At 44.1% G+C, this 72,089-nt stretch overlaps 1 protein-coding gene across 1 annotated transcript; it reads left to right on the forward strand.

Moving 5' to 3' along the window:
* The first annotated feature begins 3,687 nt into the window (after window positions 1-3,687).
* Window positions 3,688-38,641, forward strand: LOC130543296 (sushi domain-containing protein 1-like). Its single transcript, XM_057309962.1, has 7 exons — window positions 3,688-3,780; window positions 4,707-4,893; window positions 14,839-14,935; window positions 18,435-18,693; window positions 24,371-24,410; window positions 33,532-33,625; window positions 33,976-38,641. Coding segments are annotated over exons 1-7 (687 nt in total). The 5' UTR covers window positions 3,688-3,771; the 3' UTR covers window positions 33,977-38,641.
* Window positions 38,642-72,089: the final 33,448 nt, after the last annotated feature.

Here is a 72,089-nt window from a genome sequence, read left to right on the forward strand (position 1 = left end):
GTCTGTTCCAGTGTTTCAATCAAAGCCACTGTTTCCTTATTGACTTTCTATTTAGATGATCTGTCTATTGATGTAAGTGGAGTGTTAAAGTCCTTTACTATTATTGTATTATTATTAATTAGCTCCTTTATGTCTGTTAGTAACTGTTTCATGTATTTGGGTGCTCCCATGTTGGGTGCATAAATATTTACAATTGTTATATCTTCTTGTTGGATTGTCCCCTTTATTATTATATGGTTTCCTTCTTTGTCTTTTAGTAGTCTTTGTTTTAAAGTCTATTTTGTCTGATATAGATATTGCTACTCTGGCTTTCTTTTTCTATTCATTTGCATGGTAGATGTTTCTCCATCCCTTTCCTTTCAATCTGCAGGTGTCTTCCTGTCTGAATTGAGTCTCTTGTAGGCAGCATGTAGATAGTTTTTTTTTTTTATTCATTCTGTCACCCTATGTCTTTTGACTGGTGGAGTGTTTAGTCCATTTACATTTCCCTTTCATTTGGGATAAATTCTCTGTCTCTTCATTTTGTCTGCCTCTCTGTGTCTGTTTCTGTGTGTTAAGAAAGTCATCTATGTCTTAAACTCTTGAAAATGGTGACTTTATGAAGAAGCTGACTTGGAGTGCCCTACAGTGCAGTGTCCCCTCTTCACTTCAGGAGAATATCCTCTGTGTGTTGCTGTGTGTAGCCTGCTGTTGTGTCTGAGTCACTTTTCCTTTCCGTGCAGTTGTGTGCACTGACTCTCTGCCTGTTGTGGGCTGTGTTTGCTCTCTGTGGTGTTAGTGGGACCCAGGCAGGGTAGGCGTGCCTGCCGGGGAACTTGAGAGTGGGCGGTGGTGTTAGCAAAATTTGCACTGGGTCACTAGTCCTCTGCTGGATTCCCCAAAGTGCTGCGGTAGCTGGGGGCTGGGAGCTGGTGCTGCTGGGGGCACGAGGCTGGGTGCAGCGTGCATTGGTGGCTTGGGGGGGTGTGCACTGCAGTAGTTGGGCATTGCGCAGTGGGTAGACACTGCACCTTTTTGTTGTATTTTGTTGTTGTTTCAGTTTCCTATGCTAGTATGACAAATTACTGCAAATTTAGTGGCTTGGAACAATGTGAATTTATTATTCTTCTAGAGGTCAGGAATCTGAAACAGTTCCACTGTGTTAAAATTACAGTAACTGCAGACCTGTATTCATTCTGGAGGCTGGAGAAGAGAATCCATTTCTTTGTCCTTTGCAGTTTCTAGATCCCACCTACATTCCTTATCTTGTGGCCCCATCCTCCATTTTTGAAGCTCTTTGGCATAACTGCTGCTTTTGTCCTTAAATTGCTCTCTAACCCTGATCTTTTTGTCTCTCTCTTATAAGGACTGTGGCCACTGCATAAGGCTTATCTAGATAATCCTTGATAATCTCCCTATAGTAATCACATTACAAAGTCCTTCTGCCATGTAAGGTAACATGGTCACAGACGGATGTGGACATTTGGGGGGGGGGGTTGTATTTTCAGCCTACCATACTTGTTCTTGCAGATACATCAAAAACTACTAGTTTTTCTATGTTCTTGTATTTGGGCATGCTTTGCCAAAGTCCCATTATTTGTATTTGTTTTAATATTGTTTTCAAACTGTTTCATATTTGTTTTTCAGTGGATTCTGTTAGAGTTACTGGCAGTGGCATCATTTGTTCCCTTTCTTCCTGGCATTTATAGCTCGTTTTGTTCTTGCCTCTTTCCGTGTTGTCTAGAATCTTCTAGCTAATGCTAAATAATAGCTATGAGAACATGCATCCTTGTATTGTTCTTAACTTTACCAGAAATTGCCTCATTGTTTTACTACCCAGGATGGTGGTTTCTGATAAACACTCTTTTAAGTTAGGACATTTCTATCAAATTAAATCCTAGTGGACTAAGGTTTTTAGTCAGGAATGTATATTAAGTGTATTAACCATTATGGTTATAAGAGTAACCATATGGCTTTTCCCTTTTAATCTATTAATAGCTTTTCTAATAATGATCATCTCTGTATTCCTGGGATAAATCTTCCTTGGTCACAGTGTATTGTTCTTTGAATGTACTGCTGACTTCTATTTGCTAATATTTTATTTCAGATTTTTGCATATATAGTAATGAGTGAGTTTGGCACAGTGCGTTTAGTAATTGCTTGTGGCATTCTTGAGCAGTTTTGGTGCTGTTGTAGGTTTTCTAGTCATCTTGAATAAATTGGGAAACTTTCCACCTTTTTGTATGGTCTGGTACTGTTTAATTAATTAATTAATTTTCTACCACCCCCTCCCCTGGAACTGTTTAAATAGTATTGAGGTTTTTTGTTTGTTTGTTTGTTTTAAAGATTTTATTTATTTATTTGAGAGAGAGTGCATGTGAGACAGAGAGCATGGGCAGGGGGAGGGGCAGAGAGAGAGGGAGAAGCAGACTCCCCACTGAGCAGGGATCCTGACACACGGCTTGATACTAGGACCCCAAGATCATGACCTGAGCTGAAGGCAGATGCTTGACTGACTGAGCCATGCAGGTGCCCCAAGGTTATTGGTTTTGAAAGTTTTGTAAACATAAGGTTCCTTGGGCCACTGCTACTTATCTCTAAAACCTTCTATACCCAATGGTGAGATCGTGTTATTCTGAATCACATGTACTTTCTTATCTACTCTGTCTTACAACATTTGAAGTGCAGCTTATGACCTGTGGAACAGGTTTCTGCTGGGCAAAGCCGCCCGATCTGTAAAGAAGGGTCACGTCTACCAACATGGCTTCATTCATGGGAACCTGTCAGGCCAGGCGCTTACCCAGCAAAGGCTTGGCTCCCGTGAGACTTCTTTTTTCCTGTGCTTTGGGAGTTGTCTTGATCATTTATTAATCATTGCTGGGTTGCTATGAAACCTCTTTTTTTTTTTAAGATTTATTTATTTATTTGAGAGAGAGAGAGAGAACTCGAGTGAGAAGAGGGGCAGAGGGAGAGAATTTCCAGCAGCCACCCAGACACCCTTGCTGTGAAGCTTCTTAGCAAATCTTTTTCAGTTCTTCAAAGAGCCCTTCTCAATTCTCTGCTGAAGTGTTGCTCCCAGCTCAGAATTGGAAATTGATACTTATTTGTATAAAGGAGGTTGTCCAAGGCTGAGCTGCAGTTTTAGGTTAGTAGATGAGGGGAGTTTGTGGTGACTGGATTTAAGTAATTTTTAAGAGGGATCCTCTGCTTGGGTATCTTTTGATTTTCAGTCTTTTATCAGGACTGAGTTTACATAAATATAAAATGCTGCTAGCACTAATTTCTAAATTAAAATACTGCTGAAATCATCCTGTGTGTAGGATTTGATTAAAAGGTAGTATTTTTTGGGGGGAGGGTGCCTGGGTGGCACAGTTGGTTAAGCATTCGACTCTTGGTTTTGGCTCAGGTCGTGATCTCAGGGTTGTGGGATCGAGCCCCTCTTCAGGCTCCACACTCTGCGTAAAAGACTCTGCCCTCTCTCTCGCTCTCTGCCCCTCCCCCCCCGCAAAAGTGCTCTCTTTCCCTCTCTCTCTCAAATAAATATTTTTTTTAAAAGGTAGTAATTTTTAAAAGATTTTATTTTTTAAGTAATCCCTACACCCAACATGGGGCTCTGACTCACAACCCCAAGATCAAGAGTTGCATGCTCTATGAAAGGTAGTATTTTTGTGTAGAGTGTAAGTTGATTTTTCATTCTTTCCCCCTGCAGTAAAACAGATCATCAGTAACATTTCAATATTTAATGAAACCTGCTTGAGATGGAGAAGTGCAAAGACAGCTGATATAGAGGAGATGTATTCAGTAAGTTTCCGAACATTACTCTATGTATAGATGTTGTCTAGTGTGGGAGGTTTCAAAAAATACCAGCAAACCTAAAAATCTATATAGCTATTATCATCAATGGCAGATTTACAGTAAGAATTGTGAGCAAAGGCAAGAAAATGGGCCCTTTGACTACGTATTTGAGAAGAGAGACCTTGGGGATTGCTGAGTAAGCCGTGAGAGTTTCTTTGCACACATGGCCTGATGCAAAGCCAGTGTCCACACAGTATCCGTGGAAGGAACTCGTGGCTTTTGCCTGTGTGTGTGTGTCTCTTCAGACCAGTGTCTCTGACCAGGATCTGGACATGGTGTCTAGAGAGTCCAAGGGAACTTTCAAAGCTGTTGTGGTTGTGAGTAAGAAAGGTAAACACCATGGGATGAACTGCTATTAGAAGAAATTGAGTGGGCAGAGAAGTATGTGTGTTGGGCCAGGTGCTGGGATGTTACAGGAAAGTGTGGGGAATGTCAGAAGGGGGCGGGCAGAGGAGAAAAGCCCTGCCGAGCTTCATCCAGGCCAGCAAGGAGTATCCTCACTCAGGTCCTGCTTTGGAGAAGCCTTAGTTCAGATTGCTCATTTTCTTTCTAGGAGAGTGTTCTGTGGCCTTGCTCCTGCCCACAGACTTTTTTGCGTTGTGCATTGTAGATGTGAGAATAAGAACAAGAGCATTGTTAGCCCTGGGGCCTCAGCCTTTTGTACTTCTTGCTTTAAGAATATTTTTATTGTCCTGATCTATTGTAATGACGGTGCTTAGGGTATGACGACTCTAAGATTTGCTTACTGTTCTGTTTCACTTTTTGAAGGATCTTTAGAGTCGAGAGCAAGATGGCTCCTGAGAAAGGGTAAGTATCCAGGCATTTGGAGCCTTCCACGCTAGCCTTTCACCTAGTGCACTTTTCTGTTTCAGTTCCACATTCGGGGCCAGAGATGGTATCAGAAGGAATTTGCCCAGGAAGTGATCTTTAATATCACTGCCAGCAGCCAGGCTCCTGAGATGTGCTTGGACCTGCGTCCGGGCACCAACTACAGTGTCAGCGTCCAGGCTTTGTCTTCTCAACGTCCTGTGGTCTTCTCCCTGACAACCCCAATTACAGGTAAATCTTGAATGGCAGCATTTGAATGAACCAAGTCCCCACAGAGCTGTGGGTGGGCCCAGATGAAGAGGAATGCCATTGCTGCCTATCGTGGAGTGAACCTTAAGAGCGAGAGGATGAAAGGGTCCTATAGTTGTGACTTAGAAAGATAGTCGAGACAGAATATTAACACGAATTAATTCCTGGCTAGCGTGTACATGAGTGCTGGGTGCATTGCTTTGGGGTATTTGAAATATTTAACATATTTCATACCTAAAAGGAATTTTTTCTCATTACCATTTCTCAGGTACGTGTAATTGTCGTTTTGTCACAAGAGTTGTGCCTCGACAGGTGGTTACTCTCAGGGAAAAAGGATTGGCAGTCTTGCTTTGGTCCCTCAGCAAATTCACTTTCCACTCATTTTCTCATCTCTCTTTAAATTTGGGATGCCGCCCCTCCCCCCGCTACCCCCACCCCCACACTCTGTGCTAATACGCGGAGTATTAGCTTCTTGTTTCTGACTTCACTGAGCAATGAGAAGTAATCATGTGAAGACTTGCCTCTCCCAGGTCTCCCCTTGCTACCCACATGCAGAACCGTGTCTTCTGTCTTCTCTCTTGTCCCCACTCCTCAGGCGACCGCCATCCTCAGGTGCATTGGACCCCATTCTTTCCTGCCTAATCATCATGTCCCCCCAACAGAGAAATAGTCCCAATGCTGTGTGGGCTTGTCGTAGTATCTCCTTTTTAAAAATGAAAGCGAAGAAACAAGAAACATACTTCCTTTGATCCCATATTCCCTCCAGGTACTTCTTTCAGCGTCCCCTTTACAGTAAAACTCCTTAAAAGAAGTGCCTGTTATGTAAGCTCCATGCCCTTATGTCCTGTTCTCCCTTTCACTGGTTCCAATCGGCGTTGTCCCGTCTCAGCGCTGCTTTCCTGAAAGCGTCTCCATCTTACAAAATCCACTGGACAGTTTTGTTTGTATCTGATTTTCTTCCCCCCACAGCATTGGACATCCCCTCCTTCTTGAAACACCGCTTCTCTTGTCTTTTGGGTCCTCCTGCCTTGTGGGCTACTCCTCAGTCTTCCTTGCTGGCTCTGTCTTCTTTTATCGATGGCTTCCCTGCCTGCTTCTGTTCCTTTTTCATCATTCTACCCCTTCTGCTGAACCAGTCTCCTGGCTATAAATATTGCCTGTATGTGAAGGATTCCCAAATATGTAACCTAGTCCCAGACTCTCCCCTGAGCTCCACACTTGCATATCCGGTCATTTTTTAAACATCTCTTCATCATCTGGCAAGTCCAAGAGGATTTTGATTTCTCAACTTTTCTCTCACCTCCAAAGCCATTTTCCACCCAGGCTTCTCTTGTCTTCGGATTGGCATTCCCAGTCACTCATTACTCAGGCCAAAAAGATTCTACCCCCTACCCCCGACCTCTAATCTGTTGACAAGCTCCATTGGTTTCTTTCCAAAATATATTCTGTATCCAGCCACTTCTCCCCACCTTCCCCTTCCCCGCAAAGCAGCCTTATCCAAGCCAGCCACCTCTTGCTTGGACTTCTGCAGTAGCTTTCTTATTGGTCTTTCTGCTTTCATGGGTGCCTTTCAGTACCCCCCCTCCACCAACCAAGTTACGGTGAAGACCATAACTTTAAAAAGATCACTCAGGCATCAGAGTGATTTTTTAAAAAATGCATAGGATAACATGCCATCCCCAGCTGAAAACTGTCCCTTGGTGTTAGAATAGAACCCAGGTTCCTGACCCCCACCTTCCTCACTGACTGCATTTCCTCTAAGCATCTGCTGCCTCCTTGCCCTCCTTGCTGTTCCTCAGACGGGTCAAACCTGTTCGTGCTTCCAGGCCTTTCCATCTACTGTTTACTCTTCCTGGGGCGCTCTCTGCACGTGGCTTCTTTATGATCATCCGGGTCTCTGCTCAGATGTCCTTACCTTAGAGGAGCTCTCCCGGCCCGGCCTTGCAGAAATAACCCCTGTCTCCACTCCATCCCTCTCCAGCCACGTATCCTGTTAGAATTTCTTCACGGAACTTGTTGTCAGAACTTGCATTTTTTAATATACCTGTTTATTTTCTTTCTCCCCTCCAAAAATAGGAGCTCCTCAAAGGCAGAGATATAAAGAGTGCTGGCCCCTAGCACAAGCCCTGAGGGGCCCCTGGGTGCTATTGGTGTTGCGGGGATGCCTGGTTAGTGAAAAAAAGGCTCTCAAACAAAAGGAATTCACCAGCGTTTGGGCTGGAAAGAGAAGTAATGTTTGATTGGGCATTCCTCCCTATGGTGACTTCCTGAAATGAAAAGCTGTTTAGTTTCCTGCTCTTTGGTCCTTGCTGTGTTTTGGATGGTTTGCGTTGCTGATTCAAATTAGTGTATCATATTTTTTGAGTTGGGGAGGGGAGTTTCTTCTTGAGGAGACACTTATTTTCTACCTTGTTTTGTAGGCGCAATATAGCCCCAGCAGCTCAAGCGCCCTGTGCTCATGGCCGCCAGGGGACACTGTTGAGCTGTTTAAGTCTATTGAGACCCTTAGCTGAGCTCTTTGAGACAATGGCTGCATATTTTCCAACTCTACCCTAAAGAATTTGAGATTTTTAAAAAAAGTGTGAAAATTCAAGTTGTTACAATCTTCTAAAAGGGTAAAACCAACCAACCAAACAAGAAACCACCCAAGCCCTCTCTTTCATAAAAGGGGAGAAAAGAGAGACTTGCATGTTGATATGAAGAGAGGTGTGCCTGATTGCCTAAGATATGGCTTTGTTTCAGTAAAATCGTGAACTCTTGAATTTTACCAGAAATATGAGGCAAGGGATTTGGGTCTGGAAAACGCAGCAGCTGATTTCCCAGAAGAGAAGTGAGTGGAATTTCCCTCCCGCATGTCTTACATTAAACTAAATCTTACTGATGGGAACAGGATGAAGGCAAGTGCTTTAAATATGTCGCTGACCTCAGAGGAGGGCTCAAGTTTTGGCATGTTGAGGGACAGAGGCAAGTGTCCCAGTGAGAATGGGAGAGCGAGCTGGTCAGAGGCAGGGTGAGACCAGATCCTCTCGCGGAGTCTCTGCCTCAGGGCTGACAGGCTTCCTCAGGTAGAGCCCAGTGAGCCGAATTCTTCAGAAGAGCTCCACCATTTCTACTCCCTTCAGGACAGAGTCAAGAGCAAACCTCCATCCTTCGTGTAAATCCAGAGTCAGAAGAGCCTTCCCCCGTCAGCTATGCTATTTTCTAGCCAACTCATAAAGCTGTTGGCAAAACTGTCTTCCCATAGGGAGTGAGAGAAAACCAGGGAGGGGAAGGTGGGGGGAGAGAGAGAAACAGAGCAGATGCGTACAGAAATGTCAAGCTAAACCACTGGTGTACACAACACGGTGATCTTTTGAGGCTGAATATTTATTATAGAATCAAGAATGCCGGGGGCGCCTGGTGGCTCAGTCGGTTAAGCATCTGCCTTCAGCTCAAGTCATGATCCCGGGGTCCTGGAATCGAGTCCTGCATCGGGCTCCCTGCTCCCTCCTCTCCCTCTGCCCCTGCTCGTGCTCTCTCTCTCGCTCACTCTCTCTCTCTCAAATAAACAAAATTAAAAAAAAATAAAAGTTTTAAAAAAAGAATCAAGAATGCTGGAGAAGAGGGAAGAAAAAAAGTCAAGGAAACCATTCCTTCCCAAGTTTGCCTTCAGTACCAAGCCTGGCAACTTATCTGGGAAATTCCCCATCTCTGCCTGCATTCATGAGAAGAAGAAGAGAATGTACTTTTTCAGATGTTCAGCAAAGCAATTGAAAACACATGTGTGTCCCGAGCATTATCAGACTGTCCTCTTCATGGAGGAGGTATGTCCAGCTGGGGGAGCTTCGATTCCGCCTCCAGAATTAGGAGCCACAGCCCCTGCCTCTGATGCTTCCTCTTTGACTATTGGGCACCCCCAGGAAGGACCAAGTCTGCAGAGTTCTTCTGCAGGAGGAGTTCTTCTTCTTCCGTGGTTGGCGACCCACAGACCATCCAAAGATGGTGCGCTCCTGTGTCCTCTGAGAACCCTGTCTCCTTAGGCTGGTTCCAGGGTACCACATGTATTCCGGCTGGGCCCCCTGGTTCCCAGGGCTGAAGCTGCAGTAGAGGTTGGGACAGGGACTGGCCTTCATCCCCGCTGTTTCCCTCTTTGTCCAGACTCTCTCAAAGCCTTTCATGAACACAGGTGTTTTGACATCTGGATATCTAATGTTGGATCAGGCCAGAAGGGAGGCTCACATGCCCTTCCACACCTCCATGGGACACCTACTGCTCTCATCCCCAACGATCTCCCAACTAGTGCAAATCAAACCCCAAATCCCCAAGTGAATGGCTACATGGGGTTGGATATCTCCCAGTTCCCCCACCGAAAACATCCACATCTGGGCCTTAGGCCCACACCGCAGAGGAAAATAGGCTGGATACCGTTATTTTCTTGTATTAATGTTAGCTTTTACAAAATACGAATGGGAATTTTTTTTTTTTTACATCATATGCCTAAAAACCAGAGATTCTGTGTGTGATAGGAGTGTGGGAAGGGCATGCTGTGACACAGCAATTTAATCCAGCAAATGTTTATTGACTTGTTATGCACAAAGACCTGGGCTAAGTGCTGAAGAGGGGATATAAAGATGAAAAGAGGATTATTCCCTCTCCCTGGAAGGCCAAGTCTCATAACTTCATCGATAGTGGAGATGTGGCCAGCCATGTGATAGCTGATGACTTATGGTGTAGCTACCATTTTTTCTACTGCTGTCAGTTTCAACTGATCATGCCTTCAGCATGGGGCATGGTCTATCTGGGGAGGTGCCAAGGATTAGAAAAGAACCATCACGGTGCCTTCATATGCACTCTGCACTTTATGTGGGTTAACTCCTTGCATTTACTTGAAGTTTATAGTATAAGGTTGGGACTTCTGTTAGTTTTGGTGCAGATACGATTTTCTATTTTTGGTTCTCTTTGTTCATTTTGGTATGTTTTAGAGGATTTTAACACATTTTCACTTACATTACCACTGTTCTCTTATTGATTTTAATAGTTTGTCTACATGAATGATATTACTCTTTTGTTATACAAATCATAATCCCCCATGCTATTTACTGTTTAGTTTTCTTGTCAATATTCTTTTCAACATTTGGACATTTTAAGTTTTCATGTAATCAGTTCTATTGATGCTTTTTTAGTTTCTGCCTCTGGTCATGCCAAGAAAAGCCTTCTCCACCCTGTAATTAGATGAATTCTTATTCTTTAATATTTTCTAATGCTCTTCTTCTTCTTTTTCTTTTCTCGTTAGCTAAGCACCCAGTGTGGGGTTTGAACTCACGACCCCAAGATCAAGAGTTGCATACTCTACCGACTGACCCAGCCAGGCGCCCCTCTAATGCTTCTTAATGGTTTTGCTTTGCACCTTTAAACTTAGACCCATTTGGAATTCATCTTGATATATGATATAAAGCTAAATTTACATGGGAATTTTTTCCCCCTAAATGATAAGCCAGTTTCCCTCCATGTTTGGAAAGACTGTCCATGTCATACGCTATATTCTCATTTACTTGTTTGGGTCTCTTTCTAGACTGTCTAGCATCTTCCGTTGCTTTCCCTGTCCTATGCTTGCACCTTACTATTTCAATTATTATAATTTTATACTATATTTAATATTTTGTTGGGCACATTCTCCTTCACTGCTTTCCTCCTTACTCTGCAGGGTTTTCTCACATGGCAGCCCCTCTATTTTCCTTTGCTGTTTGCTTCTAGTAGAGGATGGATATTGTCGACACCTAGGAATGATAATGAGGGTCACCATCCTGGGTCTTCCCGCACCTTACATACCCAGGGTGGAAGAGTTACACTCTCCGGCTCAGAAGCGACCCGTTTCTGGCCTTGGGTCTGATCTGGTTTAAATCAGGAATGAGGCTCATGGAAAGAAGAAAACACATCTGCCCAGGACACCAGTTTGGGGGATGGAGAACAGCACCCTGGAAATTAAGGTTATTTAACCTTGATATGTGGCTAAGAACTAGCCGGATGAAGTTCAGGCTTTGATATTAGAGAGAAAAAGTCACGGGTTTAAAAGACAAGGTGGGGAAGGCCTCAGAACAGAAAGCAGTCTGGAAGTCACATGTTGATGGAATCAGCTGGACAGCAGAAACAACAGCAGGCGCAGGGTGGGGGGGGGGCAAGGGGGGGCCTTCCGGCTCCCTCTGTGGGCCCGCCTTCCACAAGCCCAGTGAGAACTTTGTTCTGCTTTGACCGAGGGCAGTGAGAAACGGGGTGGTTTTAAAATGTTAGCCAAGAGATTAGAAGAACTAGAATTATTAATCTCAGAGAAGAGCAAATAAAGGAAAATCTTAAAAGAACTAGAGGAGGGTTCTCACAGAGTGAACAGTAAATCTCCCTCTGGGCTGAAAACAGGAAGTGTGTGATAAAACCACTTACTCTACTGACGGCAAAACATCACAAATGAAAGGGCATTTCCATGTCAGCGTGAAGGGCTGAGGGCAGAACTTCTCAAACCAGAAGGGGCACATTCCCCTGGGGGACCTGGTAGGGGCTTTTCAAACCTCAGCCCCCTCTCCCCATCACCACTGCAGGAAGCTAGAGGCTGTCTTCCTGAGGGGTGTTGGGTACGGAATCTCTTGGAAACGGTGTAAACCTTCAACACCTTTTATGAGATGTAAGCAGGGGCCATTCCAGGCCACCGCCAAGGGTCCCTGGCAATCCCACAAGCTTATGGAAACCAGAGTTTATGTGACCATATCTGGGCAACTTTGGAAGAAATTCTAGACTTGGCAGTGTGTGATAGAGATTACTGGGGGCTCTCGCTCTTCCATTTGATATCAGATGCCTGGGCTTCCTGGTGGTCGTCCCTGAGCTCTCTGCTCGGGTGCCATTTTTGGTGCCCCTGGGCAGCTGTGGCCTCTCCTACTGACGACTGACTCCGTTTCGCCATCAGTTTGCTCCTGTCTGGACCTGTATTCTCACTGCCTGTTGGACAATTCCAGGAGCACGTCAGACTTATGAGGTCTAGAAGTGAGCTGCTTCTGAACTTCTCCCCGGAGACCTTGATGAATGACGTCATGACCGACTCAGCCACCAAAACCAAAGCCCAGATTCTTTCCCCTTCCTTGTCTTCCACCACATTCTGTTCTCTGCCTCCCCGAGTGTCTCTTCCATCTGCCCATTCTCCTCCATTCTCAGTCCATCCCTTGCTCCAGACCTCAGGCACTGCATAGGTAACTCAGTCTTGGACAACCTGTACTTTTGTTCTTTTCCAGTTCATCCCATGACCAGCTGTCTGAATTGTATTTCTAAAATCCACATCTGCTAAGACTCTGTTAATGACTTCCTGTTTCCAGGACCTCTGATCCGACCTATCCCCCCATCTCCCACTTGGTTGTGTGCCTCTCTGAGGCCGGGACTCCGCCTTCCAGCCCCCCTGAGCTATGCAGTAGGTCGGGCCGAGGTTCTGTCTCTGCCCGCTCTCCTACAGCCTGCCCCCGGCTACATGCATTTCTGCATCCGACGGTCTCTCTACCCCCTGCCCCTGGTCAGGTGTTCTTTCTCTGCACTCTGACAATGCCCCGTGTATGACTTTATCATAGCTCTAAGCACCATGTGTTTACAAAACTGTCTCCACTGTGAGACTTTGAACTCCTGGAGAGCAGGAACTGTGTCTTCCGTGGCTGTTTATCCCAGCCTCCCATGGTGCATGGTATATAAAGGTGGCTAATAAATGGGTTGGTTGGTGATGTATGATTAATATATTTGATAGAGCTTTTTTATGGAAGAATAATTGACATACAAATTGTATTAGTTTTAGGTATACGACATGATAATTTGATATTTACATACATTATGAAGTGGTCACCACAATAAATCCAGTCACCATCTGTCACCATACAGAGCTGTTAGAATATTATTGACTGTATTCCGTATGCTGTACACTACATCTCTGTGTCTTAGTTATTTTGAAACCAGATTTTAACTCTTAATCCCTTTCTCTTATTTTGTCCACCCCCAACCCCCACCCTCTGGCAACCATCATATTTGATAGTGCTTTAAAAAACTATCTAGGGGCACTTGGGTGGCTCAATCAGTTAAGTGTCTGCCTTCAGCTCAGGTCACAATCTCAGGGTCCTGGGATTGAGTCCCGCATGGGGCTCCCTGCTCAGTGGGGAACCTGCTTCTCCCTCTGCCTCTGCTGCTCCCCCTGCTTGTGCTCTCTCTCTGATAAATAAATACATCTTAAAAAAAATTTTTTTTAAATAAAAAACTAGGCAGTTAGGGACGCCTGGGTGGCTCAGTTGTTAAGCGTCTGCCTTCAGCTCAGGGCGTGATCCCAGGGTCCTGGGATCAAGCCCCACATCGGGCTCCCTGCTCTGCTGGGGGCCTGCTTCTTCCTCTCCCACTCCCCCTGCCTGTGTTCCCTCTCTCGCTGGCTGTCTCTCTCTCTGTCAAATAAATAAATAAATAAAATCTTGAAAAAAAAAAAAAGATTCTCTCTTTTCCTCTCCCTCTGTCCCTCCCCCACCAAAAAACCCCACGAACTATCTAGGAAGGTATAAGTTTTTATTTATGATAATTTGGATTGGGAATTTCCACCCCAAGTCTATTTTCTTATTTATTTATTTTTTTATTCATTCATTCATTCATTCATTTATTTATTTTTAAAAGATTTTTATTTGCGAGAGAGAGAGAGCATGAGCAGGGGGAGGGGCAGAGGGAGAGGGAGAAGCAGATTCCCCGCTGAGCAGGGAGCCCGACGTGGGGCTCGATCCCAGGACTCTGGGATCATGACCTGAGCTGAAGGCAGACACTTAACCAACTGAGCCACCCAGGTGCCCCCAAGGCTATTTTCTAATTGGGTAAATAAAGTCTTGAGTGTTTCTTTTGGCCTCCTCGTCCTTAATTCACTATAGCAGATTTCAAGGCCAGGGTTGAGGGAGCACTCATATTTTTTTATTTTTTATTTTTTAAAATTTAATTTAAATTCAATTAACATATAGTGTATTATTAGTTTCAGAGGTAGAGCTCAGCGATTCATCAGTCTTATATATAATACCGGGGGTGGGTATTCATATTTTATTCTTTCTCTTCCTTTCTCCCTCTATAAATCTCATTCACCTGATAGCAATGTTGAGAAGAGTATATGAGATGAAGCCCGTGCGGGACACAGCCTAGTGCATCCGAGCTGTGGTACCCGTAAGGCACAATGGCGGCCGGCGCATTCATACTATGAACGTAACTACCAGTTAGATACTGGAACACTGGTGTCGGCCGATACAGTCCCCTCCCAGGAGAAAGTCTATTTGGGATATCTGGTTGCTGGGGAGAACAAAATCAGGACAAGAATGCTCTGTGACTGGAAAGAATCTAGAAGTTGGAAAAGCTGGTCTTCCTCACCAAAGAGGAGCCTGTCCAGCAAGTTAGCTGTCAGGCCTGCTGTGTGCAGCCTCTGTCAGCACTGGGGCATCACTTCTAAAAAAAAAAAAAACTTTTATTGTGGTAAAATATATAAAATAAAATGTACCATTTTAACCATTTTCTGGCACAGAATTTATTGGTTAAGTCCATTCACAAGGTTGTAAACCATCACCACCCTCTGTTTCTAGAACCTTTTCATCACCCCAAACAGACACTCTGTTGATCAGTAAGCAACTAACTCCCCCTTGCCTACCTACCCTCGGTCCTCAGCAACCTCTAATCTACTTCTCTTTCTATGAATTTGTCTGTTCCAGATGTTGCATAGAAAAGAGCTCATCCTTCTAAGTCCGGCTTATCTCACGTAGCGTAATGTTGTCAGGATTCCTCCATGTGGTAGCAGGCGTCAGAAAATGCTCATCGCTTCTTATATTAAAACTTTCCTTTCGATGGCCCCATGAGGACCACTTCCGTCGTGCTTCCACACATTCCGATCACACCCTTTTCCTCTTTTCCACTTCTTTTTAGAGCCTCCGCTTCCGGAAGTAGACTTTGTCACGGTGCATGGAGGGCCTCTACCGCGTCTGAGGCTGAGGAAGGCCAAGGAGAAAAACGGACCCATCAGGTGGGTAGTGGCCCCTTTTCCCTGGTTGCCCGGTGGTTCTCATGGAAAGTCTTGGAAACTCTGGTTTGGTTGAGGAGGGGACCTCTTAGGTGCTGCACTTGAATCGTTGGGGCAGTGCAGTGAGGGCCCCTTGTGTTTGATTCCTTGGGCACAGACTGGGCCTTTCGTTCTAACCGGCATCCTTCCAAATGAATAGAGAGACTTCTAAGGGGCCAGAGACAGGCACTGGGCAGCGCAGCTCAACAAATGAAATCCCCTTCTTTGGTCACAGGAGAAGCATTGATGGTGTGTGACGTGTCAGGTGTTGATCCTTTACGCTCACCTCTTCACGTACGTCTCTCCGTGATGGTGGATCAGGAGTATCATTTCATTTAAAGATGATCTTTGGGTGTGTGGAGTGGATCTGAAAGGGCCATTTGGGTAATTCTCATAATTCGTTCACACATTGGGTTGTGGGCAGGACACTGTGTAGCTAATGACTGCTTCTGGGATTCCAGGTAGTATTAGGATGGAATTAATTCACCTGACTTGGAGAACTACATTGTGTGCCATTAAGCATTTTATTTACAGGGTCATGCTTGGATTGGGAAAGCAGAATTATTCTGGTTTTTTGTTGTTGTTGTTGGAAAGGAAGATAGAGGTTCCCTTGGAGAGATAAGCACCTTGCTCACAGGAATAAGGCAAGGACATGGCAATAGCCTTACTATCCTTGACCTCACCTTCATTGCCTTATGTCATTCTTGACCTGTTAGTCTAATGACCCTTCAGTACATTCAAGGTGAAAAAAATGTGAGATATTATAAAATTATAAAAAAGTCTGGATATATTACCTGTGTGTCCTTTTTTTTTTTTTTTTTAAGATTTTATTTATTTGAGAGGGAGCGAAACTGAGAGAGGTCACAGAGGGAGAAGGAGAAGCAGACTCACTCCTGAGCAGGGAGCCCGATGTGGGGCTCGATCCCAGCACCCTGGGATCATGACCTGAGCTGAAGGCAGACGCTTAACCAACTGAGCCACCCAGGTGCCCCCCCCCTTTTTTTAAATTTTAAGTAGGCTTCGTGCCCAGCATGGAGCCCAGCGTGGAGCCCAGTGCGGGGCTTGAACTCATGACCGTGAGATCAAGACCTGAACTGAGACTGAGTCAAACACTTAACTGACCAAGTCACCCAGGCACTTCTGTGTGTCTCTTTATAATGAAACTTAGGCTTTTCCTGTCTTTCCAGTAGTTTAAGTGCACTAAGTTCTCAAAGGTCTTTCCAGGCATGGATATTGCCTACATTGTTCTGTTTCTTGGTTCCTGATGAGTTACTGGAAGGCACTGCCATTCTGTTGCTCTGAGGAGAACAGAAGTTATGATATCACTGTCTGAGAGAATATGCAAGAGCAAATGTGATATGTAGGCCAAATAATTACGTAAGGCAAAAAGAAAAGCCAAATGACAATCTATCCTTGTGGCTAATGTGCCCTCCAGTGCCTCCAAAACAGGAAGTGGAGATCTGTGAGTCATACTAGGGAGGGTGGCGGTGAGAAAGAGGGGAGAAGTCTTTCCAGAACAGTCATGTTCCAAACAGCCACAACTGCTTCCCTAACGTCATCAGGGTTAATTACCAATAGGCAAGTAGAGTGGTTTCCGCTCCCTGACTACCTGGTTTGAGCTGCGGGAGCAGCTTTGCCAGTGTGGGAGACAGGCCAGAGTCTGCTTTGTGCATTGTTTGGGGAGGGGGGCAGTGGCTTGGGGCACATGGTGGAACGGTGCCCTGGGACCAAGGCTCCCCTCCTTAGCCTGGTGATCTCAGGAGAATGATGCAGCCTGTCCCTGGGCTCTCTTAATGCTAGTGTCTCCCCCACTCGCCAACTTATAGAATGATCTAAGTGCCTTTTCAGCAGTACCAATTCTCAGACTCCACTCTGGAGATTTCGATTCGGTAGGTCTGTGATGGGGGGCTGGAAGTCTGTATAAGTATCAAGCAACTCAGGTGATTATGATCATGCTAACTGGGGAGACTGCTTTCTGCCCCATGAACGGAGCCTCTAATGTCCAGAACTGAAGGGGAGCCTTGCAGTTGCACTGGACCGCCACCATCTACATGGAAAGGCAGGACGGATTGGAAGAGGAGCTTGTTGGTGGCATGGAGCTTCTGCACCATTTACTCTTTTACCTGCAGCCACGGTTCGCAGGGGTGTCTTCAAGTCGCCAGGAGAGTGTGTTGCTAGAAGCGTTCCCTTGGAGGCAGTGGATGCTTAGTTGATGTTCACCAGCGGTGGTGGCAGACCTCACCGCCCTGCAGGCTTTACCTTGTACCTTTTGTAGAAAGCTCTGCTGAACAGTGAGCCCAGACTTCGTGGAAATCAGGGCCCTGAGGTCACATAGGATGTTTGGGATGGAGACTTTCCAAGTCCCAGACCTACTGTGGTGGAGGGCTCCCTTTTCTTTAAGCTAGTGACTCACGGACTTTTAGGAAGCAGGAGATGGGGCATTAGGAATGTGGAACAGGAAGTGTATATTTACTAGTAAAATAGATTATGTGGCCTCATGGTTTGGAAATTACCCTCATTATCTTTGGTTCCAATGCATGTTTTTCCTCTTTACGGAAATGTCAACTCAAGAAACATTAGTGGGGAGTCAATCACAGCCAAAGAACTGGGTGAGGATTTGCAAGGATACGGGATAAGTCATTTAAATCCCTGCCGTCAGGCCTAATAGAGAAAGCAGATGTTCAGACATGGGCTCTTCTAGAGGCAGGAGAGAAGGATGGCAGGGAGGGGCTGAAAAAGGAGGCGTGATTCATTCTCCCTGCAGTTTTGTTCTTACACGTCCTTTCACGGACAGGTTTTGTATTTGGTGGGATAAACAATAACAAAACACGTGCAAAAGGATACTTGCTGGCTAGTGTGCTCCTCTTTCCACATGGGGGAACAGTTTCACAGTGTACACGAGACATTTTACCTTTCTGCCTGTATTTTGGGACATGGTCAGACTAGATTAACGCATGGTGACTTGGCGCTCCTCGCTTCTCATTGATTTCACACGAGCTTTGGTATCTGTGAACTGGAGGCAACGCAGATCACATGAGTTCCGTTTCAGGTTACCATGTGATTGGAGCCTTTTTGCAGACTTGGTACATTAACGCTTGTAGGCAGTCAGCCTCCATGTGACTGCTAAACCCTTTCCACAGCTGGGCTTGATTTGCCCCCGTGAAAACCACTGATGAGATCAGCTGCATGGCACGCAGTCCATCTGCGGTGGGAACTTGAGATCCCTCACATCGCGTCGTGGGGCATTAGCACTGTGGGTCCAAACTGGAGTTCCCTAAGGGTTGGAGCTGTCAGACTGGAAATCCCCCCAGGGGGCAAGGACTTTTTCTTGTCCAGTGTTGCATCTCCAGCACCCAGAAAAGTGTTTCTCTCATAGCAGGTGCTCAATAAATATGAATAATTGAATGAATGAATCTCCCAAGCAAGGGTCTGATAGATATTTTCTTTTTTCTTTTTTTTCCAGCTCATATCAGGTGTTAGTGCTTCCCCTGGCCCTCCAAAGCACATTTTTTTGTGATTCTGAAAGGGCCACCTCATTCTTTAGCAACACTTCTGATGCTGAGGGATATGTGGCTGCAGAACTACTGGCCAGAGATGTTCCAGATGATGCCACGGAGATATCTCTTGGAGACAGGCTATACTACGGGAAGTACTATAATGCACCTTTGAAAAAAGGGAATGATTACTGCGTTATATTACGAATCACCAGTGAATGGAATAAGGTATACTTCTTTAAAAACTCGTGAATTCTCGGTTTTCTTCTTTGCGTGAAATGTTAATGTTCGAACATTTGTTTCCCTGGTATTTGGGATGGACACTGCATGTACTAACCATAAAAATGTGTTGAATACTTTGCCTGTATAAATGATGGGCAGGTGAGACCTTTAAGGAGGTTGATGGTCTGAATTTCCTGTGGGACCTGGTTGGATCTGTGCTTAGACTGACCTAGTTTTGGTTCTTCCTCTTAAGCTTCACGAATCTCCTCATCCTAATGCCCTGCTGAAGCCCGAGTTGAAGAGGAACGTCTAGATTTCTCTGTCACTTCCCTGTTCTCCTGCCAGGCTGCTGCCTCCCCCCACCCTCTCAGAAGCAGGAAGGAGAGGCCGCTGAATGTCAGCGCTGCCCTATTTACTGCTTCCATGACTTCCTCGGCCACACCCACCTCTCCTCATCCTTAGAAAGCCTACGTTATTCCAGTGGTGGTTCTTTCATGAGACACAGAACTATAGATTCATTGCATAATGAGTTAATATAGGGAGTGGGACAAGCAGAATAGCAAGAGCTGAATCAGTGAGTCAGGGGTGGAAGATCTGGAAAAACCATTGTGATGGTTGCCTCAGGAGAACTCAAAGTGTGATATAAATTCATATAGATTGGTAATGGAAACTAGAAGAAAATGATACTAATAGAAACATCTCTTGACTGATGAATTGGAGCCATCTTGAGTATAAGGTTCTTTATTTATTTATTCATTTGCTCATTCATTCATTCATCCATTCATTTTGAGTATAAGGTTCGTTATTCATTCATTCATTCATCTTGAGTATAAGGTTCATTATTTATTTATTCATTCACTCATTCATCTTGAGTATAGGTTCATCATTCATTCATTCATCTTGAGTATAAGGTTCATTATTTATTCATTCACTCCATTCATTCATTCATCTTGAGTATAAGGTGATTGATTGATTGATTGCCCAACACAGGGCTTGAACTCACAACCCTGAGGTCAAGACCTCAGCTGAGATCAACGGTCGGACACGTAAGTGACTAAGCCAGCCAGACGCCCCCATTCCATACTTAAAACTGATACGTACCCTGTTAAATTCTGTAGTGGACAGAAGTCTAATGTGCCATTATCATGCTTGATAGTAAACCAGTGGTTACTTTTAAGAATGTGTGCAAGTAGCAAAGAGATTTGGTAGTATTTTGTGACAATAATGTAGGAATTAAGAATTGGCTGCCTAAAGCCCAGAATATACTTCCCTGAGCTTGTTTAGAAGGTGTTTATGAGTTAGACAGGGCCTTCTTGGTAGAAGCTTACCTAGAGACCCTGCCTTGGCATTTCTAGCCACACACATAGCACTAGCAGTACCATATGAGTACAGTTTAGGGAGTGCTCAGAGAGCAGCTGTCCCAGACTGAGATTTTGGTCTAAGAGGTACATTAGGACCCATGGGCTGCCATAACAAAATACCCTAGGCTGGGTGGCCTAAACCACAGAAATGTATTTCTCATAGCTTTGGAAACTGGGAAGTCCAAGATTAAGGTACCAGCTGATTTGGTTCCCTGGCAAGGCCCTCTTCCTGGCTTTCAGACAGCGGCCTTCTTGCTGTGTCCTCACATGGTAGAAAGCATGAAGTCTAGCTCTGGTCAGTCTTCTTCATCTTATATGGACACTAATCCCATCATGGAGTCTCCACCCTCATGACCTCACCTGAATCTAATTACTTTCCAAAGGCCCTACTCCCAAGTATCATCATATTGGGGGCTAGGTCTTCAATATATGAACTTTGGGTGACTCAAACATTCAATCCATAATGCAGATAATTGAGAGTTTAGGATAAGCATCCTAGTTTATAGGAAACTTTTCCGTGATGTCATTGATACTTCTTTTTCATATAGCTTAGCAGAACATGTGCTTGGTCTTTGGGATGCTCAGGAGATGAAGGGGTTTTGAAAAAATTTATAATGGGACTTGCATTTTTTAATTGCAATTACTTTCCCTGTGGTTTCAAATCTATTTGTCACATTAAAATTAGTAGCGAACCATTTATTTTTCTTTTTTAAACAGCTTGATGGAGACAATTCACATACATATTAATCACCCATTTAAAGTATATAATTTATAGCGTAAGGAATATAGTTAATGATATGGTGATAGTGATGTAATGGGACAGATGGTAGTTACATTTGTGGTGAACATAGCATCTTTTATAAACTTGTCAAATTACTAAGTTGTACACCTGAAACTAATGTAACATTGCATGTCAACTACACTCATATAAAAACTTTTTAAAAATAAAAATGGTTAAGATGGTGAAAAAAAGGGGCACCTGGGTGGTACAGCGGTTAAGCGTCTGCCTTCGGCTCAGGGCGTGATCCCGGCATTCTGGGATCGAGCCCCGCGTCAGGCTCCTCCGCTATGAGCCTGCTCCTTCCTCTCCCACTCCCCCTGCTTGTGTTCCCTCTCTCGCTGGCTGTCTCTATCTCTGTCGAATAAATAAATAAAAAATCTTAAAAAAAAAAAGATGGTGAAAAAAAATAAAATATACAAATCAGTGGTTTTTAGTGTATTCAGAAGGTGGTACTGTCTTCTTACGACTGTTGTATTTCACTTAGCCTCATGTCCTCAAAGTTCACCCATGGTGTAGCATAGTGGCAGAATTTCTTCCCTTTTTAGTATTCTGTGTGTATACACCACATTATGTTTAGCCATTCATCTGTTGGTGGATACTTGGGTTGCTTCCACCTTTGGGCTATTTTGAATAAGGCTTCTATGAACATGGGTGTAAAAATATCTCTTTGAGTCCCTGATCTCAATTCTTTGGGGCATTTACAGTTGGAATTGTTGGGTCATATGATAATTCTCTTTGTATTTTTTTGGAGAACTGCCACACTATTTTCCACAGCAGTGGCCCCATATTACATTCTCACCGACAGTGCATAAGGGTTCCATTTTCTCCACATCCTCCCCAAGACCCGCTGTTTTCTGTCTTGATAATGGGCCTCCTAATGGATGTGAGATGGTATCTCACTGTGGTTTTGGCTTCCATTTCTCTAATGATTAGCGATGTTGAGCATCTTTTCATGTGCTTTTGACAACTTGTGTATCCTCTTTGGTAAAATGGTTATTCAAGTCCTTTGCCCATTTTTAAATTGAGTTATTTATTTCTTTGTTCTTCGGTATTAGGAATTCTCTATATATTCTAGATATTAATCCCTTATGAGATTTGCAATGTGCAAATATTTTTTTCCATTCCAAGGGTTGCCTTTTTTACTTTCTTGATAAGTGTCCTTTGATGTGCAAAAGGTCTTAATTTTTTTTGAATGTTCCAACTTTCTTTGTTTTTTAATTCCAGTATAATTAACATGCAGCGTTAAATTAGTTTCAAGTGTACAATATAGTGAGTGGACAATTCTATATATTACTCAGTGCTCATTGTGATACATGTCCTCTTAATCCCCTTCATTTATTTCACTCATCCCCTACCCTCAACCACCAGTTTGTTCTCTATATTTGAGTCTGTTTTTTTGTTTCTCTTTTTTAAATTTGTTTTGTTTCTTCAATTTCACATATGAGCGAAGTCATATGGTATTTGTCTTTCTCTGACTGACTTATTTCACTTAGCATTATACTCTCTGGGTCCATTCATGTCATTGCAAATGGCAAGATGTCATTCCTTTTTATGGCTGAATAATATTCTGTTGTATATATATATATATACCACATCTCCTCTATCCGTTCACCTGTCCATGGACATGTGAGTTGCTTCCATATCTTGGCTACAGTAAGTAATGCTGCAGTAAATGTAGGGGTGCGTGTATCTTTCCAATTCAGTGTTGTCCTCTTCTTTGGGTAAATAGCCAGCAGTGACATTACTGGATCCTGGTTAGTTCTATTTGTAATTTTTTGAGGACCCTCCATACTGTTCTCCACAAAGGCCACACCAGTTTGCATCCCATTAACAGTGCACGAGGGTTCTTTTTTCTTCACATCCTCAAAAGTTCTTAATTTTGATGAAGTCCAGTTTGTTTCTTTGATTTTGCTGCCCATGCCTTTGATGTCACGTCCAAGAAATCGTTGCTAAATCCAATTTGCTGAAGGTTTTTCTCTATGTTTTCTTCTGTTCTGGGTCTTATATTTGGATCTGATCTGAGTTAATTTTTGTATGTGGTTTTCGGTCAGGGTCCCACTTCATCCTTTTGCATGTGGATATCTAGTTTTCCCAGCACCATTTGTGGAAAAGATTTCCTTTACCCATTGAATGTCCTTGGCCACCCTTTTCAAAAATTATTTGACATATGCAGGAGTTTATCTCTGGGCTCTCTATACTACTGGATGGGTCTGTATGTCTGTCTTTATGACAACTCCACATTGTTTTGATTACTTTGGCTTTGTAGTAAAATTTGACACCAGGAAGTTTGTTTTCCGATTCTCCCTGTTTGTTTTTCCTTCTGTGTATCTGTCCCAGTAAATAGCATCACCATGCTCCCAGTTGCTAAGACAGAAATCAAGGAATAATTCTCATCTCTTCCCTCTTTATCTTCTTGTCTAGTGCATCATCAGATTCTGACAATTCTATCACGTTCATGCCGTGTAAAATCATCCTTTCCTCTCCTTCATCACCATGTTTAGCCTTTGACATCTCTTGCCTTCACATCAATTTTCTAACTCATCTTCGTGTCTCTTATTCTGTCTCTTTGCTCCGTACAACTGCCAGAATGAGTTTCATCAAGTGTAAGTCTGGTCATGACATGCTATTTTAATGAGCTTCCTTCTTCACCTGGCCCCACCAATTTCTCTCCTTCAGTGCACTCAGTTCCCTAGTACCCACCTTACTCCTTGAGGTCCCTTTCACTGGTTATTCTTGGATATGATTTTCCACTAGATGCCCTTGATGCACTTAGCTTCAAGGCAAAATTTAATCACATTCAAGAGCTTATGGCCATTTCAAGCTTTCCCCAGCGTTTTTCAGTGTAAAAATATTTTTTTTTTCAATTTTTAATAAAACCAGACTACCCAAGATTATCACTTGAAAGAGAATCTCCTTTTGAAGTTGGAGGGATCTTTCTCTGACCCCTGCTATTTGGTTGCCTCTGGGGAACATTTTGCTGAGTAATCCCAGCGTTCCTAACAGACAAATATGCATGCAATAACTGGATGAGAAGGAGAAAGGTATCTCATTCCAATGAGTTTGTGGGTCGTGGCCAGATAAGTATCATCTAGACAGGTGAAGTATAATTATTTACCAGGACTTCCCATAGCCTTGCCTAGCACATGCATCACTGTCACTGTCACATCCCTGTCACGTGGATGGGACCTTAGAATCTTTTTCAACATCGTTTGTAGGCAGTCAATGCCAGTAGCACAGAACTGGCAAGGGGAGTGAAACTCATTGCCATTTCGATTGTTTACCCATAGTGTGTGCATTCTGAGATCTATTGAGAAGCTACTGAATTGGTCCCTAGGGTCACTTCCGTCCCTGCTACCCATGCCAGTCTCTCGAATACTTAGTGACCACATGGCTCAATTATAAGATGTTAGAACTAGATGAGGATATTTTAATCCAAATTAAGAGGGAAAAAAAGCCCACTAAACTTTCCAGGCTAAAATGTATTATTTAAACTGAGGGTCTGTGCTGCCTCATTCAATGTGTTGCTGGTTTCTCTTTATAGGTGAGAAGATGTTCCTGTGCAGTTTGGGCTCATGTGAAAGGTAAAACCATTTTCTGCCTAAGCATCCTGTCCTTCTTCCTCCTGTCCAGGCTGCAGCATCAAGTTTATGTGAATGAGATTTCTTTTTAAGTTGTCACAGGGGACAGAAACCCAAACCCATCTCATACTAGCTTAAGTGAAAAGCCATGGCTGAAAAGGATGGTGGGTGGAGAGCTTATGGACCTAGCCCCAAGGGGCATCACCAGGATTCCAGGAACTGACACTTGGGTCTCGATGCCATGAGTGGGACACTCTGTCTTTGTCTCTGCTCTCTTGTTTCTGAGTTGGCTTCATTTTCTTCTACAATAGAGCCACATGATGGAGAGGGATGGGCACCAGCTGCCCGGTTTAGCAACTTCAGTGGGAACAGAGGTTTTTCAATTCAGGGAAAGAATCTTTCCATCCGTGGGATGACTAGTACCCCTCCAAAGGTACTGTGTGCAATGAACAGCCTACCTTGGATTTTGGGCTTACTCATATGGCTGTTTGGGGGCAGATCAGTGTGATGGACAGCCATACCAGGGTTGCATTCAGAGGTGGACATGATCCCCATCAGGAAAAGAGGCACAGAAAAACATGCTGGCGGACCAGTACAAAGAGCCACAAGAGCCCACTACTTTCAGCCACTTAGCTGCTTAGCATGTGCACACACACGTATACTTTTTTAAAAAAAGATTATTTATTTTAGAGAGAGTGCAGGGTGGGGAGGGGCAGAGGGAGAGGGAGAGAGAGTCCTAAGCAGACTCCATGCTGAGCTGGGAGCCTGACACGGGGCTCCATCCCATGATCCTGAGATCATGACCCCAGACGAAACCAAGAGTCGGGCGCCCAACTGACTGTACCACCCAGGTGCCCCACATATACTTTTAGGAAAAACACCCTCCGTTATGGAAGAATTATCCTCCGTACCACCAAAAGTGGAGCTCGATTGGAAGACAACTTAAAGGTGGGTCTGTTACTGCACCCAGCTCCAAGACCAGGATTCCTGGCGATGGTCCATGCCTCTTGATCCAATGCAGATGGACTCCTCATGATCCGTTAGCAATCGGTGACTAGATGCCAAATGTAAGCATTCTCAAGCCACAGTCTGTAACATGAAAGGGGAGACTGGCTAAGCACCACAAGCACTTTCATTTAGAAAGGAAGAAAAGATAAAGTGTGATGCAGTGGACAGAGGGCCCAGAACAATGACCACATCCTGCTGGCTGGGAAAAGCAAGCATCCCCTGGCCTGGCAGCAGAGTGAGTCACTTGGTCACTTAGTTGGGCCGCCTCAGTCTTTTCCTGGGAAAGCACCCTATCCCTCTGCTCTGAAGCTGTCTGTGCATCAGATGCAGCAGGGAGGAGCTCCGCGGGGTGCTGTACAGCCTCAAACTTCTTCCTTGTGCAGGCAATTGGCCAGGTGGGAGAACTGCCTCGGGGATTGAGCAATCGCAGCTCTGTGGTTGCCAGACGTGGGATTTCCCTGGCAGTACATTTCTTTAAACCAACAGGCAACCAGCCAGTAGATTTGATTCCCAGGAATTCCATGAGTTTGTAGCTAATACCAGAAATCTTGTCAAGTTTATGACCTTTGAATCTGGACCTTTTCTTTGTGGTTTATGAGTCCTAGCAACAGCCTGAGGAATTTTGCTCTTAGCTTGGAGTATCAGTTTAACCCCTTACATCCTGCCCCTTACCTTAGAGCAGCATGAAACAATAGGCTGGGGTAGTAAGGAAGTGCCCACATAACCCTGCTTCCAGAAGGATTCCAACAAAGGGCACTTTACAATGGGGGATCTGTTACCTTGTCAGTAGAAGGTGCTTAGCAGGAAATGATTGGGAGGGACCTGGAGAATTAGGCTTCCTTCATTTGTCTGCTTATCTTCTAATCTTATTTCCCATCTTTTTTATCTCTTCTCACACCAACTTCAATAAGAGCAGAAGACATGGTTTTTCTACTGGGCAAGGCATATTACCTGACCATACGCCATCTTGGATTGTGGTTGCCAGGCGGCAAGGGTCTCCCCCACCCCACCCCTCCACTTTCTTGAGATAGAACTTACATAACATTGAGTTTAATGTGTACAGCATGATGATTTGATTTGTACTGCAAAATGATGACCAAAATAAGGTTAGTTAACACCTCCATCACCTCACATAATTACTGTGTATATATTTGTACATGTGTGAACATTTAAGATCTACTCTCCTAGCAACTTTCAGTCATATAATACAGTATTGTTAATTATAGTTACCATGTTGCACATTAGATACCCAGTACTTATTCATTTTATAACTGGAAGTTGACCAACATCTTGGCCAACATCTCCCTATTTCTCTCCACCCCCCAGACCCTGGCAACTACCGCTCTACTTTTTATTTCTATATAGAGTTCAACCTTTTTAGATTCCACATATAACTATGATCATATAGTATTTGTCTCTCTCTGTCTGACTTATTTTACTTAGCATAGCTAGTGAGGCTCTCCCTTCACAGAGCTGTGGGCTATTACACTGATGTGTGTGGATAGGCTAAGCTTCCTGTCTTGGAATTTAAGTGAAGGCCACAAGAAACAACCACATGTTCCAACATTTGGAAATTTTTCAGCCAATGCACTCCCTGAGGCTCTAAGGGTGGGAATGCAGTTCCCACAAAGAAAAGAGGTGCTTTTATCAGAAGAATGGAGATGTGCAAGCCTCTTGGACAGGCACAGAAATAGCTTCCAGAATCCACTGCCTTCAGCAGCTGTTTGGTATGATTAGCAAACACTCGAACTGGGTGGAAGAAACGGCCAAAGATCTGGCTACCGTGATGAAGTTAACAGGAAGGATTTTGCTTTGGAAATATCCAAGTGGCTTTTGGTAGTGCCTTCTTTACCCTCTCAGCCTAAGAACCAGTGTTGAAAGAGAGCTCAAACCTTTGAATTCCAACTATTGGAAGGCTCTGGAGGTCGTAGAGAAGTCCACTGTTTTTTGACACGCTGAAGGCACTTCTGACATAAATAGCTACATGTTGTGCCCTTACCTCTGGCTGTCCCCTTTTGCAAAAATGTTGGAGCCTACCATCTCAGAAAGTAATTTGGAGAGAACTAGGATCCAGATTAGTCCTGAACTTGTTCCAGTTCATCTGTGCCAAGCCACTGCCCCATTCTCACCTTTGCCCTGTGACGAATTCTGCTATTTACTTTATGCAGATTGCCTCTAAAAGAGTTTTGTGATGACTGCCAGGGAACCAGCCGTTGGTTTGAGGGGAAATGCAGAGGCCTGGGCTTCCTTGCTTGAGCCTTGCTACTCATCAGCCGAGTGTCTTTGCAATTATATTTAACTTGGCTGGTTCTCAACTGCCTCTTACAGAGATCTCTCAGATCCCTTCCAGCCACAAAGTACTGACTCTTTGATTTCTTGAGTCACAAGGAAAGGTCATTTGATATGTGTAAGAGGATCACAAACCGTATTCATGGTACACTCTTCAGTCATGGGGTGAAACCCCTGAGTCATTAGTGACTACTCCCGTTTCCCTTTCAGCCCACATTTTACACCTAGGGTGTGCCCATCTCATATCTGGGTTCACCCCCTGAGCATAGGCCTTTATGCCTGTAGCATAGACAACTGGCAGCGCCTCCTTTCTCCTCTCCCACCAGGGGCTCCTTCCTCACTCCAGCCTACACATCTGACTCATATTTCTAAACTGCAGTGCTGATTTGATTATTTCCCCTGATGGTTCTTCCAGAGTTCTCCATTATGTTTGAGACAGGTTTCTAAGGCTTCAGTTTGACATCAGCATACCCTTCTAGTTGCCTCTCGTCTTCTCCGTTCAAAGTGATGTGTCAGCTCTTCTCTGGTTATGGTCCTTGCTTACTTTCCTTAATGTCTTTGTTTATACAATTACCTATTTATTTCTACCTGGATTGCCCTATAACCTTCCTGTAATCTCTGTTTATTAGCTTATTACAATCCCACCTGTTCATCAAGGTTAAAATCAAATGCCGTGTCCTCCCTGAAGCATTTTTTATTTCCTCAGTGGGGCAGGATCTCTCTTTCTCCCTCCCTCTCTTTAGCCATTCTGCCATGCTCTAGGACAGCTGGTGCCCTTGTCTTCTCTTACTGGATTTCATACCCCTGAGGGAGAGCATTTGAAGAACGGGACTAGTACCTGGCACACACAGGTGCCAGATCAGAATTTAGTGAATTGGTTTGGAGGATTACTGGTCAACCAGCAGTAGAGTCGGATGAAAAATGAAGCACAGTCAGTGCAATACTTAAGTGAGCCAGAGAAGATGTATGTCAAGATACAAGCCTAGCGTGTACGTGTTTGCGTATGCTGTGCACCTGTATGTATACACACATATACAAACACACACACGCATACTTCAAACCTTCATATTGTGGTTGGGAGAATTAGGATATGGCCTCACAAATTCCTGGCCGCTGGTATACGTGCACCTTCTCTCAGTTACTCATTCAAAGGCTATTCTAAGTGTTGCTGGGAAAGAATTCGAAGATGTAATTAAGGTCCCAAGTAGGAAGATTATCCAGATGCACCTGACCTTTACATGAGCCCTTTAAATTTGGACCTAGAGGTCAGAAATGGGAGATTGGAGATTCAAAGGGCAAGATGGATCTGACATAAATAAGGGTCTTTCCTGCTGTCTTTGAAGGTGGAGGGAACCACATGGCAGGAATGTGGGTGGCCAGTAGGAGCTGAGTGGCCGATGGCTGACAGCCAGTAAGAATATGGGGACCTCAGTCCTACAACTGCATAGAATTTGGAAACAAATTCTTCCCCAGAGGCTCCAGAGGGAAATGCAGCCCACTGGACACATTGATTTCAACCTTGGAAGACGCTGAGCAGAGGAGCCAGTCACAATGTGCCTGAACTCCTGGCCCACAGAACTTTGAGCTTATGAGTAGGGGGCTAGCTGCTAAGTTTATGGTGATTTGTTAAACTGCAATAGAAAATGAATTCAAAAATGTTGCTGCTGCATCAGGTGTTATGTATTTCTACATTAATCTCCTACTTTGATCTCCTTTGTCATCTCCCACTCTGCCTGGAACTCAAGTGAGGAGACCTTAGGATAGCAGAGAGGAATTTAACACACTAACTAGATGTCACGGTGCAAATTATTTGTGCCTTTTGGAGAACAGGATTATCGCTTTCAGGAAGTGACCCTGCTCGTATAAATCCATGAAAAAATGTCCACAGCCACAGGAAGTTCTCAAGCCGTCCAGAAGCTTGAGATTAGGCATGGAGTCTTTCTAACTTGCTCTTTAGCACCTGTGATATTTGCATTAGTGGGAGAGTTAAAAGATAAGCCCAGAGAGGCCCTGTCACGCCTCATGAACGCTATACCTCCTCTGGGAGCCACCCTGAAAAGAACGGCAGCGTTTAACCTAATGGATTTACTCTCTCCAAGAATGAGTCACTGCGAATCTGTGATATAACACATGATTCACTCGAGTTTCCAAAAGAATATTCTACACATGATTCAGATTAAAAATAAGCATGATTTTATAGCATGAAACCATGAAAGGGAGGGTAACCAGAAGACGGCAAAGCTCTAAAAAATGTAATTCGAATTGGCCAGCCGTAAATTTTCTCAGTGAGGAATTAACTGGGAAAGTCCCTAGAGAAATCTTGTGTGGCTGCACTGTGAGGGCTCTGGGTTGGACGGACTCAGATTTTCACAGAGTACACACACAGAGTAGATCAAGAGACCTATACCAGCAAGAATCATGCCTGAAGCCAAAACTCAAGTCATGTTATGCAGAATTTTAAAAAAAAGATGATCTTCCAAAAAAAAAATGGTGATCTTCCAATATTTACATCTAGAGTAAGGAATAGTTGGGTGGGCCCATTGCTTAGTGTGAATGATGTCTTGCTGGTGGGTGGTCAAGAGAAAGGTCCAGCAGCTCCTACTTTGCTTCTGTACTGTTGGTTTGTGAGGGGACATTTTAAAAGCAAGAGAAGAGCTAACCGCTTCACATAAAGTAAAGCCTTCTGACCCGGATGAAGCACATTCTAGCAGGTTCATACAATTTGCAAGTGAGATGTTGAACCACGCAGGTGATCTTGAAGAAATCTTGAAGAGCAAACTTAAGTAGACCAGAGATGAACAAAGAACGTGGAGCTTTGTATGAGGAAGATAGAGTTTGTAAAGCGTAGTTGATGATAACTTGAGGTCAAGGCCAGGCAAGATCTTTTAGGAGGTGGCCCTGGTAGAAACAGCAGCAGATCCCAGCAGTGAGCATTATGGGTTCTGCATGAGTAAATACACTTAGACAGTTTGTACCTGCTTGAGATAAATATTGTAGATAAGTATTCATTTACCCTTTGTTCTAACTCTTTTAGGTTTCCATTTAAGTCTTTAATCTGTCTGGATTTTATTTTGGCATGTATAGTGTAGGCTCTAATGATCAAAATGACTTTATTCTGAACGGTCAGCCAATTTTCTCAACACGAATTACGAATAATATATAATTTCCCCTAATGACTTGAAACAGTAACAAAACAACAGTAATGAACCATAGCTAACATTTGCCCATTGCCTCCTGGGTCCCGGGCACAGTCCAAACATGACTTATCTCATTTATTTCTCACAGTAACCCTATAAGGTGGGTACTGTTATTATCATTCCCATGTTACTAGATCATCACTCAGTGGGGAAATCGAGGCACAGAATGGCTGAATAACTTGTCCAGAGTCCACAGGGTGTTCAAATACAGACTTGGACAACCTGACTTAGAAAGTTTTTGATATACATGGGTTTGTTTCTACGCCATTTTGTTCCAGTGTATTCATCCCTGTGCTGACACCGCACTGTTTTAATAGGTAGTCATTCAAGTCACTCCCCTGATTTTTTTCTCTACTCATTTGTAGTTTAACCACAGCTCCTCCTTCCATTCTGTAGTATGGCTTCTTAAAATGTCAGAGCCGTTTTCTTCTGAATACTAAAGGTAACCAAACAATATAAGCCATGTTTTTCTAGAAGGTCTCTTGACAACACTTTCTGAGGTAATGGGTTTTGCAGAGCTTTTTAGCAAGAAGCATATTCCATGGCTGCTTTTGCTAGTGCCACCTACCCTGTTAGAGAATAGAACCAAACTGCTCTTAACCTGGTTGTGGAGATCAAGCAGTACCCATCAATACAACTCTCTGCAAAGACTGAAAGATTTTAAAGCACTGCTGTCTAGTATGGTAGCAACTAGCCGCATGAGGCTACTGGGCGCTTGAAATGTGTGCTTGAAATTGAGCACTGGAGATGATATGATTAAGAAACTGAATTTTTAATTTCGTTGGAACTAATTTAGATTTAAACAGCCCCATTGTGGCCAGTGGCTACTGTCTTGGGTAGCGCAGATTCAGTGATGAGAGATTTAAGGAGAGGGAACTCTTCTTGGATGAGCGTCATTCTCCAGGGAAGCGAGTCTTCTCTGTTTTGAGGGTCTCTCTCAAGTCCAGAGGCTATGATTTTTCCTCTCAAGCCCCTCCTCCTTACTTAGCAGATCTTTGCTTTTGCTGTTTTCAGCTCTTTCCAGGCAGTACTGGATGGCCCAGAGGACAGACTAAGCATATGCCCGGGGCATCAGTAAAAGGAGGGTACCGAAAAGTGACATAATTTGGTATTCCGACAATAACAACCACAACAAGTCATCTGGCAAAATTTGGACTTAGTTGCACTTTCTTACACTTCTTCCATGGCGGGCACTGTTTTTCTTTTTTAATTCTGTATATGCAATGTCAGCCCCCAAGATCTTTTCAATGTCTGGTGGGACCATTGCGTGCAGACTTTTGTTCTTTTAAAGAGGAACTTGAACTGCTACAGTCCGAGGCCCCATCATCATCAGCCTGTGCAGGGAAGGGCAGGGCCTGCACCCGTAACTTCTGAGGGGGAGTGTGACCTGCTCTGCCGTAGGCAGAACTGGATTCAGATCTGCACTGGGAGAGCATGGTGTTGTGGTTAAAAGCAAAGATGCTGGGGTCAGGCAGCTCGGGTTTGGACCCCTACTCTTGTATATTAACTGTGTGATCTTGGACAAGTTGCTGAACCACTGCATGCCTCGGTCCCTCATCTGTAAAATGGGAATAATAATAGTACACAGTGTGTTGTTATTACGCCAGGCACTATTATTGTAATACCCAGTACTATGACTATAGTACTCACTAGGTAGTTAGGAGAAGTCATTAGAACAGTGTTTGACATATCGTAAGTGCTAAATTAGTTGTTTGCAAATTAAAGCAAGGCCTTTGGTGTAGAACATGATGCTCTGATTCGGTCACTTGGCCCAAACGTGCAACTCAAGTGTGGGTGTTTTTCAGTGTATAGCAAAGGAGCTCCCTGCAGTCGACATATGATAAGCCCCAAATAGAACATATGTATGTCTTTCAGAGAGCTTTTACCTCGATTTTGTTTTTTTAAAAAAGATTTTATTTATTTATTTGAGAGAGAGAAAACACAAGCCAGGGGAGGGGCAAAGGGAGAAGCAGACTCCCCACTGAGTGGGGAGCCCGATGCGGGGCTTGATCCTAGGACCCCGGATCATGACCAGAGCCGAAGGCGGACACTTAACCGACTGAGCCACCCAGGCACCCTACATTAATTTTCTTACTTTATCCTTATGGCAACCTGCTGAGCAGAGCGGGGGAGGTACTAACCGTGTTGGTGTGTCGGGAAAATGACAGACGATTCCATCCATCAGAGAGGATTCATTTGCTATATTTGCCCACTGGCGCTACCTATCATTTTTGGACCAAAAGTCCATATGATGTCAGAATGACTTCTTCCTCAATGCAAAGGAAAACTGCCCATAAAAACTTTCAGGTGCCGTTGACCGAGAGAGGACAATACAAGCAACACAGTCCGCTGTGTTCGTGTGCACAAGATGAGCTTCTTTATCCCTTGTAACTTGAATGTGGCCTGGTTTTCCATTTCCTTTTCAGAAATACCCTGGGACTGTGTTTTCCTGAGGCCCTACACCATCAGGGCCAACTCAGGGGACGCAGAGGCACTCTGGGCATTCTTGGGATGGTTTGTTAAATGGGGCCAAGCTCTGGGTTAACACAGAGTGGGCACAGGTGCACGTGTGGCTCCCAGGAGGGCCGTGATTGCGTGCTGTGGGCTCAGTGTGTGGTTTTGTCCTGCAGATTCGTCATTCGTGCTGCAGCAGATGGTGGGCGTCGGGCTGGGCTCCATGGCTGTTGTGATTGTTCTCGCATTCCTCTCCTTCTCAGCCGTGTGGTATGTGAGACTGTCATTTTTGAGAAATGAGTGGAATGGAGGAAGGATGGGGTTGGAGTCATGAAGAACAGCTGGGATTGAGGAGGGTCAAAGGGGCTGTGAGTAGAGGTTGTCCTGGGCTCAGCACTCAGCAGGTGACAGGCATGAGTAGCTCTGCACCTCAGGGCGGGGAGGGGGATGCCCTTCTGGTGCAGAAAAGGAGCAGAGTCAGTGATGGCTGCCCTGGCTACTCAGAGAGCGGTGGCTCATCTCCCATCCTGCTTCCCACGAGGGCACGTGAGCTGCACATACAGATGCACCAAGGGAAAACCAAAGTGTGTCAATGGACTCTTTTCCTCCTCCACGTCTAGATTGCAGATGGGCGCTACGTGTGGAGAATGCAGTGCTGCTGGGGCAGGTGTAATGACCGCTTCTCAGGCGCCTGCCTACACAGAGGCCCCGTGTGGCTTCCATCCAGGCGTGTGTGGGTCTGCAACTTTTTCCATTCCCAGCCTGGCCCCATTTCTGGATTCAAGATGGTGGATACCTCTGTGGAACCCCCCAAGAGGAGGAAACTCAGGAATTGCTGACGTCTTCTCTGCTTGCTGCACGACCAGTTCTGTGTCTGTGAACTGGAGACCCTGGAAAGACAATGCAATATTGGTCGCAAGCTACAGATCATGTGGGCTGGACCTTTGTCTTCCTCTGAGTGATTCCCGAGAGTCAGCTCTTCCAGACATTGAATGCAAGAGTCTCTGCACCTTCCTTTACAGCCTCTCTGAATTAATTTGGAATCCATCTTTTTACAATGAGCAATGAGATGGACTTAAGTTTGGGCTGGAATTTGCCTTTATGAAGGAGGTCATTGAAAAGGCTAGAGATCATTGATAGAGGCAACTTGTCAAACACTTGAGAAGCAACCCCTTTCCTACAATTAATTGACATACTAGTAGAAAGTATACTAACCTGGCCACTCCAGTAAGTTCCCTGCGATGTTTGTTAGGCAGCATTGCTTTGATACAGATCCGTGGGTCTTACAGGTATTCAAAAGCCGTAAGTTTTCATTCCAATAAAAACATTCTGTTAATTTAGGCAGTGCTTCTCTTCCACACCAAAGTCTATAGCAGTCTTGGCTAACTTTTTTTTATTACTCTCTCTTAAAAATGCCCTGTGTCTTCCTTTAGATCTGGTGCTCATGTAGTGACAATGGACTGAAACACTGGCCAGCGTCCATGTGTTTACAGGGAAGGGGGAAGAATGTGAGTGATATGATCTCCCCCTTTACCTACAACCTCAGTAACTATGACTGTTACTTTTTCATGACCCATGACATATTAGATGTAAGCCGTCCTGGGCCCAGTGTCAACTTGCTGAATTTACAGATGGAGTGTATTAGATTGGACTTTTAAAGCCTGAATCAGTGTTCTTTTCTTTCCTCCCTAACCAATGACGTAATTCCAAGGCTCAGTAAGAAACGAATGGAGCAGAGGTATGTGGCTTTCCTAAGTAACAATGGAATTCTCTCTCTTCTCCCTCTTTTTCGAGGCCTGGAGAATAAAAAGCATGCGGGAGGAAAGCAGGGGACAGTTCTAGTATACAACCTCAGGGTGCAGTGGATATGAACGTGACCCTGGAATCGTGCAGGATTGCAGTCTTGAGGAAGAGGGACAATGTTCCTGATGCAGTGAGCTGGTGTGTTCTCTCTCCGCTAGCTCACTGGGCATTGGTGGGAGTCAGATCTGAGTGATCTGGGCTGGTGGGCAGAGGAAGAAACGAGAGGAACAATAGAAACAGGTGGAAACTGTCCGTGCGGCTACCCTGTCCTGGGACACCTGGCTCCAAGTATATCCCCTCAACTGGGAAGAGTCAGAGAGAGGGAAGTAATATCCTGACACTTGGGTGTTCAGGGAAAGCCGTCAGCCCCAGTCCCGTCAGCATTAGGCAGTATTCGGAATAATTGTCCTTTGTCCTCTAAGGTACTACTTCGAATTATAACCTAGGATCACCATTTAGAACCTTTCCTGCTCTCATCTTAGGTGACTTACAGAGTAGAGCTCTCAAAAGACTATTACAAATAGCTTTCTATTTTTAATTTTTATGTGCAACTATTCAAGCTCATACTGTTTTCACAGCCTTTGAATGAAATTTGGAATCATTACAAAGTATCGTGGCTAGTGTAGGGTAAGATCTCTGATGAGTAAGGCTTTGCTGAAAGCCTCCTCTATCCAAAAAGAGAATCCTATTATTATTATTATTATTATTATTATTATTATTATTATTATTATTTCTGTAAACACCATATGTTTCTGCAGGCCCCTTAATTTCTAGCTTTAGAATTAGCTGCCAAAGAAGTTCTTGGGGGTCCATAGGGGAGCTTAGCAAAATTGTCATTGAAAGGAAGAAATCCCACTTGCTTAGTATCAGAAGTTTCTGGTTAAAATAACTGACTAAATATTAAGTAAAATATTAGGTAAAATGTACTTCTGGGTACAGTGAGGAAGTGTAGAATAGTTTATGAAAGAATACTAAAATATTAAAAACATGGACTTTTTCACTGCCTCTAAATGTTCCAAATGGTAGCCCAGGGTTGCTCGGAGGTTTATTTAACAAAAGCAGGTGCTGAGCATTAGCGAAAGGATGTACCATCTTTCTGCAGTTCTAACTGTTTTCTCATAAACACAAGGGCAGCCAGAAGTTCTCTAAATTTGCCTGGTAGCTTTGCCACAAGACTCTTTTTTTTTTTTCCCAAGGGATTCGTGGTTAAGGTGGGGAGGGCATCTCAGGAGAGCAATAGTGGGTCTTCCTGGGAGAACGCAGGGTCTGTTTGTGGAAGGACTGGTTGGGTAGCACTGGAGTTGGGTTTGAGTGCCACTAAATAAAGCTAGGTCCAAGCTGGGGATGGAGGAAGGATCTTCCCCTTATTAACTGTCTGGGGGACAGTGTGTTGAGGTGAGCACTGAAACTGGTTGTGAGCTCCCTTCTAGATGAGGAATCAAAATTGGGGGTTGCCCAGCCATGGGGCAGATTGTCCCCTGGCTGGTTTGTGTGTGTGCACGCCTGTAGTTTTGAGTTATCTCCACTGGAATTTTTGTTTATACACATCCTTCCATTCCCTCCTCATGACACTTATGTACGGTGGGAAGGTCAGGGGTTACCGTTTTCCCCACTTTAGGATGGAGAAATGGGTTCAGACAAGCATGGGACCTGAATTGTGGGGTCAAGTCTTCTGACTGCAAGGCTAGTCCTCATTTCTGGAATTGGAGCTAACCTTTGAACAGCCCTTTGGGTTTGGGGGAAAGTCAGGTCGTGTGTGTGTGTGTGTGTGTGTGTGTGTGTGTGTGTATTTTTTAACCATTGTCCTTTATTGTAGCACAGGCCTTTTTATATCTGTCTTTTCACTATAAGGTGTCTCCCCCTCCCTCTCTCACTTCTAGAAGGAAACACAAACCACCAAACAGAGGGAGCTTAATTAGGGGAAATAGGTAATGTCTGTCTCTGACTCAAGACCTGAAATTGCAGCTGGGCACTTAACCAAGACCAGAGAGAAGTGATTATCTGGTAATTCCACATTAGCTTGGAATCGAGTTAATATTTAAATTGATTTTAAAGGAAGTAAAACAGAATTCTCAGTGCTCCCTTTTTATTGCTAATCTCACATTCAGATTTTCTGAGCCTTCTGTTTTCCCATTCTATTCATCTAGGAGAAAACGAGTCTTAGTAACAGTAGTCAATCAAATAGTGTGTTAGGGGTCTTTTGCCTGCCACAACCATTGTCGCTGAGCTGAAGTGCACGATTTGGGAGAGGAAAGAGGGTGTGGCTTTCTCTGCACCCACGTTTGTGGGCGGGTGAGATACATTGAAGCAAATCAATTTAAAAAAGCAGTGTACTCATTGTTTGGGAGAAAGAGGATGAACGAATCATTTTGGTGATGTGCGTGTATGCGTGCGTATCCGTATCCATAGATTTTGGGCACAACTCGGGGTTAGCAAAATGGGGTCCAGCTACACGTGTTGTTTTGTAAACCACTGCTTCTTTCCTTCCTGGGCACATTCATTTATTTGTTTTTTCTATGTCAGTAGTGACCATGTTAAAGTTTGTGCCCTGGTTTCTTAACCAATACTCTTCCGTGCATGGTGCATTTAGAATGTTTCCAGATGTTTACTATCCTTATACAATTCATATAATTATATGTAATTATCATTTAGGCTAAATTCCTAGGAGTGAAATAGAAAACGATATAAATTTTGAGCTTACTGCATATTGTCAGAGGAATCTCAAAAGAAAGTTTATACCAGTTGATATGCTCACCAGTAGAAAGCCTCAGCATCGCTGGGCACTGTGGACGTGTTTCATCTTGATTAATCTGATGGGTGAAAAATGATGACTCAGCGTTTTACTTGCATATCTCTATTTTTGCCTGTGGATCGGTCATTTGTAGTTCTGTCTTGGTGAATTGCTTTTTTTTTTTTTTCCTCAGTCCTTGGCTTGTCTTTTATTGATATGAAAAGCTCTTTGTAGCATAGTAATTTTTTCCCCCTAGCTGTCATATATTTTGTAAACAAACTTTCTGGTTTATCATCTCCCTTTTGACCTTGTTTGTGTCAAACGTTGCCACACAAAACCTTTACATTTGTATAGTCAAATTTATCAATCTTTTCCTTATATATTTTGCCTTCGGTGCCATGCTTAGAGGGACCTTCCAATCTCAAGGGAATAAATCTAATTCAGCAGTTTTAAAAAAAACATTTAAATCTTTAATTCATCTGAAATTTATTTTAGTATAAGGAATGAAGTTTGGGGGACGGGGTGGGTCTTTTTTTTTATTAAGTTGCTAAATGGTTTAGGGGCGCCTGGGTGGCACAGCGGTTAGGCGTCTGCCTTCGGCTCAGGGCGTGATCCCGGCGTTATGGGATCGAGCCCCACATCGGGCTCCTTAGCTATGAGCCTGCTTCTTCCTCTCCCACTCCCCCTGCTTGTGTTCCCTCTCTCACTGGCTGTCTCTGTCTCTGTCAAATAAATAAATAAAATCTTAAAAAAAAAAAAAGTTGCTAAATGGTTTAGCCAGTTGTCCTATTAACATTCATTGACTTTTTTCCCCTCAGTGATTTGAATTATATACTGAATCATATACCAAAGTCTATTTCTGAACGTTCCCCTTTATTCTACTGATCTATTTCTGTGCCAATACCACCTGCTATAACTTTAAAATAGGGTTTTTTATACCAAGTAAAAAGTAAGTTGCCACTTTTTCTGTTAAATCTCAGATTCTGCTCAACTTTTATTATATATTTATTCATGAATACATATTTATTGTAGATAAACTAAAGAATTATTTGGTCAGTTTTCCCCTCAAATCTTAACATTTTGGGGGGGGGGGGGAGGGATGTGTTACATAAAGAGTGCTCCCATCCCATAACATGGTATATATCTCCATTTAATTTTTTGTGTGTGTCCCTCTCTAGAGTATTCTAGTTTTCAACTTACAAGGTAGTTTATGCTTATTTTTCGTATGTCTAGGTATTTTATCTTTTATTATCCTGGACTCTTGAGTCACTACCTCAGTTCCTGCGTCTGAAAGTGCATCCCACACCCTCTCACTGCTGGCATTACTGGAGTTCTCTTGCCCTGGAAGTCTGTCCTTTTTCGGGAAAAGTCACATCAGGGTGGCTCCTCCAACATAATTACTTTCCCAGGTATCTGCTGGACTCGTGGAAACTCACAGATCCTTGCCATGCCAAATGGAGGACTGCCTGCTCTCGTAGCTCGCTCCAGCCACAGACCAGTTTTCTTACTCATTTGACCCTTTGTCCACCCGTTAGTGAAAGTGTAGCTTGCTCCCGGTGTGGTTCCCACTTTTTTGTCCTGCTGTCTGGCCTGACAGCCTCAGCTTCCTGACCCTTGAGTTTCTCACCCTTGGAATCAGTTACCAGGCCAGTGTGTCTTCCAAAGCTTTAGGGTACAGAACTCAGATTTTCGAGTGTGGGGTTCCCTTGAAGTTTCTCTTTCCAGGCTTGCCATGAGGAAGGTCCCCTTACCCCCCTCCCCTGTGGTGGGGGATAGAAAATGCTCAGCTCACCAACGGCTTTCTCCAAAGAACTTCTTTCTTTTGACCTTTTCCATTTAAATCACTTTATATCCTACATATTGGGCTAAGGGTCACAAGACTATTGGAAAAACCTCCTTTTAGAATATGGAAGTACTTGCAACCTATTTTTGTTTCAGGGTTTTGGAACTTTGGTCAAAACAAAAAGAACAGTTTGGGGTCAAAGCATATGAAAGTATAGCTCACAGAAAAGGAAATGTAAATGGCCCTTAAATGTTAAAAAAAAAATGTTCAACCTCCCTTTTAAGAAAAATGCAAATTAGTTAAGATACCATTTGTCACCTATCAATCTGAAGGAAATCCAAAAGCTTAACAACACACTCTCTTTTAAGACACTCGAACACTGTTAGTGAGGGTACAGAATGGTACGACCTCTATGGAAAGGAAGAGAACCTGGCAATACTTACGTTGCCTTTGTCCCATACCTCCTTCCATCCCACTTCCTGTGGGCTCACCTGCACACGTTCAGAATGACACAGGTACACAGTTATTCACTGTGATATTGTTTATTGTCGCAAAAGCTGCGAAACAACCCCCATGCCTCTCAGGAGGAAACCATTTAAATGAACTATGATCCTTCCTCATAACACAGTGGAATACCATGCAGTCATGAAAAGGGTACGAGGAAGAACTCTGTGCGCTGATATGGAGAGATTTCTAAGATGTATTTTTTGTGTATATGGTATTTTATCGTATGTGTAAGGGGGAATGAAAATATGTATTCAATTTTGCATAAAGAAACACTGGAATAATAATGAATTAATGCACATGGTTACAAATAGAGCAAGGGAGAATGGGGTGGGGTGGACAGGGCGAAGGTGAGTCTTTTGAGTGTTTCTCTTCTCATTTCGTTTTGGTTTCGAACATGTGAGTATATTACTATTCAAAAACATAAGAATAAAGTTTCATAAGAAAAGGTGTTCCTTTCATATCTAGTTACACGTGTCAAATCAAAACCTGACGGGGACGGTGTGGCTTCGTTCTCAGCCTAATCCAAGACACTGAAGATTTGGGTAGGATTGGTTTAACTCCTTATTCCAAAATCGGCAGGGCGTTCAGTGCTGTCTTTTACAATTTCTGCAAATTTTATGAGGGAGTAGAGGTGCCTGTGGTACAACCCTGGGATCAACCGTAAGGTCTAGTCTCTGCTTCCTCTGAACTGGTTCCGTGGATGGATCGTCTCACTGTCCTGTGTGCGTCCCTGTTCCGCCCCCACTGACCCACCTGTAGTGCTTGGCTCCTTTCCATGATTTCCACTCAGAGTCTCACTAAGGACTTCGGGCGTTTAGAGAACATGAATAGAGAGTGTATCATTTTCAGTTGATGCTGTAACGAACTGCCGTGAACCCAGCGGCTCACAACCACACACACAGTTATTAATTTACAGTTCTGGAAGTCACAAGTCTGTCATGAGTCTCTCTGGGCTAATGTCAACATATTGGCAGAACTGTGATGCTTCTGCAAGCTCTTGGGAAAAGACGTTTCTTTGCCTTTTCCAGCTCCTAGAGGCCGCCTACATTCTGTAGATGTGGCCTTTCCTTCATCTCCAAAGCCACCAGTGTGGCTTTTCATGTCACTCTCTTCACTCTGACTGGCTGCCCACCCCCTCTTTCACTTATAAGGATCCTTGTGATTACCTTGAGCCTGCCTGGAAAATCCAGGATAATCTCCCTACCTCAAATTTCTTAATCGCATCTATAATGTTTCTTTTGATGTGGGAGAGAACACAGTCACAGCTTCCGGTACGTGGACATCTTTGGTGGCCCTTATTCTGCCCACTACAGAGTATTATATTTTAGATATGCAAATTACAAATGGATATTAGTTACCCCTGTTCTTCAAAGTTCCCTTCCCTTCCCATCTTCATTCTTTATGAAACATCCTAAATTCCAGAAATACAGAACAATATAGTTCTGTCCTTTTCTTTCTTTTTTTTTTTTTTTTTTTTGCTAATCCATGTCATAAGCATCCACTTGACCCAAATGGTTTACCGAAGTTCTTTTGTTGCTGTTACCAAAGTATTATTTTATTTGTTTTTTTAAGATTTATTTATTTATTTTAGCCAGAACGTGTAGGGGGAGGGGCAAAAGGAGAGGAAGAGAGAATCCTCAGGCAGACTCCCTGCTGAGCACAGAGCCCAATATGGGGCTCAATCTCATGACCCCGAGATCATGACTGGAGCCAAAATCAAGAATTGGGCTTAACTGACCAGCCACCCAGGTGCCCCACCGAAGTATTATTTTAACCAAAAACTTTTCCTCCTTAATTCTGTTGCCGGCTGTTAACTTCAACTTTACATATATTTGGCCTTCTGAAAATTTCACAAAGCTTTTTATTATTGAGTGTATTTTTCCTTGTTCCACAGTAGTGATTGAATGATTTTTCTTAAAAGTTTTTTTGTGAACCTTTGGTCATGTGATTTTGGGGGACAACTAGAAACTAGAACGTGAACTGTTTGTCAGAGAAGTAGAGCAAAGACTATGTATACTTGTAGCCATGTATTAGTTTTCTGTTTGCTGTGCAGCAAATGACCACAAACATGGTGGCTTCAAACAGCCCATATTTATTCTGCCCAGTTGCTATGGGTCAGGATCCGGGTGTCATTTAGTTGGGTTCTCTGCTCAGGGTATCACAAGTCTGCAGTCAAGGTACTGGCTAGGGTGCATTTTCTTTTCTTTTCTTTTTTTTTTTTTTAAAGATTTTTTAAATTTATTTATTCATTCGACAGAGATAGAGACAGCCAGCGAGAGAGGGAACACAAGCAGGGGGAGTGGGAGAGGAAGAAGCAGGCTCATAGCAGAAGAGCCTGATGTGGGGCTCGATCCCATAATGCTAGGATCACGTCCTGAGCCGAAGGCAGACGCTTAACCGCTGTGCCACCCAGGCGCCCCTAGGGTGCATTTTCATCTGCAGGTTCGACTGAGGAAAATTTCTCTTCCTTGTTTAGATTGTTGGCAGTGTTCATTTCCTTGTGGTTGTATGGCAGGGGGTCCCAGCATTTTGCTGGCTGGTGGCTGGTGGCTCAGGTCCTAGATGCCACCTACAGTTCCTATGGGCCAACTGCAGTTGTCTACCTTGTGGCCTTCCCGAACACAACTGCCTAAGTCATCAAGCCAGCAAGGAGAATCTATGACTGCAGGGAGGACATAGTCCCTCTTTTAAAGGGCTTCCATCTAAGTCAGTCCCACCCAGGACAATCTCTCTTCCTTTTAACTATCTACAAATCAACTAATTGGGAACCTTAATTACATCTGCAAAGTCCTTTCACCACCTGGCAGATGGGGCGGGGAAGGGGAGGGGTACAGGGGTAGAGAAGAGGAAGATTATATAGGCTGTGAACAGTAGGGGGCAGGGATTGTGGGCCATCTTAGAATTCTGCCTACCATAAGAAGCTAAAGAAAAAAAAATCAATTATGAACTTTAAACTTCACCACAGTATTTCCTGGGTCCTTCTGATGGGGCTATTTTGACTTTATAACAAAACCCTAGGGTATAATTTTGTTCTCTCTAGGGAGAGGTGCCAGGGCTGCCAGGAGTAGAAATGACCAATGGCTCAGAGGTTTTAAGAAGGCAGCTGGGTCTTTCTCACCCTTGACTGCTTTCTCATCCTTGACTGAATGCATTCACTTGAGTGAGGCACAAAGATTTGGGGGAGGGAAAGGGCACCATTTCTCTGGGTCCATGGTCATGCGTCCTATCTCCTAGCCTTTGGGTTAGCAGGATTCAGGGTTTGTGAACATGGCCTGAAAAAGTCTATCTCTGCCAATCTTGAGAGAGTAGTGTGTGGCCCTGGAGGGTTAGCTATGATCCCTGGAGGTGGCCATGCTGAGTCTTGGTGGGCTAGACAGGGTAAGACAACATTGACCAGACTCAAGGCTTCCAGAGGGTGGTGAGAGCTCCCGGGATCAGAGCTGGAGAGCACAAAGGTCATCCCCAGCCCCCAGGACCCTCCCTAGCCATGGACTTGGCAGTAGGTGTGTACAGGAAAGAGTGGCTGGGGCTGAGGGCAAAGCAATCACAGCTGTCAGCCACTGGACATGACTTCTGGTGAGGAGTGGACCCAAGAACCTGAAAGAGGCCTAAGTTCCAAGAGTTAAGGGAACTTGGCATTTTTGGGCTTGATCGCTGTGGCTTGGGATCTCACAGAGATGAGCACAAGATGAATCCAGGGCCTCGTGGTTTGCACAGGCTGTGCCATGCTGGTGATGGTCAGGGACACAGGGAGGCTCTCCACTGTGCTGCCTCCTGGTTAAAAAAGGGCAGAGCCCAGGACAGGGGAATTGTTATCACAGAGCCTAGGAAGGGGCAGTAGCCGGGCTGTGCATGTCCTGAGCTGAACAAGGAAGACTATGTCCCAGTCCTGGCCAGAGAATGTAACTGTCCACACTGCGCATAGCCCTATAAGGGAGATGGCACACGGGGCTGTCAGGCTCCAAGAATCCAGCCTGTCTCCAGCTTGCCACCAAGACTGCAAAGCAGCTGAGTCCAACTTGGCTACCTGTGATCTGCATTCATCAATATTCTTACTGGATTTCTCTTGGAAAATTAATGCACAGCCATCTGGTCTATCAGTCTGAGTTTGGTGCATCTGAAACAATTTGCTGGATTAGATGGGGACTGAAGGAACTGCACAAAGGCAAAAGGACCAGCCACCAGACTGCTCTCACAAGACTACATCTCCACCTCCAGCTGTAACACACCTCTGGTGTCAGCCACTTTCCTCCCTTTCCCCTCATTCCTGCAGCCACGCCTCTGACTTCCTCTCTGTACCTGCAGGCTGCTGCTGCTGGCCCCTGCAGGCCTCATGGAGAGGCCACGCAGATGGGGTTGCGGTTCCATGCAGAGCTGGAACCCACAGTGGAGATAGAGCTGGAACCCACAGTGGAGATATAGCTGGGGGAGCAGGTGAGTCTCAGTGAGAGCCAAGCATAGAAAGACCAAGGCTTACAACTGAGATCAAAGAAAGAGACCCACTTCTGGAGGGAAACGGGCAGTCTGCCTTCCTGGAAGGACACACGAAACTGAACAGCCTTGGGGAGTCGACAGACAGCCTTGGGAAGTTGATGGACAGCGTTAGGAAGGTGGCCTGGTGTGTGGTCTGTATTGATCGTACTGCACACTTAGCTTTCTAAGGTTGACCGGTCAGCTCATTGTCCTCAGCCTCTGCCTGCAAGTGGGTTGCGAACTGGCCCTTCATTCCCCACGTGGCTTTCGTCAGTTGGTCTCCCAGGTCATTGCCCTTAATCCCTGGGATTTCACCAGTTTCCCAAGAACATAGGATTCATAGAACCTCTCATCTGCCACTGCCAGTTTGCCTGCATTTTAGGAAACTCTGACAAAGTTTCCAAATGGACCTTTTTTTTTTTTTTGCTGTAGGACTTCTGCTTTGCATAATTGCTTGCTTGGTCAACCACCATGCTGCATGCTGATAAACCAGAAGTAAAATAAGGTGTTTGAACTGAGTAATAGGAAAAAGAACTTATTTTGAGCAGATATTTTCGGAGTAAAATGAGAGCCTGAGACTTGAGTCTGAAGGAGAGGATGACCAGCTATCCCCAACTGTCCAGTGTTTCTACAGGGAGGCTCCGAAATTCTCTGATCTCAGTGAATTCCCATCCTGAGAGGCTCCTCAGGAATAGCCTTCTGAGGGTGGTGATAGGTCACTGGCGTTGTTTGCGTCTATTTTTATAAGATTTATAGTGAATACTTACAGTGAAAGAAAACTTTTTTTTTTCAAATTGTAACACACTCCGAATTGTAACACAAAGGGATGGGGTTTGAGGCACAGTAAAAAAAAATCATAGCTTAAATTAGTCTGAGTTATACCGTACTTTGGAAATGCTCCAAATAGTTAGGCCACATACTCTAAGACCAAGGTGTGTAGATAATGACGGTGATGGTGATGATGGTGATGATGGTGATGATGGTGATGATGATGATGGTGATGATGGTGATGATGGTGATGGTGATGATGGTGATGATGGTGATGATGATGATGATGATGGTGATGATGATGATGATGATGATGGTGATGATGATGATGGTGATGGTGATGATGATGATGATGGTGATGATGATGGTGGTGATGATGGTGATGATGATGGTGGTGATGATGATGTGATGATGGTGATGATGATGGTGATGGTGATGATGATGATGATGATGATGGTGATGATGATGATGGTGATGATGATGATGATGATGGTGATGATGATGATGGTGATGATGGTGATGATGATGATGGTGATGGTGATGATGGTGATGATGGTGATGATGATGGTGATGATGATGATGATGATGGTGATGATGATGGTGTTGATGGTGATGATGATGATGGTGATGATGATGATGATGATGGTGATGATGATGGTGATGATGATGATGATGATGGTGATGATGATGATGGTGTTGATGATGATGGTGATGATGGTGATGGTGATGATGGTGATGATGGTGATGATGGTGGTGATGATGGTGATGATGATGATGATGGTGATGATGGTGATGGTGATGATGGTGATGATGGTGATGGTGATTTATTCCCAGGAATAAACTGCTGAATCACCACAGGTTTTTGTTTGTTTGTTTGTTTGGTTGGTTGGTTGGTTGGTTTGTTGGTTTTTAACTGCTATTTCCTGAATGTCATTGTCCAGTTGGAGTGCTCTGGGTCCACCCTTGACCCCACCTTTATAGCCTGTGTGGCATTTGGAGCCGTGCATTATTGGCAGTCCTCGCTGCTAAGTATAAAGCTTTGGTGGCCATTTCAAAGTACTGGGGAAGGATGGATTATTAGGAAAGGGTGGGAATAAATGTCTAACCATTTGGGAAAAACTTGTTTGCAATAAGCATAGTTAATAAAAGAGTTAAGAGGCCTACTATGTGAAAGTCTTATCCATCAGTGAGAAAAACTGTAAGCTCCTCCTACAAGGGGGAGAAATGATCAGACAGTTCACAACAAGTCTGGTGATGTTTTTCTCTGGAAGTCATACCTGTAGTTTAGTTTTTCTTGCACTACCAAAAATGGAGCAACCAAAGAAGAACCTGAGAACACTGGAGTTGGGAGCCAGGTGAACATCAGACAGCTGACCAACATTTTACTATCTAAAGGCGAGGTGTGATTTTCATCCTGGCTCACACGGTGTGTGTCTTCAATTTCTCTATTCCTAGATATTATTATTATTTTTTGCCTATTACTAGTCTTCTCTAATTGATGGCTTCCAATTGATCATATCTCTCTGAGTCCTATTTCTTCAACCCAAAGGAGGAACTTGGTGTGTCCCCCATATGGAGTGTGCCTGGGAAACTTCCCCATACAGTTTCAAAGGAATGAGACTGGAAGCGTAAAATTCAGTCCCGTCTGTTGTTAGTTTATCATTCATTCTGAGCAAATTGGACATTAGCCAAACTGAAACAAACTGATTTTTTTCCCCTTTCATTTTGACCCTGAATTTCCCCTGTGATTGAGAAATCAGTCCAACCTTTATTTCACAACACCCAGCAGATATCTGACTGAATGCCACCCGGGATGGAGTTCCTACACTACGCAATGGTTCAGAGTGACAAGCAGAATGACAGGGTGCAAAGCAGGAGGCCAACAAGTCCACTACTTAGGTGGACTGGGGGCTGGACCTGGGAGGATTAGGAGGGTTTTGTTAGGCAGAGAAGACTAGGGGGGAAATTCCAGTAATGGGGGCAGGGGTATAAAAATGTGAACAAAGGCATGAAATTTCAATAAGAGATGTTAAAGATCACAATGGAGAAAGTAGTGAGGAAGGTCCAATGTAAGGCAGATGTTATGAAAGAAAAAATGAAGGAGACGATGGTGCACTAGTTGGCTGGTATTGGAGGGTGCAGGGAGGTAGGTCGAGGAAAGGAAGGTTTGCTTATTAAACCTTTCAAAATAACATTAAGAAAGAAGAGAACATCAGCTAGACAAATTGTGACTCTCATATGACTTTTCCCCCAAAACCAAACCAGGTATTCATGGTTTCCCCAAAAACAAATTAGATTATCCACTTGTGATGCTATTAGTGTTTAAAAAAAGTCTTTAGAAGTCCCCTTTGGGAATTGCCTTCCGAATGTGTTAATTACTATAACGAGCATCAATTAGTGTTGCTGCCTTATAGTTTTCTCTCCGTGTGCTTCTGTATATGATGAAAGCATCCTATATGCATCTAAGATACATATCTTTAAAACTTACCAGTTGCACATTCCATGGAGAATGTGGCAAATGGCTTTTACCTGTTTCCAAAAATCGAATACAGTCTAAAAAGGATTTCATTTGTGGGCTCTGAACACCAGAACAATGCGCTGCAGGCTCTGATGAGAGTCCCCGAGGAGATACTCCAGCGGTACGGGGAGCAGCCACCGCGCTGGTCAATGTTGGCCTCCACAGCGTCTATAGACAAAGGGACCATGTTCTATGATTATATATATTCTGTGGAATTTTTGTCACCCCGAGTAGACAAGTCATTATGTGACAGTTTATGGTTCACGGTGACTTCCAGTGCAGTCACTCGTGATTAGAACCTCTTGCTAAAGCACCCATGAAGACTGACAGAATTGGGGAAGGCAGGGGATTTCCTAGTGCCATCAAAGATGGAGACAGGCAATCTAGTGGCAGAATCAGCTCATCGCACAGTCTGGCTTTGTTTCACAAACGCAGAACCCTTGTGCAAAGGGAAGAAAGCCCTTCCCAAGACTTGAGCCAGGAAATAGGCAGCCATGCTTCTCTATGTGCTGATTCCACTTTGAAGAGAACCGTCCCCTCCACAACCCCATTCGTGGGCAGTATTCTGATTCAGAAAGAACATTAAGCTTAGAAACAGCTGAGCAGTACACTAGGAAGCCACATGCTACAGGGACGCAGGTGTGATTCCTCAATAAACTGCCCAAGGGGTGTGTGTGTGTGTGTGTGTGTGTGTGTGTGTGTGTGTGTGTGTGTGTATGAAGGGTGCTCGGAGAATCCTGGTAGGAGTGAGTGGTAGGAACTGCCACTGGTCATACCTCTTCCCTTCTACAGAGGTCAGTAGAGTCAGGAGAAAAAATTTTATCGCTGTAGACACTATATTTTTTTGTTGTTTGTCCTTTTTCTTTGTTCGTTTTGTTTCTTAAATTCCACATAGAGTGAAATCATATGGTATTTGTCTTTCTCCGACTGCCTGATTTCCCTTAGAATAATACACTTGAGCTCCATCCATGTCATTGCAAATGGCAAGATATCTTTCTTTTTTATGGCCGTGTAAAATTCCATTATGTAAATATCCCACATCTTCTTTATCCATTCATCTCTGGATGAACACTTGGCTTACCTCCATATCTTGACTATTGTAAATAATGCTGCTCTAAACATACGGCTGCATGTATCTTTTCAAATTACTATTTTCGTTTTCTTTCTTTTGAGGAACCTACTGGTTCTTTATTTTACTGGGAGGAATGATTTATTCTTAAGTGCCCAACTCTTTATATTAGAGTAGCAGCAGATTGTTATCCGTATTACGCCTATTTCCCCACATTTGTCCTTTGTCTTTCAGCTTTATTTATAGGCTTTTGTTTGTTTTTGTCATTGGGAAGTTCTCACTGTTCGCAGTCGAGGTTATCAGTCTTTTGTTTGTGATGGCTGTTTTTCATGATGTGCTCAGAAAGACCCTCCACCCAAGATTAGAGAAGTACTTGTGCAGTCTTTCTTCTAGGTCTTACGTAATTTTAGTTTTTACTTTAAAATATTTGTTGTATTGGAATTTCCTTTGAGTAATGAATGAAACAAGAGCCCACATTTTATTTAAAACATTTTACACCAAACCTGTGTTTATCTCTCCTACTCGTCATCACAATGACAATAGCACAATTATTTATGTGATTATCTTTTCCCAATCGTGGGTTTGGATTATCACCTTTTACTATGCAGTTGGGATACTTTTTAAAATGCTCCCTCCCACAAATATCATGTTGGGATTTTGACCAGAAATGAGATGATTTTCTAGATTATTTTGGAAGAACTTATGTTTTTACAACCATACTGAATATTTATTCACAGGTATGCCTTTTCACTTAGTCACCTAATGTCATAGACATTATGACATTGCTTTTATGTGATAGATATTCCAATCATCCAAGGATGACATTGGCTTTTGGTTTAAGATATGTCTTGATGTTAAGGAAGTCATTCACCAAATCCCATTTCACAAAGAGCACTTATCGGGAGTGGACATAAATGTTAAGAATTGTTACTATCTACCATAAGATCATAAGATTTCCACCCCTTTGGTCAATATTAATATAGATTTTCTAATATTTAGCTACCTTTGCGTTATTGGAATACACACTCACAGTCATGGTGTATTGCTATTTAAATTTACTCCTAGATTCTATTTGCTAATACTTTATTTAGAACCTTTTATTTTTTTTTAATTTAAATGATTTATTTATCCATTTTAGAGAGAGAGAGTGAGAGAGCACAAGCAGGAGGGGCAGAGGGAGAGGGAGATAGAATCCGAAGCAGACTCTGCACTGAGCTCAGAGCCCCACGTGGGGCTCGATCCCACAATCCCAAGATCACGACCTGAGCTGAAACCAAGAATTGGACTCTTAACCAACTGCATCACCCAGGAGCCCCTAGAACCTTTTACAAATCAGTTTGATATCTCTAGTTTTCTCTTGTACATTATCTGTTTAAAACAGAATTATAGTGGTATTTGTTAGTTGGCAAGAATTCCTTCTTTCTCTAACCTAGAACATTTTAAGTAACCCAGGAATCTCTTCCCATCTAGTTTTCCAGTTATGTCAGACAGGATTATTCGGTGTTCTCTGTGATTGGGAAGTAGGCTTTGCCTCTAGACATTGCCCCAGTGGGAGAGGAAACAATGAAGAAATGGTGTGCTTGGCAGGGCAGTCTCTCTTGCAACACCACGTACCTTAGCAATCAGTGGTGGACCAATGGGCTCTATGGGGGAGTGTTTCTTATTCTTCCGGAAGCTTGTCCATACCTCCAGAACTCATACTGGTGGGAACCTTTGGAATTTCCTTCACTTGAGACCTGCAACCCTGCATTGAGCTGTGAGCTAGAGACTGGTGTTAGGTCATGGGATTCTCAATTTGTTCCACATGGCATTCTATCTGGTTGTATTCTTCAGAGTGAGCTGATAATGCCGATGGGAGATGGTTACGTTTCCAAGGGAATCTTAGAAAGTTTAAAAATAAACCAATAGCTTGTACTGTTTACTCAGTGTATTTTTAGTTTTTCACTGGAGAGAGGGCACTAGGGTAGCTAAGAGACAGGAGCACTACTTCAAAAAGAGAGTGGTCCCAGCTGAGGGATCAGAATCAAGAATTAAGATTCAGACTAGTGCATCTCTAAATGAAACCATGTGTCCTTTATTCAGGCCAGAACATTTCAGCTATTTCTGTATAATCTTTACATATCAGAAAATGAGAGGGACACTTCTAAATTTCTTAGTTTATAAATAGAATATGACTTAGAAGAATGATTATGATCAATCGAATGCTTTCCGAGTGCTGGGCATGGAGCTAAGCCTTCGTAAACACCTTATGTAGGTGTCTTCCTCCTCCTCCTCCTCCTCTTCCTCCTCCTCCTCCTCCTCTTCTTCTTCATCATCATCATCATCATCATCATCCCTCTTTTAAAGATGACAAAACTGAGATTTAGAGTGGTTAAATCATTATCCAAGGTCACCTACGAGTACCTAGCAGAGCCGGGATTCCAACCCAGTGCTTTGTACTCTCAATCTTGAGCTAGGGAATTACTTTAAATACAGAGTTACATAAGTGCAGACATTTGTCTCATTCTGAGATGAGTTTCTGGATGATAAACTCAACTTCCTGTTCCCTAGTTAAGGGATCACAAAAAGACAACCCCTAGGAATAAAAATCAAATACTAGCAAATACTTCTTTTTGTTTCTCAGATATCAGGGTGACACCCTCGTGTTCTGTTTTCCAAATTTCAATACGATTCATTTTGTTTCCCTGTAAATATATTTTTAGTTTTGCAAACTTTGACCTTAGAGTGGGTGTGAATATGTGTTTGTTCTAGGTGTTTGTATGTCAAAACAGTTTGTCGTACAGTTAATTTTTAAATTCCTCTTGGCCGTTGGTTTAAACAGCATTCCAACCAGTGGAGAGTTGACAAAAGAAACGAGTTCACCTCCTAGGAAACTCCCAAGTGAACAACTCTTTTCTCGCTCTTAGTAATTAAATTCTCACATTCAGCTTCATCTCAGGAGTAGCTTCTCTTTCATTTCCTGTGATATTTTAACCTTTTTTTCCCCGCTGCATGGTGACCAAAACACCCCCATTGTGCAAACACTGTTGTGCCTTTCTGAGTCTTGCCCATGTTAGAAATACCCTGGAAAGCACCTCAATTCAAGGTATCGCTACCTTGAATTCTCCTTGGAGGACATCCTAAGTAGAGAGGCAGGCAGAGAATATGCCCTGTCACATGAAGGAGTGTCGGTCATCTGTCTCTAATATTTTTTCACACCGGATCTTGCCAAGGCTCACATGTGCCGGTTTCAGAAAACAGCATTGCGTTGTTGGCTGACTCAGAAACTCCAGGTCAGCAGTTCACAATCTTTGCTCTACACTGAAATCATCTGGGAAGCTTTAAAAAATACTTGTGCTCAGGGGCACCTGGGTGGCTCAGTCAGTGAAGCATCTCCCTTCCGCTCAGGTCATGATCCCGGGGTCCTAGGATTGAGTCCCCCCTTCGGGCTCCCTGCTCAGCGGGGAGTCTGCTTCTGCCTCTCCCTCTGCCCTGCCCACTCACTCTTGTGCTCTCTCTCTTGTGCACCCTCTCTCTGATAAAAAAATAAAATCTTTAAAATAAAATACTCATGCTCAGTTCTCACGTGACTGATTTAATTGGCCTACAGTACCACCTGGGCATTGCCTTTTTTTTTTTTTAAATCAATTGATGTATTTATTTATTTATTTTTAAAACTCCTCAGCTTACTCTACTGTGCACGTCCCTGAGGGCAGGAGCGTACACTTAGTTGGTCTCTTGTTTGGAGCAGAAGAAAAGGGAACAGGAAAATACTAGGTAAAACCAGTGCTGCTACCTTAGTTATGCCTCAGAATCCAGTACCTTCCATTGGCCTCCTCCCCCATTGTCTATCCTCAGAATTGTATTTTACAGAGAAAAAATGAACTTCATCCGTTTTTACCAATAGGGAGAATGCAGATATTTGTTATCTATTTATTTATCTACTTATTTATAATTGAAGTGTAGTTGACATGCAATATTACATTAGTTTCAGGTGTACAGCATAGAGATCGACGTTTATATGCATTACTACTCACCACACTAAGCATAGTTTCCGTCTGTCACCAGACAGAGTTATTACAATGTTGTTGAGTGTATTCCCCATCCTGTACTTTTCACCCCCATTACTTATTCTGTAACGGGAAGTTTGTACCTCTTTATCTCCTTCAGTTGTTGTTGTGTTTTTTTTTTCCATCTGTGTTTTTTAATATGGTGTTTAATGTTGAATGGAGAGTACAGGAAACCTTAATGGCAATACATATGATACAGAGCCTGAAACTAAGTCACACCATTTATGATAATCACAGCATTTTAGTTCTTCTGGGAAGAAGTTTATGGATGTTTATAACTCTTTGGTAGATGTGTATCCCCTTCCACTGACACCTTCCTTCTGGGTCACAAACATGCAAATCTTCCCTGGGCTTTAAAACATCCCCCCCTTTTTTTTTTGCTTCTCCTTCCATCCACCGTACCACGTTCTTACACCCTCTCACTGCTGAATTCTTCAAGAGCACAACAACCTATACTTTCTACTCTTTCCCAAACATCGCTAAATCTAGCGTCCATCTCCGTATCTCCATGGAAACTGTACTCACAAACGTGATCAAGGTTTGGGGACTCAAATCCAAACCTGGGAGCTTCTCACTCTTCATTTTGCTTGACCTGTAGTTACTTAACACCTTCTAAATTTTATTTTTATTATTTGTTTTGAGAGAGAGCACATGTGCACCCAAGAGCAGGGTGAGGGGGAAAGAAGGAGGGAGGGAGAGAATCTCAAGCAGACTCCATGGTGAACATGGAGCCGGACAAGGGGCTCAATCCTACAACCCTGAGTTCATGACCTGAGCCGAAACCAAGAGTCAGACGCTCAACTGACTGAGCCCCCCAGGTTCCCCTACTTAACACCTCTTAAAGTTCTATGAAGCGATGGTGATAAAAACACTATGAACTTGACACAAAAATCTATACATAGATCAGAGAAACATAATTGAGTCCAGAAATAACCTTGGGTACATGTGGGTAGTTAATATAGGACAAAGCTGGACACCAGATTAAGTGGGAAAAGAATCCGTCTATTTCATTAGTGGCCGGGCTGTGAATCATGAGGAAAATCAGGTTGGACCTCCTCCCCACGCATCACATACAAAAAGTATATCTCAGATGGGTTAAAGTTTTAAATGTGAAAAAAAGAAAATTTAGGAGAATATATACATACACTGGGATAAGGGGAGAATTCTTTTTTTTTTTTTAAGATTTTATTTATTTATTTGACAGAGAGAGAGAGAGCCAGCGAGAGAGGGAGCACAAGCAGGGGGAGTGGGAGAGGAAGAAGCAGGCTCCCAGCGGAGGAGCCTGATGTGGGGCTTGATCCCAGAATGCTGGAATCACGCCCTGAGCCGAAGGCAGACGCTCAACGACTGAGCCACCCAGGAGCCCCAAGGGGAGAATTCTTAAACAGATCAGAAAACCCAGATTTCATAAAGGAAACATAGATAGCGTTGGCTACATTAAAATATTTTTTTGTATCTTGAAAAACACCACAAAAAGTCAGAAGACTCCCAGCTAGTAATACATGTAATAGAGACTTAATGTTCTAATACACAAAGAGCTCCTACAGATTGATAGGATAAAACCAAGTCAAATTTTAAGTGGGGAAGGACATAACTAGACAATTTATAGAAAAGGAAATGCAAATGCCCAATGAATAGGGAAGACAGTGTAATACAAATTAAGGCAATTAGGAGATACCATTGTCCATAGACATTGGCAGAACGTAAAGCATTGATGAGGCGGTAGGAATAATGAACCACTGCAGTCTTTAGGAATGAAATTCAGATATATCCAGTACGAGGAAACACGTATTTGTATTTGGCCTTGAAATCTCACATTTGGTAATCCACCTCCAGGAAATAGGGACACTGATATGTAAGTATATGCATACAAAGATCTTTGCTGCGCCTTTGCTACTCTTATATGTAAGAGAAGGGAGGCGTGGGGTCTGTCCCTTAGAATTGGGGGACTGGGCCCAGAGACAGATCTTACAAATACCCTTCCGACTCGATCCTCATCTTATTACTTATTATTCAGTTCCTCTTTTCCTTGCTTCTCTTACCTTTAGTGCAGGTTTGATTTGTCACGTAATGATAGACGTATTTTACACTCTCTTATTTTTCTTCTATTTTTGTCATCTTTTCCTTAGTGTTCAGCAGTTTGCACTTTTCCGTGTTGATACATAAAAGATAATGGCTGTTATATTTCAGTCATAAATGATGTGCCTTTTTCATTTTAGTTCTTTTTTCTTGAATTCTACTTTATCTAGAATAATGACAGTCTCTACTTCCGTTTAACTCGTATTTGCATCATATTTCTTGGTCCATTTTTTATTCTCTGTCATTTTTATGTTTTTCAAGGTTTAGGATGTCACTGATCACATTGTAGTTCTACTTACGGTGTTCTCTAAGATTTCTAAACGCATTCCTGAAGCTGTAATTCCCTATTTGTCCATGATGGGATTTAAGGAGGGGGATTTGCTTTTCTTATGGAATATAAGGAATTCAGAAAACATCTGATTCCTCCTGTTCTTGACAGAGCACTTGAAACGCTGCAATTCTGGGCGCATCTGGTATGTAGCGGTGTCCTCATTTTTATACACTGCAGGTGTTTCTTTTTTTTTTTTAATGTTTTTTTATTATATTATGTTAGTCACCATACAGTACATCCCTGGTTTCTGATGTAAAGTTCGATGATTCATTAGTTGCATATAACACCCAGTGCACCATGCAATACGTGCCCTCCTTACTACCCATCACCAGTCTATCCCATTCCCCCACCCCCTCCCCTCTGAAGCCCTCAGTTTGTTTCTCAGAGTCCATAGTCTCTCATGCTTCATGAGAGATTGCCCTTCTGTTTACCCCCCCCTTTCTTTATCCCTTTCTTCCCCTACCGATCTTCCTAGTTCTTGTGTTCCATAGATGAGAGAAATCATATGATAATTGTCTTTCTCTGCTTGACTTATTTCACTTAGCATTATCTCCTCCAGTGCCGTCCATGTTGCAGATAATGTTGAGAACTCGTTCTTTCTGATAGCTGAATAATATTCCATTGTATATATGGACCACAACTTCTTAATCCAGTCATCTGTTGAAGGGCATCTCGGTTCCTTCCACGATTTAGCTATTGTGGACAATGCTGCTATGAACATTGGGGTGCACATAGCCCTTCTCTTCACTACGTCTGTATCTTTGGGGTAAATACCCAGTAGTGCAATGGCTGGGTCATAGGGTAGCTCAATTTTTAACTTTTTAAGGGACCTCCACACTGTTTTCCAGAGTGGCTGTACCAACTTGCATTCCCATCAACAATGTAGGAGGGACCCCCTTTCTCCACATCCTCTCCAGCAATTGTTGTTTCTTGCCGTGTCAATTTTTGCCATTCTAACTGGCGTAAGGTGGTATCTTAGTGTGGTTTTGATTTGAATTTCCCTGATGGCTAATGATTTTGAACATTTTTTCATGTGTCTGTTAGCCATTTGTATGTCATCATTGGAAAAGTGTCTGTTCATATCTTCTGCCCATTTTATGATTTGTTTATTTGTTTCTCGCATATTGAGTTTGAGAAGTTCTTTGTAGATCTTGGATATCAGTCTTTTATCTGTAGTGTCATTTGCAAATATATTCTCCCATTCCGTGGGCTGCCTCTTAGTTTTTTTGACTGTTTCCTTGGCTGTGCAGAAGCTTTTTATCTTGATGAAGTCCCACAAGTTAATTTTATCTTTTGTTTCTCTTGCCTTTGGAGATGTGTCATGAAAAAGGTTGCTTTGGCCGATGTCATAGAGGTTGCTGCCTATGTTCTCCTCTAGGATTTTGATGGATTCCTGTCTCACATCGAGGTCTTTCATCCATTTGGAGTATATCTTTGTGTATGGTGTGAGAGAGTGGTCAAGTTTCATTCTTTTGCATGTAGCTATCCAATTTTCCCAGCACCATTTATTGAAGAGACTGTCTTTTTTCCACTGGATGTTTTTTCCTGCTTTATCAAAGATTAGTTGCTCAAAGAGCCGAGGGTCCATTTCTGGGTTCTCTGTTCTGTTCCATTGGTCTATGTGTCTGTTTTTGTGCCAGTACCATGCTGTCTTTGTGATCACAGCTTTGTAGTACAGCTCGAAATCCGGCCTTGTGATGCCCCCAGCTTTGTTTTTCCTTTTCAATAGTTCCTTGGAGATTCGGGGCCTTTTCTGTTTCCATACAAATTTAAGGACTATTTGTTCCAGTTCTTTGAAAAATGTCATCGGTGTTTTGATCGGGATAGCATTGAAAGTGTAGATTGCTCTGGGTAGCATGGACATTTTAACTATGTTAATTCTTCCGATCCATGAGCATGGAATATTTTTCCATCTTTTTGTGTCTTCCTCAATGTCTTTCAAGAGTGATTTATAGTTTCTAGAATATAGGTCCTTTACGTCTCTGGTTAAGTTAATTCCAAGGTAACGTATGGTTTTTGGTGCTATTGTAAATGGGATGGATTCCCTAATTTCTCTTTCTTCAGTCTCATTATTTGTGTATAGAAATGCAACTGATTTCTGAGCATTGATTTTGTATCCCACCATATTACTGAATGGCTCTATAACTTCTAATAGTTTGGGAGTGGATTCTTTTGGGTGTTCCATATAGAGTAGCATGTCATCTAATGCCGGTGTTTCTTATTAACCTATGAGCTGGAAGGAGTCAGGAAATTCAGATATTTAACTTCATGCTCTCTCATTCCAGGGAGGACCATCTCTCCTGCTGTTGGTGTCAGGTCTCTCTCTGCCAGCAGTCAGTCTGTTAGATCAGGGGCTCTGCCAAAGAAGGTGGGAGAAGCTAGGGGTTAGGGGTGCAAGCGCTGGGGTCTCTCCACCAAGGCTTGCATCCTGACTTCATCACTTACTAGTTGGGTCGCCTTGGATGATTAACTTATTTAGTTCCCTCATCTGGAAGAAAAAAGCTGGGGGGATGGCAATAGCAGAATTCCAAAGGGTGGTTTTGAGTATTAAATGATATAATCCATACTCCTGGCACGTACTAAATGCTCATGTAATGCCAGCTACTGTTATTATTTTTATCATCATCATTATCATCATCATCATCCATGAAGAGGACTGATGAACTCTCAGGATCATTTCTGCCAGGACGCGACAAAGTAGCATAACAGTGGTTGCCCTCTCCTTCTCTAGAACTTTCTGTTCACAATTTTTCCCACAGACCAAACACATGCTGGCTCATAAGGGGATAATCACAGATCTATGAATAAGGAGTAAATTTACTGTCACAGAACAGAAACCAAGACTTTCTTCAGTTGACTCATTCTTCTTATGTAACATAAGGGGCAAGTCCTTACCACCTCCAGAAAGGTCTTTCACACAGAGTCCTCTTTTCCTTAAGAACACTTCTTTCTTCCCACTTCCCTCTGTAGCCTCTATGAAGTCCCTGCAGTTCCTAGTTCCCACTCAGTTTTCTTGGAAAACTGAACCTCGTTTCAGGAGAGATAGAAGTCACAGCCCCCAGGATCTTCAAAATGCACCTTTAACATCACCTGGATGCTCGTGCGGGCATCCTCCGCTCATGCTTTACTGGCCTCGAAGAGGGGAGGGGTTGGCCTGTCAGCATGACAGATGGTGGGTTCCCCTCTTCTTGGGTTAACTTCCCTCCAACAAGAGCCACAGCTCATTCAGAGTCGCAGTTCCCCAAGGAGCAAACGTACTTCATCGTCCAGCCCAAGGGTCAGCAAATTTTTTAATTAAAAAAAAATCATATATTGAGTCATTATATATACATATATATAGTATATGTGTATAGATAGTATATGTGTACATATAGTATATGTATATATATAGTATATGTGATATACATATATACAGGTTAAATATATAGAGATATAGATGTGTATAATGTGTATATATCCTATAATATATATGTTATATATATTATCTATGTATGATCTGTTTCTGGGCTAGTTCTTCTTTTCTATGAATCTCTGTTCAGATCTTGGGTGTATCACTGATTATATTCCTGTGGTTTTATAATGTATATCAGTAGAGAACAGAGCCAATTTCCTCTTCAGTGCTCTTGTTTTTCAAAATTGTGTAGCTATTTGTAGGAGAATTTCAGGTTAACCCCTCCTCTATGTTTCTAGATCCTCCTTCTCTTCATTAGACTCTAGAGACGCCAAACACTCAGGTTCCCAACCTCCTTCGTTGCCCTGGGTGGACAGAGGATACAGTTCTAGTTAATTAGGCTGATGTAAGGTCTACAACGGGACTTCCTGGGGAAGCTTTTATTTTGCTGATAAAGGGTACAATTGGGGCTGTTGCCTCTCCTTTCCCTTTCTTCTTGTCTTGAAAGCAGATGTGTGGCAGCTGTTTTGAACGTAAGAATCATTTTGTCAAGAAGTAAAAGTCAGTTAAGCAAGGGGGCTTTGTACAGCTCTGTGGAATAAGAGGACTATTGTTTTTTTTTTTAAGATTTTTATCTTTAAGTCATCTCTACACCCAACGTGGGGCTTGAACTCACGACCCCGAGATCGAGTCACATGCTCCAGCGACTGAGCCAGCCAGGTGCCCTGAGAGGGCTATTTTATAAAATACTTTTTCTCTAAAGCTGTGGGAAAAATTAGGCAAAATGTGGCCAAACTCCTGGGAGTGAGTTTCATTAATTCATCCATTTTACAAGGCTCAGTTGAGTCTTTCCTGGATGATGTTTGTGGGCATAAAAAATGATGTCTTTGGGGGCGCCTGGGTGGCACAGCAGTTAAGCGTCTGCCTTCAGCTCAGGGCGTGATCCCGGCGTTCTGGGATCGAGCCCCACATCAGGCTCCTCTGCTATGAGCCTGCTTCTTCCTCTCCCACTCCTCCTGCTTGTGTTCCCTCTCTCGCTGGCTGTCTCTGTCGAATAAATAAATAAAATCTTAAAAAAAAAAAAATGATGTCTTTGGGGTGCCTGGCTGGCTCAGTCAAAAGAACATGTGACTCTTTTTTTTTTTTTTAAAGATTTTATTTATTTATTCGACAGAGATAGAGACAGCCAGCGAGAGAGGGAGCACAAGCAGGGGGAGTGGGAGAGGAAGAAGCAGGCTCACAGCAGAGGAGCCTGATGTGGGGCTCGATCCCATAACGCCGGGATCACGCCCTGAGCCGAAGGCTGATGCTTAACCACTGTGCCACCCAGGCGCCCCAGAACATGTGACTCTTGATCTCGGGATCATGAATTCGAGTCTTACGCTGGGTGTAGAGATTACTTAAATAAACTTTAAAAAATAATCTTGTCGTCAAAGGTTGATGGGCGCAAGATAAGGAGCAAGAAAGCAACCTGGATGACAATCGTGTTTTCCACTTGAGCGAATAAGTCTGGGCAAAAGACACCTGCTTCCCATGGACTCTTTACAAGAGCAATTTCCCAGCACAAGCCCTTTGCATTTCCCAGGCTCTAGTGTTCACCCAATCCTTACCCTCCGAGGATGACTTTTCCTATCTCAAATTGCCTTGCGTAGAGAACATTCTCTTCCAGTAAGCCTGGCCATCCAACGGGGGAGCAGGTGGCGCAGGAACCATGCTTGAAGCCAGTGCTATGACTACGGGGGCCTGAGATAGGCCAACAGTACAACGATGACATGAAATAGCAGGCTCTGTTGAGTGTGTGCTTTGAATTCAGGAGGGATGAGGCCTTTTGAGGCTGGGGGATTAGAGACAAGTTCACAACTAAAATGGCATAGGTTCTCCCATTCTGGGAATTATGGCTCACATTCCACAGAGCTTAAGCAATTCACCCAAAGCAGAAGCAAAACAGGCTTTTGTGGGGAAAGTGGAAACTGGCTGGTAGGTGTTCTTCATACCACAGCTATGCTGGGAGTCTTCCTGGAGTGGCAGCTGGTAGGGAACAGTGGTTTGTCGAAGTGATTAGTAAAGTTGCTTACAAGCCAAGACTGTGAGTCACCTTCATTGGAGCCTGGTATCCCAGGGAAGGCTGAATCATGTACTTCCCCTCTTTGTCACCAGAACCCTGACCTCCCTTCAGATGATTTCCGGGGACACCCGAATGCCAGGACCCATTGAGGTGCGAAGGGTCAGTCTAGACTTGTAAGTTTGAAATGTCAGGCCTGAACTTGCTCTGGGGCTAGAAAGTTCTGGTACTAGGCAGGAAAATTTATTGAATGAAGCGGTTGTCTTTGTTTTCTTTGTATATGACTCAGCTTTCCAGCAGGTGCCAAGTCTTTGTGCTGCCTTGCCGCGGGGCCTCTAGAAGAAGTCGTTGGCAGGCCATCTCCCTTCCTGATTTCCCCCCTTTCTTCTGAGGGATGTGATCATGTTATATCAGGGAAAGGAGCTGAGAGTGGCTTTGAGGGGTGGAGTTTCTAGTAGTGAAAGAGCAAAGATTTTTGCCCAGGAGAAGGAACAGATGTTCGCAGGTTTTGCAAGTACAGGTTCCCCCCCCCCCCCCCCGCTATCCAAAAGTAGAGCATTCCTGTGAAAACTTCCCGAAGGAAAAATGGGGTAAAGTGAAGAGGCATTACCAGGAATTTATATGAAAACATTTTTGAGCAATCCTAGACCCCCAAAATAGCCCTCAGGCTTTTCTGATACCTTAGGCCACATCTTGCTAATGGAGGCACAGAATAAATCGAGATCAAGCACAGATGCTCACGGACGCAGCTCAGAGCTCTGGCGGCCTGATGCTGGGATGCTGAGTGTAGTTCCCGGGGAAGGAGCTTGGGGGGGCCGCTTGCTGCTCAGAGCACGCGCTGCCTCCATAAAGGCTCACTGCAACGCGAACGCTGAACGCTATTTTTGCTTGTTGTCTTTGTTCAGGAAATGAAAAAAATCCCTTTTTGGAGAAAACGGGTACTAATGTAGGTCTTTCATAAAAGCGGTGTGGCCCAATGTAAACTTTCGAAAAGCGGGGGCTACCTGGGCTCCAGGTACTGGGGCTCTCAGCCCTGGCAAAGGGCCCCCCAACTGCAAGGATCTATGTAAGTTTGGCCTTTGGGGATCTTGGTGGAAACCCTGGGTCAAATCTGGCCCGCCATCTGTTTTTGTTGACCTGTTAGCTAAGAGTGGTTACCTATTATTGTCTGCGGCTGCTTTCAAGCAATAATGGCACGGTTGAGTAGTGACAGAGACCGATCTGGCCTGCAAAACCTGAAATATTTACTCTCTGGTCCTTACGGAAAAAAGATTGCTGGCCCTTCATGACCAGAGATGCCTCCTGAATGTTTGGCTTCCCATCCCAACTCCCGATCATTAAGTCTTGGAGTGGTGATGGCAGCGGGAGGTGGGGGTGGGGGTAGAAGAGAACCCTCTCAACCTTTGACATTAAATTAAATCCTGCAAGTGGAAGGGAAAGAGGGAGGGGCTCAGTGTCATACGTACCCTAAGTTTATGTAAAGTAAATAGAGCAATGTGCTCTTTCTTGCATATTCAGGTTGGGTTTACAAATTCATTCCTATCATGCTTCAGCTTCTAGGCCTTTTGTTTGACAATCATGGCTTTTGTTTTCCCCACCCTGTTCTGGAAGTAACATCCATAGGTCTTCTCTATCTCTGCATATCCCAAGCCTACCATTAGGTCCCAACTTCAATGTTCACCCTCCCCTCCACCCCTGGAAGTCTCACGTTGTTTCTTCAACTTCCAAGTTTGCCTAACAAGATTTTTTGAAACGGATTTGCTTCCAGATATCCTGACCGGTTTTTCCTCAGACAGTTGGACCATATCTCCCAAATTAAAAAGTTTAGATGTGGGGTCTCCATTCTCTCAATCCCTAGTGGATTCTTTTTCTTTTTTTTTTTTTAAAGATTTTATTTATTCATTTGAGACAGAGAGGGCGAGTGAGCACAAGGGGAGGGGAGAGGCAGAGGGAGAGGGAGAGGGAGAAGCAGGCTCCCCACTGAGCTGAGAGCCTGATGCCGGGCTCCATCCCCGGACCCTGGGATCATGACCTGAGCCAAAGGCAGCCGCTTAAGCATCTGCACCACCCAGGCGCCCCTCCCTCCTGGATTCTAATGCACATTCACATTCTGGTAATTTGTGTACATTTCTTGTTCGTTTCTTGAGTGCTGGGACTGAGTCTCAGGCAGCTAAGTTAGATTGGACAAGAATCAGCTTGATCCGGGTTCAAATTCTGACTCGTCCACCAGCCTGTAAAATCACGGACATGTCATTAACATCGTTGGGCTTTGGTTTCATCATCTGAAATGTAATCCCCTCTGTGCCTCCAGAGATGTGAGTATTAAATAAAATACTGCAGTAAAAGTGCTTCTTAGGAATCCGTGATCTCAGTACCCTTTGCTGTGCAACTCGTAGCCTGGAGCGCAGGAGGTGAAATCCCTGGCATAGGGATCTTTCGTGATCACCCTGGGGGCGAGATGAGGCCCTGGCTTGGGAAACAGGCACTTGACACCAACATTTCCTCCTTCTTGGAGGGTGGTGACTCACGCTGAGAATCAGCAGCATTCCCTGACCCCCACCTAAACCCTCACAAGCACATCGTAATCACGTGACCATCGTGCTGGGAACACCCAGGAGGGGAGGAGGGGAGAGCCTGAATGCGATTGGTGGGACCATCATGCAAGAGGTGGAGGCCTGCGGAGGCTTCAAAGTCGAGGAGGCTGAGCAGAGCCCCCTGAGTGCTAGGGCTGGTGTGTTTCAGGCTGGTGGGCTGCCTACCCTCCGCCCGGTCACCAGTGCCACCGCTGATCATGTGTCTTTGCAGAAGCTGTGACAGTTCCTTCTCCACTCCTGTCGGGCCCTGGCTTTTGTGTAATCTCGTTGGAAATGGAGCCAGCTGTCCCGGGGAGGACAAACAAATCTCAGGATGTACATCCTGCAGAGACAGGATAATTAATGATTCAGAATCCTCCAGATTTATTTATTTTAAATAACCAAGATATTGTTTGAGCTTCTTCCTGTGAAACATGCTCTGCACCCTTATTTTGATCATTTCCTTTGTGCATTTAGTTGGCCCCCTCCTCATGCCTGCTCCGTTGGAGGGGCGTTGCCTCTGTCAAAAGGGGTGGGAATCAGACGTGGGGAGTCCGGAATCCTGTTTTCTGGCTCTTGCTCTAATCCACCTTTTTCCACTCATTACTATCCCTTTGCACAATGCAAGACTCCCAGACAGAGGCTTTGTCTGCCTGTAGGACGGCTGTGAGGGAGTCCCTGAGGGAGCCGTGTTGACGGAGCCAGGCTGGCTCTGCCCCAGTTCCTTGTCTGAGACCACTTATGGGAAGTCATTTGAATGTGAGGACGGACCAGTTCAGGGAGGAGCCCTCCACCCGCCATTTTCTGTGCCCACACCGTCACTGCCAGGGGTCTCCCAGCTTCCAGATGTGTTTGACAGACTGTGTGCCTGGTGGTCTTCCTCCTAGACGCTCATGGCTGCAGCAGATCCGTCCTCAGGAGAACTCTGGTCTGGCTCCATCCTCTGCCTTCTCAGGGACCATGATATGCGGTCGTCCCTCTCCTGCATGCCAAATCTCTCCTTTCTGGAAGACTCCCCATCAGCATGAAAACATGCTCTTTCCTTCCATGCCCCAACACAAAACCCCAAAGCAACCCTCCTAAGACCCCATGCCCCTTTTTAGAAGCAACCCACTTTCTCTTCTCTCCTTGGTAACCAGACGTCTTGACACTGAGTACCCTCATGTCTGCACCCCCTCACCTCCATTCCACTTGCAACCAACAGCAATCTGGCCTCCCCTGGAGCTTCTCTCCTGAAGCTTGCCTATTCACACTCAGCTTCTTTGAGCTCTGTTGACTCCTCTCCTTTTCTTGAAACCTGCTTCCACTGGCCTCTGTGACATCTCACAATCCTGGGTTTTTCTCTTATGTCTCTGATCACTTTTTCTTAGCCTCCTTGTCAGTGACTCCGCTAACCAGTGTCTTCTGTTGGAGTTCATTAGAGCTCTGTCCTAGACCCTCTTCCCAGCCAACACTCATTCCTCAAGAGGTTGCCTCTACTTCTTTGGCTTCAAATAGCATCAGAGAGGGGCGCCTGGGGGGCGCCTGGGTGGCACAGTCGTTAAGCGTCTGCCTTCGGCTCAGGGCGTGATCCCGGCGTTCTGGGATCGAGCCCCACATCAGGCTCCTCCACTATGAGCCTGCTTCTTCCTCTCCCACTCCCCCTGCTTGTGTTCCCTCTCTCACTGGCTGTCTCTATCTCTGTCGAATAAATAAATAAAATCTAAAAAAAAAAAAAAGAGAGAGAGAGGGGCGCCTGGGTGGCTCAGTGGGTTAAGCGTTTGCTTTCAGCTCAGGTCGTGATCCTGGGGTCCTGGGAGCGGGATTGAGCCCCGTGTTGGGCCCCCGTGCTCAGTGGGGAGTCTGCTTCTCCCTCTGTCCCCACCCCAGTGCTCTCTCCCATGTACTCTCTCTCTCTCTCATGTGCGTGCTCTCTCAAATAAATAAATGAAATCTTTAAAAGAAAAATTGCATCGGAGAGCTCAGTCCTTGTAGCAGAATGGCCCCTCCACAGTGTTGGTTTTTATGTGCAAGACCAGGTTGGGTCAGGATAAGCCTGGAGAAAAGGGAAGATGGGGTTTCAACCCATAGAATCGCTGAAAAAGCAGCCCAGTCAAATATCTTTCCTCATCTGAGAAAGTCATTGCTTGGGTCAGTCAAGGTGAGCTGGATGGCAGTGCAGTTGGTGAGCCTGGGGATCCCTGATTGGCCTGCACGCCTCCCAGGCCAGGACCCCTCAATCTGATAGGTTAGCCTTAGCTCTTAGAGATACACTATCTATATGATTCCATCTATATGAAATATCCAGAATAGGCAAATCCATAGAGACGGAAAGTAGATTGGTGACTGCCAGCCTGTGGGGGGAGGAGAGAGGGAGGAGTGGCTGCTTAATGGGTTTGCGGTTTCCTTTTGGGGTGACAAAAATATTCTGCAAGTCTAGATTGGTGGAGGTTGCACAACACTATAGAGGTACTATGTGTTGCTCATGGTATAAAAAACATGCCTGGGTTTTCTGCAGAAGAGGAACCACGGCTACGGAGCCAAGCCACGTAGCCCACCGATGGGCACGGGGGCAGCTGTGAGCAGCAGAGAAGGAGCCGTAAAGTGGAAATGACTCTTGCCACCGAAACGACTGAAAACCACACAGTCCCCTCAGATAGTGTACTGAACGTGCTATTCTGAAAGATAACCAGAGGATTTCTAAACTATATTAGTGAACGATACATGACAGGTATGTGTTGTGATGGGAGAATGCAAGTCGAAAACTAAATGATACGTTTTCTCCCCCTTCAAATCTATTTTTCTGTGACTATGATGGAGTCAGGTTGGATGTGTTGGTGGAGCATTCTGGTAGCCTGAGCTGAGGCTGGGGAAGGAAGCTGACTTGCAATATTAAAGGCTTGGAGCTGGCCGGACGCTGTAACCATTCGGAGAGTCTAGAATTACCTTTGGCCAGTGACGTGAGTGAGCACTACTGTGAGGTAGTTTTTCTTCAGATGTTGTCTTAGTGCAGGTCTCACAACAACCCTGTGAGGGGACCCAGTGGAGCCAGGGTTTGAACCAAGTATGTCTGCCTGTGAAGTCCGCTGAGTCCTACTGTGTCTGTGAGGCTGTGTGAGCCCATGAATCAGAAAGGGAGGGACTGGCTGGGGGAGGGGCTGCTGGTGCCCCAGGGGTTCCGCTGACCATTGCTGAGCCAACATCTGTGATTTCTTTTATTGGGCCTGCAGTCTGGCGTGGCTTTGGGAGACGTGGCCAACACACTCATCTTGCAACCTTCTAGAACCTTGACAGTTTATCTATCCTGCTGATAACAAAATGAGACAGAGCCGTACTGCTGAGTGAAAGCTCTAGAGTTGGCTTGCTTGTCAAGTTTCTCCTCACACTTGCCATCCGCACTTCATTTCCTGACTTGTAAACAGGCAGGATGAGAGCAGGTGACTGACGAGTTTGATAACCAGAGAACTCTGCTGTGCTCAGCGTATCCTGTTATTGTGAATCTCAAGTCCTGCTTTGGCATCGACTGTCCTATTTCCCCCTCTTTTTTTTCTGGCTTACTCAGAAGATCACAAACCTTGAAACCAGCACTGGATTCAAATTCCAGTCCTGACGCCAAACTTCAGTTTCCATTTTACCTGAAAATAAATAGAAATATTGAACTCAGAGTTTTTTCGTTTTGTTTCTTTTTTAAAGTAGGCTCCACGCCCAGTGTGGAGCTTGACACAGGGCTTGAACTCAGAACCCCAAGATCAAGACCTGAGCCGAGATCAAGAGCCCAACGCTTAACCAACTGAGCCACGCAGGCACCCCTCAGAGTCATTTTGAGGGCTATGTGAGCTCATGGAAAAGGACTCAGCTCTTGTCCTGACTTTTAGTAGGCATTCAAGAAATTATCTTTCTTCTCTTCCCTGCACCCCTTTGCCCCCCATCCCACCCCCAACTGTTTTAATTTTAGCAGAAAACCCAGACTAAACATTTGACCATGGGACGGTCTCCATCAGTTGTGGTGCTCAGAGCAGAGGGAGTGAGGTAAGCAGGGTAAATCTGGGAAGTCATGAAGAATACGATTCAGCTGGAGACGAGGAAGCAGGCCCCCATCTCTCCCTCACTGACGAGCAGGAAGGTGGCGGAGCTCTAAAGCACATTCTGCCTTTTCCCTCCTCTCTTCCAAAGTGCAGTTTCTTCCCGGAAGCCTCAGCTTGGGTCTCAGCACAAGTCACCCTACAGGCTTGCCCCACTCTTTCCCTCCCTCTGCCCGGTGTCAAGACTGAGGGCAGGTGGGGCCCAGAATTCTGAGAAATGAGAAAACAAGTACTTAGTTCCTGGGGCAACCAATATCCTGAATTTGGTCCTTTCTCTTGTTAAGGTTAGCTTGCCTCTCGGGGCCCTTATGTCTCCACCTTCCCCTCCACACACACACATCTACGCCCAGACCTCAGCTTCCAGAAAGTATGTGGGTCACGTCAGCCGCGCCCCAGTCCTGCCACAGCATATTAGGACATGGTTGCCCAAGAAATGCCCAGCAGGGCAGCCAGCAGTAGAGTCAACAGACAAGTCCTCGCTTTCATTTATTAACCTGAATAAAAGAAGTAAGCTTGGTACTTGGATGACAATATTTCTCTATTTCTTCCTTTCCTTCCTTCTTATCAGCCTCTTATAGAACAAGAACACCCAGAATAATAATATCAGCTAGCGCGTATAAGCCTATGATATATTCTCAGTTATTTATGTGTATTAACTTAGTAGTGACAACTCTATGAGTTAGGAAGTTATTATTCCCATTTTACAGATGAAGAAACAGAGGCATGGAAAGGTTAAGTCCCTCCTCCAAGGTCATACAATTAGTGATAAATGAAGACTCAAACCCAGGAAATTTAATTCTACGTCCTGGGCTTTTAGCATTACACGAATGCAGGATAGGATATAACATGACTTTAAGTCAAGTGCTGAGGTCTGAATTTTGGGTCAGGATGCAATCAGTATCTTTTGAATGAAACTAGTTATTTGTACTTTTTTTAATAACCAGAGTATGTGGGTTGGGGTATATATATTGGTATAGCCGTCTTTGGAAAATATAATTTGCCCCAACATATTTGAGGATGTTATAAAAATTAGGACCTTTATGTAAAATATTAAAATTTATTCTACTAACAAAACGTAGAACCCACAAAATTTCCTTCTTATTCTAGGTTCTACTTATCTACCTTCAAAGCATTTCCTATCTAGAGGGCGGGGTGACCCCAAAGCCATAGTCCTTATGTACAGAGAAATTTAAAGGACCACATTAAAAGCTTCTGCTTTTAGGGGCGCCTGGGTGGCACAGCGGTTAAGCATCTGCCTTCGGCTCAGGGCGTGATCCCGGCGTTATGGGATCGAGCCCCACATCAGGCTCCTCCACTGTGAGCCTGCTTCTTCCTCTCCCACTCTCCCTGCTGTGTTCCCTCTCTCGCTGGCTGTCTCTATCTCTGTTAAATAAATAAATAAAATCTTAAAAAATAATAATAATAAAATAAAATAAAAGCTTCTGCTTTTAAATGTACGTGTTCTCCCAAGTAAAGAACATATTCCAGTCCCTTAGCTGACATTTAAAAACCAAGAGGGGAAAATTACTTTTTCAACCATAAGGTTTAGAGAGAGAAGCCGAAGCCTTTGGATTTTCCCACGTGTAGGTGTGGTCGCAATAAGGAGTGAACTCGACCGTGTGGTGGTCCCCACGCCGTCTCAGTTTTTCTGGGCGAGGCCTGCACTCTCTGACCATGACTGTCACCTTCTTCTGGATATTGCTGCCTGGCAACCTGCCAAGAGCATTCCTGGTGACGCTCTTGTGCAACATACAGATGCATCGCGTGGCATAGGCTCTGTTATCACCAGGATCCGAGCAAAAGTGGGGGCTCCAAAGTGATTTCTCCCCATCGAGATAGGTATGATCGAGCACATATCTTTGCGTGCGGACTGGAGAAACAGACTGATTAACTGGCATGGATATGGAAACATGAAACTTAACATATCATCAGAAAATAATCCGTCCTCACCACAAAGAGAGTGAAAGTCAACTTGAAAACACAACACAGTGTGGTTGAAAGAAGAATATGATAATATCAATTGAGCGCTCCACACAGGGTGTTTTACTTAATTTTGACAAGGAGCCCTATTAACTGGGTGTTAAAATGATCTCCATGTTTATGGGTGGAGCAGCGGAGGCTTTGAGGGTTGAAATAACTTGCCCACAGTCACACAGATGTCCGTGGTGGAACTGGAATTCCAATCCAGACGGTTAACTCTGACGTTCACAGTTCACATTCTTCACTGCGAAGCAATGCCCTGGGCCCTCCCGTGGCTGTTACTCTCCAGAAGCCTGATCGAGTTAATGGTATCACCTCCCCATTGGTCACCAAACTCAGGAGTTATCTTTCCCAGGGCTCCCTCCATTTCCCTCACATCCACTGTTTGTCTAACACATGGACTAAGGCCCTCCCATGGGCCAGATAGTGTGGACAGAAGGGGGAACAGGGCAGTAATGATTCCTGCCTGAGTTAAGCTGATCTCTGCGGCTTTAAAATTGGGAACCAGACAGAGTAAATATCTGTCTCATTCTGGCGCTGAAAGAGGGAGACACCAGGCTGGGGAGCCTCTTGCAGCCATGTCTCCCGTTGTGCGGAAAAATCTGGAGGGAAGTAAACTGACATTCGGAGAGAACCGGAAGTGAGAGATGGTCCTGGCAGAGTGTCCAAGATTCTGTTTCCGGCTGTTCCTGAGACAGATGTACCCTGCTGTCACTGCACTCACGTTAGACTTTTGATGATTTTCACTTTCTCCCTCAGTTGGTTAGAGTTGTGTTTCTGTTTCTTGCAACTAACCCGTTCTTGAATGATACAAACCAAAACAAAAAGACATCCACAGTCCCACCCTCAGAGATAAGCCGTTTTCACGTTGTGGTGTATTCTCGTAGTAGTTCCTCTTAGAGCACCTGCCCAGCTCGCCAAGAGTCTCTTCCTCGCCACGGTCCCCTATTCACAAGACCTCTTGTTGCCATGTCGGTAGTACTTGGCTCTCCCCACTTGATCATAGTTTATTAATCCAAACCATCATTCCTGCCCCAAGTTGGGCCAGCCAGAAACTCTCTCTCAAATTTTTCATTTGGACTCTTAAGATGTATATTACTGTCTGTTTCAGGAGTTTCTAACTTCCAAGTGCAGCCTCTGATCTTGCTACTCATGACACCCGACTCGAGGCCTCTTTGCGCTCCTTCCTAAAGAAAAGTCCATTTAACAAAACTTTAATGATCAATGTGGATTCTACTAAATATTTGCTAGGAAAGACGGAGGAGTGGGTTTCCATCACACACCAACATACAAACCAGTCAAAAAGCCCCCAGTCCCGGCTGGGCTGAGCCACCTCCAATGGCCTCATGTGCTCTATGTTTCTCCACATGGGTCTGAGTCCTGATGGGGTTTTCAAATATTTGTTTCATAATTAAAAGTCAGTTCTCTAGACCTGTACTTCCACTCAAGCTCTTACCCAAAGGCCTTGGTGATCAAGAAATGTGGGTGGGTATGCTACTTCCCCTCGTTGGCTGGGACAGCTGGACTTTCTGACTTAAAAAGGGTCTTTTACCTCACAGCAGCCTACTTGCAGCTCCAAGCGGGTCCGAGGAGACCAAGGAGGACAGTTGCATTTGGAAGCTGAACGTCATGACTGTCCTGGAACAGAGTCAAGGCATGTGTTGTCTTATCTCATCCCTCACTGAGGAGTGAAAGCCCTCTCCCCGCACTACCATCCTATCAAGCATTGTTCTTTGCAAAGTGCTTCCACATATGCTACCTTATTTCCTCTAACAATTCTGTGAGGTTAGTGATTATGTCCAATTTACAGAAAAGACAAAATCAGAAGTCATAACAACTAAAATAGAAAAGATGGGACTAGATAAGAAATTGAATGGATTAGTCTGGTGCAAAATTGTTTAGCTTTTTCCCATGGAACAGTTACGATCTTTTCCCCCACCCCAAACCCAACCTCCACCCCCGTTTGCTTTCTCCTGTAACAAAGTCTTTCGATCAGTATTCTCCAGGTCAAACACTGGGCACTACGCCCTTTAATCTCCAGGTTTCCCCAGCTTATTTTATAGTTAAGCTTTCTTGCAAGGCTCACAGTGGGGCTGCAGGTCAGCTTGAAGAGAGACAAGATCAACACTACTTGAAAGGAGTGGGCATTGTGCCCTGAGGTTTGTAATGCAACCTTGTATTTTTTTGCATTGTTAGAGAAAGGGGTTGAAAAGTCTTGCCAAGCCTTAAGGGCCAACGGCCTTGTTCTAAGAAAATTCCATTGCTCCAGGGCTGTTGAAGTGAAGAGTGAGGTCTTAGGGTGTGATGGGGCGCAGTCGGTGGCAGGGAGCTTGGTAGAATGAGAATTGTGTATTTCATGGAGATCCTTGTATTCATTAGAACACAGAAATTTATGGTATTTGTCGATGATTTCTAAATCTTCATGTCACTAAATAAATCCTTTTAAAACTCAGGATAAATCTTATTATTTGTGTTGCCTTAGTGTTATTTTTAAATAACTAGATAACCCAAAGAAACAGCTCTTGGGTTTACTTACCTGTTCTGTCCAATTTTGTT

The sequence above is a fragment of the Ursus arctos genome, unplaced genomic scaffold (genome assembly GCF_023065955.2).
Source record: "Ursus arctos isolate Adak ecotype North America unplaced genomic scaffold, UrsArc2.0 scaffold_102, whole genome shotgun sequence".
Taxonomy (NCBI): Eukaryota; Metazoa; Chordata; class Mammalia; order Carnivora; family Ursidae; genus Ursus; species Ursus arctos.

Excerpts from the sequence above, each read along its gene's own strand:
- LOC130543296 (XM_057309962.1), top strand. Across the intron at positions 4,894-14,838 it reads CCTGACAACCCCAATTACAG|AGCCTCCGCTTCCGGAAGTA; the intron begins GTAAATCTTGAA and ends ACTTCTTTTTAG. Across the intron at positions 18,694-24,370 it reads TCACCAGTGAATGGAATAAG|GTGAGAAGATGTTCCTGTGC; the intron begins GTATACTTCTTT and ends TTCTCTTTATAG.